The sequence below is a fragment of the Dermacentor albipictus genome, chromosome 1 (genome assembly GCF_038994185.2).
Source record: "Dermacentor albipictus isolate Rhodes 1998 colony chromosome 1, USDA_Dalb.pri_finalv2, whole genome shotgun sequence".
In the NCBI taxonomy this organism is placed as follows: Eukaryota; Metazoa; Arthropoda; class Arachnida; order Ixodida; family Ixodidae; genus Dermacentor; species Dermacentor albipictus.
In genome coordinates, this window is record NC_091821.1 from 262,348,771 (window position 1) to 262,420,859 (window position 72,089).

Consider the following 72,089-nt stretch of genomic DNA (forward strand, 5'->3'; position numbering starts at 1 on the left):
AAATGAAATTCTACGTTGCAATGATGAGCGCAACGGAGCCAGCTGTGGAAGACGACGATGCTCGAGCCATTGCTGATGATAATAGTTGTTAATATTATGCTTATGATGATGATAGTTTCCTCTTGACGATGAATGGCTCATGCCCCCTTAAGCAATGAGCGGCAACGGAGCTAGCTGTGGAAGGAGACGACGACGATGACGAATGCGTGAGCTGTGCCTGCGCGTTCGTGTGGTAACCTGTAACAACAGACACTTTGAATCCCATTTGCAAGATATTTTTTTCGCTCTAACCTAATAAAAAAATGCTAACGGTTCCTTAACCTCCCGATTAATGGCCGATTCCCCACAGCTGGTTGCGCCATTTCACTAGGGAACAAGAAAAAAAAAAACAAGTTCGTGCGGTTGCGCCGAGGCGCCAACTAGCTAGTTCGCGGGTTGTTCGCGGACGACGGGTGACGGAAATTTCCCAGCCATATGCAGCTTCGCTGTAGAAAATGCTACTGCTTGAGTGGGGAAATGGGGTCTGTTTTTACATGGGAAAAACCAAAGAAGAATGTAAGTCGATATGGAATGGCACGACATACATGAAGGCGCCCTAGAATAAATAAAGTAAACGTCGGCATCACGTGCGCAGCTTAAACGCCGAGGCAAAGCACACACCTCAAAGGTCAAGTAGCGTAGTAGAGAAGCCAACGAATTGTTTTGTGCAGAGTGAAGATCACTTTTTCTTGGAAGAAGCTTTACATATTTTGGCGAAACACATCAGTTCTATATAATGCGAAACATATTAATGGCGAATTCAACTCGATTTTCTTCAACTGCTTTTCGTGCAGCCATTTTCGTGAGCCGATCTCGAAAGTGAGTGGGAGACGTTGACCCTGATAGGCACAGACATGTATTCTATGATATCACAGACATATATTTTAATGACGCGCTTGTCACAAGCATGGCAGATATTATGACGGAATTTCAAAGATATTCTGCAACACTTTCCAGCTCTACTCACTCGCCAAATTTGAGGTTCTGGCACATTTTGTCTGCATAGTAAATGCTTTCTCAAAAAACGATTGTTCTCTTATTATTCGACCATTTGCCCAGCAAGAGAGGGAACTTGCGATTGACAAGATCAATTACTACTTTCGAGAACACCAGGTCCTGATGGAACATCAGGAGTACATTATAGAGCTTCTAAGTCTATATTAAGCCTGATTTTGCTTAAAGTTTTTGCTGCTGGCTTTGATGAAAATTGCCTGAGCATTTACAGAAAGTCATATTATCTTAAAGGTAGTGACAGAAAAGTTACGGCCTGTAGAATGATATAGATTCATTACACTGATGGATGTAGACGGCGAAGATTATGCAAAATTCTGGTCTATTCGACTACAGTAGGCAATGACATTACTTATTGAACTTCAGCGCAAGTGCCGATTGAACGGCCGTTCCAAAGAAACCAACGTACGCCTAGTTCGGACAGCTCTTCTGTGTTGCTCCTCCCACGATTATTTTAACCAAGAACGGAAGTTTGAACTTCACAGAAGCTGCGGGCATTGGTTTATCCCTATTGAAACAACATGGAATGGGCTTACATTTTACGCGTGAACTGCTTGGGTAATTTTTTACATATTTTAGATCTTAACATAGAGTTTGAACAGATTGGCTACGCTGGGCTTATGCTCATGTTGCAAAGAAAAGACTTCTGCCATGTGACTCCCCTCATTCAAAAACCAGTAAAAAGAAGAATTGCTTCTCTTTGCCTTGAATCGGCGCTCAAGAAATCATGTATTCACAAGATGAAGTCCAGTTTCGAAAACCAATTGACCAGGCTGGCTACAGCTGGGTTCTCTGGTTCGCTTGTGAATGGGGTCGATGAAAGCGAAAATGAAAAGAATGGCATTGCGAGCTGGGGCAGAGGTCCACCGAGAAGAGGCGAGACCAGTGGCCGTGCCGTATGTGCACAAGTTCGCCCACAATTTGGAGAAGGTTGCGAGTAAGCGTGGTGTAACCCCCGTCTTCTCAGCCCATAGGAAGCCCGGAGGCCTTTGATCTCAGATAGAAGAAGAAAAGGAAAAAGAAAAAGAAAGAGGCTGCGGAACTAAGCATGGGCGACCTCTCACGAGATGTGCCGAAGGGGTAGTTTATGAAATTCCCTTATCCTGCGGTCATCTCTCTCTCTCTCTCTTTATATATATAAAATGAAGACGAACAGTACGACGTACGTTCAATAAGCACAGTATAGTTGACTGATGTTTCGGCTAGAGTACCAGCCTTTGTCAAAGTAACATGTACATGCATTTGGGCTTCCTTATAAACGCGCGATACATCAGATAAAGTTGTGCGCAATAATAACAACAAGAAAAAACAAACATAAATATACCGATGCCACAGGCGATAGCGATACCACACACGTGGCGCACAGTGCAGAAATGAATTGTCCGTTTACTCAATATTACAATGCAAACCACTTGAAATTAACAATAAACAAAAAATATATAATACAAGAAAAAGAAACATGGAGATAATAAGGCGCCGCGCGATAGTACATTAAGGGCGCGGGTGAAGCGCACTGCTCAGTAGTCTTCATAGCGAGCAGGATGAATGACCAGGGCTTTTATTTGCATGCGTACGGAGGAAACATTGAGGAAAATTGAGGAAACAGCGAAAAGAAGATAATAATAATAGAGGGTTCTTGAAAGAAAGCTGCGTCTCATGGCATATGTAAGGCGTCACGGCTAATGTCATGGATTCTTAGTAGGCACACTGGTTAGTGTGCCTGTGCTTTCATTAGCGCCAGATGACACGGTGTTAAACTTATAGGTAAGACTCGCGGACTTCGCGATCGTGATGGGAATGAAAGCCTGATTCAAGTATAGTGGCCCTGAGTTTTCCGAAAGAATGGCCTGGTAAGCGAATATGTCTTCATACTGGTAGGTTAAAAAGTGTATTAGCATGAGATTTGTGGTTATTAAAGCGTGTTCGAAACGAGGTTTCTGTTTGGCCGATATACTGTTTTCTGGAGAGTGTGCACTCAAGCATGTATACAACATTCGAGGTATCGCAATTGAAAGATCTGCGAAGTTTTAGGGTGAAGTCTGAGGACGTGCTAATTTGTGCTAATTTTGAGGATGTTAACATATCGCCGAGGTTCTTACACCGTCGGTACGCGAGGCGGTTCGGGAAAAATATAAGCACACACACACACACACACACACACACACACACACACACACACACACACACACACACACACACACACACACACACACACACACACACACACACACACACACACACACACACACACACACACACACACACACACACACACACACACACACACACACACACACACACACACACACACACACACACACACACACACACACACACACACACACACACACACACACACACACACACACACACACACACACACACACACACACACACACACACACACACACACACACACACACACACACACACACACACACACACACACACACACACACACACACACACACACACACACACACACACACACACACACACACACACACACACACACACACACACACACACACACACACACACACACACACACACACACACACACACACACACACACACACACACACACACACACACACACACACACACACACACACACACACACACACACACACACACACACACACACACACACACACACACACACACACACACACACACACACACACACACACACACACACACACACACACACACACACACACACACACACACACACACACACACACACACACACACACACACACACACACACACACACACACACACACACACACACACACACACACACACACACACACACACACACACACACACACACACACACACACACACACACACACACACACACACACACACACACACACACACACACACACACACACACACACACACACACACACACACACACACACACACACACACACACACACACACACACACACACACACACACACACACACACACACACACACACACACACACACACACACACACACACACACACACACACACACACACACACACACACACACACACACACACACACACACACACACACACACACACACACACACACACACACACACACACACACACACACACACACACACACACACACACACACACACACACACACACACACACACACACACACACACACACACACACACACACACACACACACACACACACACACACACACACACACACACACACACACACACACACACACACACACACACACACACACACACACACACACACACACACACACACACACACACACACACACACACACACACACACACACACACGCACGCACACACGCACGCACGCACGCACGCACGCACGCACGCACGCACGCACGCACGCACGCACGCACGCACGCACGCACGCACGCACGCACGCACGCACGCACGCACGCACGCACGCACGCACGCACGCACGCACGCACACGCACGCGCACGCGCACATATATATATATATATATGACAAACTGGGCGCAATGTAAATGACTGGATTAGGGAACACGAACGAAACGTTGCGCAAAATAAGCAAGGCCCAAATTTACCCAAGAATATTGGAAACTGTCCCTACGGCTCTTGTGCGCCATACTTTTCTGACGTGCGACTTTTAGGCAGAAGTAAAGATACGAAAGCCAGGGAATTGATGGAAGTATTCTATATCAACAAGATAGGTGTGCGTGAGTGAAATGTTCATATCATTGTATAAGGCAAAGAAATTTTTTTGAACGTTCCTTATCATACCGCTCTTAATGTTTGAAATGTGTTTATTGCACAGGCGCTGATTGAGGGTGTATATGCACGTGTTTTTTATAAAAAAACCAGTTCCGAGTGGTGCTCTGTCCTGCTGAGTTTTCTTGTATGCTGTGTATTATTTGACGCGTTTAAATGGTTATAATTAGTACATACCAACTTGTCCAACAAGAAGTTCTCTTAAGCTGTATTGCCGTACGCCTATGATCTTGCCTTTTTCTGCTCACACAAACCGCAAATTGACAGATTTCTATCATTGACTGAAAATTTTGGTATGGCTTCTGATGCCCAGATAAATTGTTCAAAAAGCTTGTCTTTGGTTTGGTTTTGGGTGATGTAAGGGAGGGGGTGACTCATATGCTTCTATAGAATGGACAAGCGTACCACGTAAACACATTTGCGTTCCTTTGGATGCATACATTTTGATGCACATTACCGTCGAGTACGTGTACCGGCACTCCCACACCACGCGGATACTTTTACTCCACACCCGCCTTTCTATATTTGGTAGGGTCGCGCCTTGTAACTTAATCCTTCTTTTTTACACGACGTAGCTTGGAACAGGTGTATACAGAGCTCGAGGTACTTCTCCCTTGAAGGAAATAAAACATGGTACTTTATTTAATTAAACTAATAAAATATACCCACCTCTCTCCTACACTACCATGGTGATGCACTGGGACAAAAGTTGAAGAGGAATACATTGTTCCGCCAGAAAAGAAAATAACAAACCATAGTGCTTAGCACAAAGGCGTTTCTTGCCTGGATCGCCCAGAAAATTCGGGTCTATAGCATATAAAAAGTATATGAAGAGAATTAGTTGTTAGTTGAGTCTCCAGCCCAGCAACGTACAGACTTTGGCCTCGTTGTCGTCGAGTAGACAAGAAAGAGTTTCCCGAGAACGATTTCAGCGTGTTCCTCTCTCTTCTTAAGTTATGATTATTATTGTCATCCCAAGCAAGTTGCATATGCGAAACAAGGAGTTGACTTTAAAAAGGACGCTATAAATAAATAAATAAATAAATAAATAAATAAATAAATAAATAAATAAATAAATAAATAAATAAATAAATTACAGGTGTTTATTAAAGTGCTCAGGAACAACTTCGAAGGACTTGGTGCTGGGGCACTCGGCAAAACAATGCACAGGAAGAACAATGCAAGTCCTCACACACATGCACACATACACACATACACACGCACGCACACATAAAAGAAAAGAATAATAATTTTGTGAATACAGATTTTAACAAAGCATAAGATGTGTACACGAGGAGAATACCAAGAAAAAATGGAGAAACAGAAGAAAGGACTACAGAATGACGGAACACACGACAGATATGAGAGTTCTTGTTCAGTTATTGAAATTCCTCTGCAACTCCTTTCAGGAAAATATTAAAATTAGGCATGAAGATATCCAGGCACTCTGAATGGGCGTTATATGTCGCCTGCACTCTAGATAGAGGGTCACAAAAATGTGAAGGCTGAAAGGCGCGCTGTTTCCTCGCGCCTTTCTGCGGAATGTAAAAGCACACATTAGGAAGCAAGCGCGAGCAGCTATGTATTCGGTATCTCTTCAATTTATGTTTAGGCCACTGCCATCAGTCCAAAAGACCGCATTCTTTTTGGAATGACTTGCAAAAAAAAAACATCACGTCTTCACAATATCGCAAACTTGAGGCGGGTACAGAGGACTGACGACAACATAAGTGAAGAAGAAGCCCAAGCTGCCCTTGTTAAACATACTGTAAATATACTATTCGATTGGTACATGGGACCTTCCTAGCATTACAGCTTCGTGCGACTTGTTAACAGGTGAGACGTTTATTTATTTATTTATTTCAATACCTTCAAGGCCCAGCGGGACGTTACAGAAGGGAGTGGAAAAGAAAGGATTTAGTAATTATACAGCAAAAAGCAAACAATATGAAAAACAGCAATTAAAAACACAAGTTTACGCGAAACGCAGGAACACAACAGGCAACCAGGCAGATTATTCAAATACATAGTTTTGCCCAGCGGTTTTAAACAAACAAGTGTCAGAAATATCGGCAATATATAGGTGGGCAGGTGGTTCCAATCGCTGGCCGTCTTCGGTATAAATGAGTAGAAATACGCATTCGTACGGCAGTATGGGATGCGCACCTTATGGCGATGATCTGTGCGAGGTGATATGAATGGTGGCTCAGAAAGAAGATCACTTTTTTAGTTAGTGATTATGGTAATAAATCTTGTGAAAAAGTAGCAATCGGGACAGTTTTTCTGCGAAGGGAAAGACTAGGAAGGGTTCAAGGTACTTTTCATTGCAGTTACGCTAGCAGTGCGAGCGAAGTCAGTGAATATAAAACGGGCGCTGTGATTCTGTACCGATTCTAATTGATTAGTAAGGGTTTCAAGGCCCGGGTCTCGTACCATGCTTGCGTATCCTAATTTAGATCGCACTAGGGTTTTGTGAAGTAGTAGCTTTATTGAAGATGGAGGCAGAGGTAACCAAGCATGCGGTTAGCATTGTTAACAGTGTGATCGACGTGAAGTTGCTATAAAAGATTATCAGTTATATGAGCCCCTAAATATTTATACGTCATTACTTGTTCAAGTATAGAGCCTGGAATATGGTACACACTAAGATTCACGTTAGCAGACCTGTGTGAAACGCGCATAAATTTACATGTGTTAAAATTCAGTTTCATCAGCCAAGTGTTACACCAATTACAAGTCACATTGTAGTATGGACGGGTCTGAAACGGTAGATTACTCGGTAGATAACGCAGTAATCTGCAATAAGTCTGATTATGGAGTTAATAGAGTTTACAGGTTGTCACGCATAACTTGAGCCAAAGTTTTAAAAATGAAAGGCAGTCCTGACGCGAGTTAAACCGAATGCATAATGTTGGCACTGGCGCAGATTTACACAGGCAATTTTTTATTTTCCCTTAACTAACGGATTAATTATGTTTAATTAATCAACTTTTCAAGTATTGGCTGCAGATCCCAAATGTGATACGCAAAGTTGTAGAACAACTTGAGAAACCTCTCAATAAATTGTTTCCAACACGATATATCTCACGTGGTCCTTTTTTCCGCGTTCCAAAGAAGGCCCGCGAAATACGAAAAATATATTGCGTGATGGGGCGCTTGCGCACTGTTATTGTGCTGCTCTCAAGCGTGCGGTGGATGAGCAAGGTCGGCTGCAGGGAGACTGGCCCACGACAAGGCATTTGCACCGTCATGCGATAAGAGCCGCATGCCCAGATACTTACACCAGGCTTAAGAATCACAGCTTCCCGGATCTTGAAAACCTAACAATGACACGACGGCATTTATGGGATGGAAATTTACCTACCCGATGCGCACGAGCTATAGCCTCGTTTTGTAGCTCAAGGCTCATTGCAGAATTTCACGCACAAGCTGTTCCGATTCAGCCCACATTTCGTTTTGCGAGTCAGGTAAGCCGTGAAAAATCAAATTATCTCGTCCTGATCTGTCTTCGAGGTCGTCCAGTCGTCTATGAAGCGTCTCTGCTTCATTCTGCACAGCCTCGGCACTTCCCGGGCAATGTCGGCGGTATTGGGTGCCTGCGAAGCGACTACTTGGTTCTTCGACGGCAACAAGCCTATCGTTCATGCTGGTGATCTGATGCGCAAGCTATGATTGTGTTTGGCGGAATTGCACTGACAATGTAAAGTGCGGGACCTGTCACTACTCAATAAGTCTGTTCATGCATGTATACAGTTCGATGCCTTCATAGCGAAGTGCTTGGGGCCTTTGAAATTATTCGGCATACAGACCACTTGGTTGTAAAAGTTGCGCACCACCCAGCTAACAACAGAACTGGGACAGAATGATTCTATCGTAATACAGGTCAATTTGTTGTGAGGAATTCGCTGTAGAAAAGATCCACTGTATTGAACGTCTGCGTTTGGTTCTCACTATTTGTCTTTGTTTTCTAGAAGACCCACTTCGGCAGAATCATGTATTTAGAGTTAATAACCCTTGTAATCCGGGCGCCATATATAATTCGACTACACTGTGTAGTTTATTACAATAAATGACAATGCTGACATTTACATATGCCTGTCTTTTAAGATACAGTACGTAATTACTCATCTCGGTTAAATTTAGTTTGGTCATGATCTTTTCGTATTTTGTTTCTTTATTGCGCACTAATTTAGATGGCGTGCACTCTGTGTTTGGGCACATTACTAAATAATTCAATTAAATGTAATTTTCCAAGTGCAATTCATTTTCGCTGTTGCCAAAACACTGCTCGACTTTCATTCATCGCTTCTTTTGTTTAATTTAAGGTGGCTTGGTGTACGGCCTATGTCTGCACCGCAGTTGCAGGCTCCGTCCTCGTTTCATATCAGCGCACCCCCATTTACACATTCACATTATACCAAGCTGCGACGATTTTTAGAGGTTAGCCCCATCACCTGCTCGCTTTTAACAGACATGCTGCGCTGAATGTCTGTATAGCCTCAAGCGCTGCCTAAAACGGCGACCTTTGGTGTTGCGACTACAACAGGCAGCACCGTCTCGCGATGGCCATGACGTGACTGATAGCGTTGCAGTAAGCTGCATTGGAGTGGTTGTTGGTTTTGATGCCAGACGAAAACAGCAACCACAGTTTCTACGCTCAATTCCCGCAACCGTACCTTAAAATGGGGCATACGTTGTTCCTCGTCTGAAGAGTGAAGAAAACGAGGCGGCGTCTCGTATGTCCAACCTGTATTTACATAATTTTACAAAGGGCGTCGCTGTCACCAGCGTTATAATGGCGCAATCATTTTCCACAATGGGAATCGACGTAACGCGATACGTAACCGCGGCGTTATATCTGTCGGGGCAGTAGCCACGCAACTGGGGTCCGGTTGGTTACGGACTCGAGTGTCCGTGCCAAACGTCCGCAGCCACTAATGCTTAGTCCGAGGGCACGGCCGTCGCCATGCTCACCGTGGCGCAGCCATTGCCACAGCATGGTCCGTGCCCTAACACCAGGGTTGCGCCGTACGTTGGTCCGCACGGGAGCTCCGAGGTTTCTCCAGCCGTCGGAACCTCCACATCGCCCGGGGGTGCCGATGTAGCCGCGTAGTCGCAACCGAGGGCTTCCTGGTCCGCGACCGGCTTCTGGGAGACAGGCATGCTGCACGACGGCTGCGGTAAGGAGTTCAGCCCGTCTCCTCGGTGCACCGGGGACGATCGGCGGCCCCCGCCCCCTATCCGCAACGTCCTCGCCTTATCTCGGACAGTCACAATGGGAGGCGATGTGCAGGTCTTCGACGCTGAGCTGAGAGGCTGTGTTGCAATGGACATGGCTGCTTTATTCTTCTGATTCTGGGTCTTCTTCGAACGCACGGGCACGGGTGCTGCCTCGCGGCGCGTGAAAGGTGACAATGATGGCGATGATGATGATGACCTCATACTATGGCTCGTACCCACACGGGAGGATTGGCCAAGAATTGTGTACTTGAACTCTTACTTAATGTTTTGAAGTATTCGATTGATATTCGAGTTAAAAAAATTCAAGAAGTTATTCGTTTTGTTGATTGTATGAAACCCCAAATGACATCAAAGAGCATGGTGTTGCATGTATCTTTTCGGTCTTGGTCGGTGGTCGGCTATGGTCGGTGCTAACATCTATGACAGCGAAATTTGACCAACAGCGAAAATGTGCCAGAATACCCACTTCTGTGAGACGATCAAACGCTTAGCGGTCGTAACTTAAATCTGTAATATAAATCTGAAGATATTTGAATAAATTGAAAACATGTTGCTCACAGTGAGCTGAAAACCATAAATAGGTCAGGAACGGTTACTCTATGGCAAGCGTTGTAAGGCATTAGTACTGATGGAATCGTACCCCACGAACCGTTACAAATAGTTGTGTGCAAACACTGTGATCAAATGAAAATATTTCACGGCGTCCCACAGAGAACTATACCTTTTCCTGTTTACATTAAATACATCGCGAAAAGTGCCATATTGCCCATATATTTATCGCAGCAACAACGAAATGTAACTTTCTTGTATCAGCAAATATGCGCCTCGAATAACTTTCAATACGCTTACCAATGCGCCATTTATCGCATAACACAAACAAACGAAGTATTTATGATACATCATTCTCGTATAAAGTAATCTTTGAAGCGACATTGTGACTGAAGCACCCGAGGGTACGTAACGTCCCAAAGTGACAGAAATATCCCAAAGAGCGTGGACTTAGCGTGTGGACTCTAGTTTGGGTACGACTTCCCTGTGTTCTTTAACGCTCGCGTGCGTAGTGGTATAACCCACGAATTCTGAATGCGAAATCATTATATGTCCTATGAGGCAGAAAAGATAGTGTTGTCCGCAACGAGTGAGAACAAAGATCGCCATCATCATCGGGGACGTCATCATGTCTTGTATGATGTCAGTAGTAATGCAGAATTAAAGTTAGAACATGCCAGGGTAAGCTGGCTTAAGGTGAAGTAAAGCGAGTTAAGTAGAATAAGGTGAATGAAGGTGAATTAACATGGATTAAGGTGAAGTGAAGTTGATTAAGGTGGAGTAAAGCGAATTTAGGTGGAATAAGGTTGGTACAAGTTAGAGCAAAGTTGATTAAGATGGATAAAAACGGGTTAACATGATTTAAGGTTGATGCAAATTAGAATAGGATGGACTAAGATGCATTAAGGTGGATTAAGGTAGAGTTGCGAAGGAGAAGTGGCAATGTGTGACGTCACGTATCATGAACGTAATCAATTAAGTAGAGAAGTCGTACTTTCGCATTCAAAGTAAATGAGAATATTGAAATGGCTGTCAATTTTTTTTTTTGCATTCCGCCGAATGAGGCTGCCGGTAGCATAAATGGAAACCCTGACCTCGCGCTTAGCACCAGAACACCATGGACAACGTTGCGCGTATCGATATGAGGGAATGAAAGGCGCGAGGGGAACGGGACTCCTCCGTGGAACACGCCTTCTGCCTTCATTACGAGGTGCAGTGCATTGAACTCGCATGGAATAGAAATGTCTAGCGATTGCAGCAGACGATGCAAGGGACGCGCCACTGCCAATCGCGACTGTTGCGAAGACGATAAACTGCGTGTGCAGCCAGCTTGACGGCAAACAGAAGAATAAAAAATGAAGTACCAGCGTAACTTCATTCTTGTTCTCTAGATCAGATGTGTGGTGAACAATAAAACCAATAGAATAAATTTATAATGCAATAATAAGTACTTTCGTGAACTACTTTTCACAGGAAATTTAGCGATAGCCTGGATAATATACATCATATGTAACAGTCCGTTTAGACATAATTTACCTGGCCCACTCTTCTTCCTTTTCTCTTGGCCTCTCCTGTGCGCTTTTTCCTTCTCTTTCACGAGCGTCAAACCGGCCTTCCCACTGTCGTCTGCCTTTCTTGGTTGATACGGTACCACGTTGTTCCCAGATGTCGCTTCAATAACATGTTGCGGTCCACTGTAGTAGAGAGTCCTTAAAATGCCTTGCTGGTGGGCGGTATTCACAACCTAATAGGATTCTGTAAAAGGAGCTTTTGATCCTTGCAGACCCCTCCAAACAAGAACGTAGTCTCCCACTTGTATTTCCGGTGATGTCATTGAATGTCGCTGGCCGTAATTTCTTTTCATGGCAGTATTGTACCTTGCACATTGTTCGTCAGATTTCCTTCGTTCTTGAAGCACCAACAGATTCGCGATTCGCAGCAGGTTGTCTGCGGGAAGCCGTTCCGATATGCCATGGTACGCGAAGTACAGTGCATCCTAAACCAGCCGTGTGTGAGTGATTGTGGTGGTTCACAGCCGCTTCTAGGGAACATTCTAGGGAATCCCGGGTAAAGCGCGACGAACTGTTTGACATCTCGTATCGCTCTCTCGGCTAGTCCATTTGCATCTGGATGGTGCAGTGCAGCAAAACGTAGCTCTATGTTCTTCTCATCAGCCCACCGTTTCAAGCGATCACTTCTAAAAGCTGGACCACTGTCAGCGATTATTACTTTTGTGTGTTTGAACATATCTCGGTTAAGCAGTGAGATAACGTTGTTGGAATCTTCTTTTCCAGACTTGCATGTTACCATGTGTGTGCACTCATCAATGGCCAGTAGAAAAGCTTGCGTAGTTCGTATTCCCTCTCCTTTTTTTTCTGAGCTCAATGAAGTCAATGTGTATAGTCTCAAATGGCTTTTCTGAGTGTTTTGAGGTAACCATGGTGCTTTCACAGGATCTGAACTTAGCTTTGCAGAGCTGGCGTTGATGGCACGTCTTCAAACATTCTGAAACATCCTGTTTCATCGTGCTCCAGTGAAATCTGTTTGAACTTCCAGTATTTCTTCCAAAAATCGTCCAGACCACCGGATTCCGGAGAATCATAAGACAGTCCTAAAATGTTTTCCACGCTCTTTGTAGGCACGTGCAGCCTACCATTTTTTGAGAATCATCTTTTCAGTGCTGTCCCACAACGTATTGGTTAGATATTTGTCAGAACCTTGGTTCCTAATTAAAAGTCTTGACAAGGCGTCTGCATCTGGCAATTTTTCTCCTGGCCTGTGAGCGACATCGAAGGCAAACTGCTGTATTTCGCTCACCCCCTGGCTAGCCTTCCTTTAGGTCGCGAGAGAATAATAATGTATGTCAGTGCTTGGTTGTCGGTGAATTGGCTGAAGTGCTTGCCTTCCAGGTACGTCCTGAAATAACGAAAGACCATTACGACTGCCAATGCCTCTTTTTCCGTCGTTGTGTAGTTAACTTCTGCCTTGGTGAATGTGTATGCGTAATAGCCGATCACTTTGAGCGGTCTCTTCGGATGCTCACTCTCGTCCCGCTGGTATAGTACAGCGACCGTACCATAATTGGAAGCGTCGGTGTTTAGCTCGAAGGGCTTTGAGAAATCAGGTATTACAGCGAAGCTGTATACCTCTACCGTCTAAGGAAATTTTCGTGTCGTTGTAGTAAGCAAAAAGCTCCCCATAAGTGGGCCAATCCCGGAGATAGTGCCATGCCGGACCAACCCGCGGCGGAGGTGGAGCAGGCGTTAAGCACTCCCCATACGTGGGCCGATCCCGAAGATAGTGCAACGCCGGGGCGACCCGCGGCGGAGGTGAAGCAGGCGTTAAGCACTCCCCATACGTGGGCCGATCCCGAAGATAGTGCAACGCCGGGGCGACCCGCGGCGGAGGTGAAGCAGGCGTTAAGCACTCCCCATACGTGGGCCGATACCGAAGATAGTGCAACGCCGGGGCAAACCGCGGCGGATGTGCAGTTCGCCATTAAAGGGTCCACATACACAGCTTCGCTGGTCATCCTTCTTCACTGATATTTTTTTGAGCACAGGGTCAAATGAAGAAGAACTATATTCAAATGTCCAACGAGTTATTCGGGGATTGGGCGAATCTCCCCTCCTAGGCATCGGCCACGAGCTCTTGAGTTCTGGCGGCTTCCTCGGCCCACTGGACGGCCCAAAATTGGTCTTCGAGGGCGCAGCTGAGCAGCGTAGTCTCTCAGAGCGTTCAGTTCAAGGCTGCGTCACTGACTGGAACACCCCATTGTTCGCACTTCCATAAAATGTGTTCCAGGGTTGCCCTGGCCTCACAAAACTTGCATTGGTTTGACGAATAAGGCTCTGGAAACAGTGATTCAAGATCATCGAGCTGAGAAACGTTTCTGTTTGCAGCTGTCACCAAGCTACCGTTTGCCTCTTATTCATTTTCTGGTGTGGTGGCGGAAATTTGTATGGACTGTATGGGACTGTATTTTGTAGGGATCAGTATGGACACACATCAGTTCTTGCTTCTCCTTTTTGTGTGTCTCTCCTTTTGTACATCTAATATCTTGCAGTATGGCTAGATATTAGATATTCGATCCAATCTGATTTGTTTCTTGCACTTTTTGATTCTTATTCGATTCGCATGTGGAACTATACACTTTGCATTTGATTCAGTCTCAAAAGGTGCTATGCGCACACTCCTAAGAAAGTGCTATAAAATGTCCTACAGTGTTATATATAGAGCACAGATACCAATGTAGCTAAAGATAAATTCCATTTACCGTTATTATTAAAAAAGATAATGTGAACTGCCACTTTCGTAAACATATTTTTGTAACCAATTTGCGTAAACCTAAATTTCCAAGAATTCTAACAAAATTTTGCATACAAATGCGAAAAGATATGCGGTCTGCAAGTATTTAACTGCTATTATAATAGTCGGCAATTTCGGTTATGTGTACTTGCTTCAATATGGTTAAGTCGATGTGTGGATCTGTACTCCCCTCAAAGAAGCACAAGCATCTCGTCAGGTGGCTCGAATATCCATCACTCCTGGCCGACACTCGTTTCTCTCTCTCCTGAGGTGCCCTCCATGCACACTCGTTTTTCCAATTTCTGCGTGAATTCACTCGCCCACTTCAACTGAAGCAGCATCACTCTCTATAATAGACACGCCCGACTGCTTGCATAGATTGAAGCAGTGTCTCGTGACGCCGCTAACGCGACTGACGGTGTCCCACGTTCCTTTGGGGAAAAAAAGGTCTACTAAGTGAATGTGGCACAGCAACCTTGCGCGAGTGTACAGTCTGTGTTGACATATTTTGCAAGAGCGGCGGTGTAGCCGGCACTTGGATGTCGTGACAATATGTGGCCGTGGAGCTCACGCAACGCAGTGCTTGCCGGTGGCGTCGAATTCAGCGGTTCCGCAACCAGACTTCCGGAGTCTGGTTGGCTGCGGATTTGAGGGCCTGCCAACTGCAGTCGATGCGATGGCCATGGCCACAGGGGTCGCCTAGCTGGCCAAGGCGACATTGTCGCGGCAACATGGCCAGTGCACTAATGGCGCTGAGGCCACGTCGTACGCCTGTCTGCACGGAAGACCCCAGGATGCAGCTGTCAAAACCAGCGGACCGCACCGAAGACCCCAGAATGAAGCCGTCGAAACCCAGGAACCGCAGGCGCGTCCCGAGGATCTAGCCGTCTGGTCCCATGGACCACACAGCAGGTCCCAAGGTGCAGCCGTCGCCTCCCACGGACAGCACGGGAGGCCCCATGATGCATTCGTCGGGACCCACGTACCACACGGGAAGTTCCAGGATGTAGCCATCGGAACCAATAGACGACACTGGAGGCACCACGGTGCAGCCATGGAAATCAACGGACCGCACGGGAGGCCCCAGGGTGCAGCCATCGAAACCCACGCACTGCACGCGGTTGTCGTTGTGGCGGCGAAGTCGTAGTCGAGGGCTTCTTGGGCCACTTCCGGCGTGCGAAGCACGGACCAGCTCAAGGTCAACAGCAGGGAAAACACCGGTCCTCCTCAATGAACAGGTGGTCGGCAAGGTGTGCCGTTGCCTCCGTTAGAGAGAGAGAGAGAGAGAGAGAGAGAGAGAGAGAGGGCTCTTTATTAGAAAAACAGAGAATCTTGCCGGCGCCTATATAACCGCTGGCATGCTACTCTGTGTAGGGATGGGGAATGGGATTAAAAGATTACTGATGACAGTGGGAGAAAAAGAGGATAAAAATAAATATGAAATGTCAGAGTGGACCTGATATTAATATTTACAGGTGACATGGCGGGTAAATTTAGGCTTTTGTATATGAAGGGTGCAATCTTTAAAGCTTTCCTATTAAACCAATTTCTGACAGGTATTTGAACAATAAATCCAAAACCCGTCGCTGTTTTGAAGGGCCGGGCATTGGACCTAAGATGCTCGGTAACGTTAACGGTTCGTGACAAATCAAGTCCATTTGTTGCTCAAAAAATTCTCTCGTCGCGGTACGCGGGACATTCTAGTAATATGTGCTCCATTGTCTCTAAGTTGCGACAGTTATCACAGCATGGGTTAGTGGTAAGCCCTATGCGGTACAGATAATTGTTCGTGTATGCCACGTTCAGTCGAAGACGATGGTACAATGTCTCTAAGTGTCGAGGAAGTGGTTGTGGAATTTTCGGTCTCATTTCTGGGTCAATGTAACGCAGGAAGTTATCTTGGTGAAGCGGAAGATTCCAGATGCGGTCTTTTTCTTGATACGTATAATTTTTGCCATGTTTGATGCGTTGGCTTTTGTAAAAAAAAATGTTCTTTTGAAATTGCGGTATTGGAGTCCATTTCTGGCAGCTTCATCCGCTCTTTCATTTCCCGAAATGCCGGCATAGCCAGGTATCCACTGGAACTTTATGCAATGCCCAGCAATCTTAGCCCTGTGGTGAAGAAAAGCAATGTCAAATGCTGCAGGTTAACTATTGCAACGCTTGTGCCCTGTTCCACATACATTGTAGGGCTGCTTTTGAATCCGTGAAAATCACCCATGTCTTTGGCGGCTGCTGTCGAAGTACATACACAAGGGCCTCCTTAATGCCATATAGCTCTGCTGAAGTAGATGATGTCGCTCGCTCAAGACGAAACGAGAATCGTTGTGTTCTGTAGAGGGAACAAAAAGTCCGCTAGACGTCCTTGCCTGGTCGCTGGCTGTGTTAAGCCGAGGCTGGTGTTCCGCGTCGAGCTTGGACGATGACCTGCCGTTGACATGCTGACTCTCTTCTGGCGGTGGCTTGCCATGCGTCAAGCGATAATTATGACGATGATGATGATGAGTTCTTTATGTTTAATATGGCATTATACTCACCACGGGTAATTAGCCAAGAAGTGGGTGGTTCACATAAAATAAATACGATTATAAGAAGAGACAGAAGGTAATAGCAGTGTTGAGGAATAAAAATAGGAGACGAATCAAGCAGGATTGATTAAACGTCGAAAAAATTAAACTCGGAATTTGGATGAGAAACTTTCCTAAAGAGGAAGAAGGTTAATATTAAATTACCGCACCACTATTTTTCTGTTACCGATGAAATTGCTTATGCGCAGAGCTGAGGTGGGGAAGTGCTTGCTTGCTTGCCTGCTTGCTTCTTACGTATACCACGGCTCTTACACACCAAAGGGGATTGGCTAAAAAGCCACCCCTGCCGTTGGCAACCCTGGTTGCTGCTGACATCTAGGACGATGAAGTAAGATGAATGCTGAGATTGTAGGAAAACGTCCGTTTTTGTGTAACACTCGAGCAGATCAATTATGGACAATAAAGTGTTCTTTGATGTGGACATAAATTTCAGTACACGAGCGTTTATGCACTTCGTTGCCATAGGTATGAGGCTGCTTTAGGCGTGAGTCGAACTCCTCACCAGGTGCTAAGCAGTAAGACACCATGGCACACAGCGTCTCGAGTTCCTCCTACCTACTCCTTCATACCTCTTTCCACGTGCAGACGCATCTCTCATCAGACAAGCACAGCCTCACACTCTGAGCCGTGCCATCATTCATCACAATGAGCGTTGACCACGCCCCCACGTTTGTCAGATCGGCGGGCAGCATTTAGGGGTGTGCGAATAGTGGAAGCTTTCCAATAACAAATCGAATATTGCCGTATTCGGGTCTATACCCGAATCGAATAGTCACGTTTCGTAAATAGGAACATTTTTGGAATAGCTTTCAGATACTTTTAATCACCAAGTGTGCGACAAATTTTATCCCCGCGCTCATAGTAGGGATAAACTTTGAGAAGCTACTAGGGTGGTTGCTTGGGCTAGTTGGTAATTCATGACAAAAGTGACGTACGGCGCGAAGGACAAGGATGCGAGAGATGACTGCGCTGTGTATGTCATCTGTCGTAGTCCTTGTCCTTCGCGCTGTACGTCATTTTTTCAGAAGCTACGCATTGGAACACGCTGTGCGTCAGCCAGGGAACCAGACATTTCCAGTTAAACCGCTATCATTCTAACTGCCCACTGAGTCCTGTACGAGCTAATAAATTGCCAGTTCGCTCTTAATGCATTATTCGTGCTTTTAATAAACAACACTTGATAACGTGAAGTGTACATGCACAGAAACTTGCTAACTCAAGTATTATTGCACAACAAAAAAGACACGGACGTAAGAGAAGAACCCCCCCCCTTCAAGCGCAAACTTTCAACTAAATTTATTGTGCCACTAAATCGGTTTATACAAGTGAAGCAGTATAGATTGCGCATGCGTTTACCTGAAGAAAACGAACTGCACATTCGTGTAACATAGTTATGAGTCATGTGCTGCCGCTTCCAAGAAACGTAGTTCTTTTTCTGTGAGAGCCCGGGAAGGGAAACTAACCAACTTATCACTCAATTTTGCAATCATCTGCGCTTCAGTTATTTTATGGATGAGCTGCGTCCTGCCACGGTACACAATCGTGCAATCATCCTCGATATGTTTGCAGCCATGATCGCGACAATGAATCGCCAAGAATCCATTGGTGCCATTATTTACATTGTAGGCTGGTCCGCACGGGAGGTACCAGGATGCAGCCGTCTGGAGGACTGACCAGCTGCAGGCAGGCTGCGGGAAGGAGGCCCTCCCGCCTCGTCGTGTTAGCGAAGACGGGACAAGCGCCCTGTCGCCCCCGCCTCGTCCGTGGCCGTCCTGGCCAAAGGTGACGCACTGGCGTTCCGCGTCGAGCAGGCGAAGTCAGCTGCCGTCGACAGCCTCATTCACTTCAGCTTCCGATTAGACTGCTCTGATTGCACGGACTGGCCCACTGGATTGCTGTGAGGGAACTGCCGTCGTGGCTTAGAAAAAAATATTATGGGGTTTTACGTGCCAAAACCACTTTCTGATCATGAGGCACGCCGTAGTGGGGGACTCCGGAAATTTTGACCACACGGGGTTCTTAACGTGCACCTAAATCGAAGTACACGGGTGTTTTCGCATTTCACCCCCATCGAAATGCGGCCGCCGTGGCCGGGATTCGATTCCGCGACCTCGTGCTTATCAGCCCAACACCATAGCCACAAAGCAACCACGGCGGGTCGTCGCGGCTTAGAGCATTCGTCTTAAGCGGTCATACACTGTTGTCTCTGGATCATTGTCAATGATGAAATTTTCATATAGGATACCTGTTTTCCAGGCGGAGAGTGGTGTCCCGCGATGGCGCGGAAGTGACTGATAGTCTTGCAAGCTGCATTGGCGAGTTGTTTGTTTGAGACTAAAACAGGAACCGCGGCTTTTATGCTGCCAACTCAGTCAATTCCGAACACCTTACTTTGAAATGTGGCATACGTTGTTCCTCGCCTAAAGAGTGAAGAAAACGAGGCGGCGTCTCGTGTGTTCAACATATATTTACGTCAATTACAAGGAGAGCGGGTGCAGCCAGCGTTATATCGCCGTATCCTCGCGACGATCAGCAGCAATCTGAATCGAAGTGGCCCAATGCGGGACCGCGTCCTCGCATCTGTCGAGGCAGTTGTCACGCGGCTGGGGTCCGGTTGGTTACGGACTCGAGTGTCCGTGCCCAGCGTCCTCAGCCACCGAGTCGATGGAGGGCGCGGTCGTGGGCATGCTCGCCGTGGCGCAGTTATTGCCACAGCATGGTCGGTGCCTAAACACCACGGTTGCGCCGTACGTTGGCCCGCACGGGAGGTCTGCAGTTTTTGCAGCCGTAGGAACCCCGACATCGCCCGCGGGTCTCGTTGTAGCCGTGTAGTCGCGACCGAGGGCTTGCTGGTCCATGACCGGCTCCTGGGAGACAGGCCAGCTCCACGACGGCTTCGGTAAGGAGTTCACCCCGTCTCCTCGGTGCACCGGCGACGATCGGCGGCCCCCGTGCCCTATCCGCGACGTTCTCGCCTTATCTCGGCCATTCACGGCGGGAGGCGACGGCCAGGTCTTCCACGCTGATCGTAGCGGCTGTTCTGCAGTGGACATGGTCGCGCTGTTCTCCTCCTGATTCTGGGCCATCTTCGAACGCACGGCTCGAGTTCTGGCTCGCGGCGCGTGAAAGGCGACGATGACGACGATGATGATGGCCTCATACTATGGCTTGTGCCCACGCTCAGTTATTGGCCAAGAAGTGTGTGCTTTAACTTTTACTTAATGTTTTGAAGTACTAGATATTCTATAAAAAACTTTCAAAAACAACTTCGTTTAGTTGATTGTATGAAAGCACAAACGGCATCACAGAACATGGTGGTGCATAATCCTCTTCGGTCTTGGCACCTATAGTCACTGCTGACATCTAGGAGGGCGAAATTTGACCGACGATAAAAATGTGCGGGAATACTCACTTCTATGAGACGACGAAACGCTTAGTGCCCGTAACTTCAATCCGTAAGGTGAATGTGAAGATATTTATATAAATAAAAAACAAGTTGCTCACAGTTGGCTCTAATTTTGTTGTTTTTCTGTATTTTATACCACTCACCTCTGTAATATCTGTTGACCCTGAGGGTATCATAACTAAATAACTAAATAAATAGGTAAATAAATAAATAAATAAATAAATAAATAATTATCAACAGCATAGTGCATATTGTTCTGAGGGAAAGTGCTAAGCAATGACAATATCTGTAAGCTTCTTTATGATATTTCTTCATGAACAACAGTGTAATGAAACGTTTTACCTGTGCAAGTTTCAGAATCCAAACACTATAAAATTTTTGACGAGATCACATTAAATTGTTAAGGTACAGACAAGTGTGCCTAAATACAAGTACCGACTGAACACACTTGAGTGGTTGAGTTGCCGGCTGCAGAATTTGAACAGCGTCCGTAGCTGCTACCTCGAGGCGAGTGCTAGGCGAGTGCTAGGTTCCACGCAAGTTTCTCTTACAGCCCATGGACCCGGCAAGCGGCATCGTCATGTGTGATGTCATTGCAGTGCTTGCCTGCGCTTATTTTGTTTTTTCGATAAGTGGCGGCCAACTGGGCGGGAGCTCGATTCCCTTTGCACATGTATTTAGCATTCGTCTGCATCTTATTAAGCGCACGTTCATATCATGTTTTAATTGTTGTAGTTGCAGTGATGTAAGTGTTTTTTTAATATATTGCACCACAGTCACTTATACAGCTCAGGGTTGAAGTGTGCTAAATGGCCACCCAGCAGCCGAATTGCCAACGTAGTCAGCAGGATCGCCTAAAGTATAATGCAGGTCCAATGCACTTGTTGAAATCGACATGAGGGCAACCTTTCACCCAAGGATCGTATAAATTCGATAAAGCTAACTGCAATGCATACAATTACCTTAATTTTCATGCGATAGAACAAGAACTCCTATGCAAAGTTTTCTCGCGAAATATTATTAGCTAATATGCCATGGAACGTATACATAGCTCGCTAAACTCACTTAAACGTCAGCTCACTAAGAGTTGGACCGACCCGTGAGGCTCTGTTCTTATGAGCCTGGCTGAGTATAACTTCGGCGAATATGATGCGGAGCCAATGCGGATGAGTAGAAATTTAGTGAATGTGAGTCGTAACGAATCCGAAAATGCAGTGCAATACCCGTAACAGCTTGCTTGCTGTGTAGCTGTATTTCTTTCTTTCTTTCTTTCTTTCTTTCTTTCTTTCTTTCTTTCTTTCTTTCTTTCTTTCTTTCTTTCTTTCTTTCTTTCTTTCTTTCTTTCTTTCTTTCTTTCTTTCTTTCTTTCTTTCTTTCTTTCTTTCTTTCTTTCTTTCTTTCTTTCTTTCTTTCTTTCTTTCTTTCTTTCTTGATACTGTCAGCCCTTTCATTAGGGCCATTACAGGAGTGGAGGAAAAAAATAACACTAGCAAACATATCTGATTCAGGCAGGACGTACAATACATCTGAATACAGCGTACAAAAAAGAAATTGCAGTGCATATACATTGTAGTAAAGCAGGCAGAAAAACCAATCAATATCCTTTGAGGCATGTGAAATAAGAACGATATACACAGATAATAACACTATCATAAAATCAGATGATTCACCGAGTCAGATAATTAACGCACCGCGCTCTCGCAATAAATAACGGCATGCAAATTACTCAGAAAATTATTAAAAGAGGCAGGCTGAACTACGAAATCGGTAGTGGAACAAAACAGGGCGACTTCTGGCCTCCAACGGGAGCAGGTGTTTGCTTGACCACAGCTTCTCCTTGTGAACGTGGCCGCTTGTGAAAATGTAGAAAGGAAGTTGGTCGTATTGGCTTCAATGCCGTAATAAGAAACTAATCGGATGTGGCATGCAGCGAGTCGCTTCAGATTTAACGTTGTCATACCTCACGAACAGTTACCAGTACCAATGTTCAAGGAAGTGCCCCATGCCGTAAAATAAAGAAAATGAACTTTATGTGGACCATCAGAGTTATATTTTAGAATGGTGCTCGCTCGTTTGTTTACATACACAATATGGAACATACATCGTGACAACGGCGCCAACATTTCGAACGCTTTTTAATTTGCAACTACATAGGAAATCGTATAAGTATAGGGAAGTATCTCGCTTTGAAAGACAATGGAAGGGGTTAGGGATGAATACTTCTTGCATTAACAATAATATTATAAGAGAAATTATAGCAATTTGAAATACCAATAAGCAGGAAAGACGACAGTTGTAGTAACATAACGTTTGCAGTCGCATCCACGCAAGTTAACGAAAAAAAAAAAAACAGAAGTGCGTGGTTTGCGTACGAATTTTCTCGGGTTAATTTCACTTATTCATAGGTGAATAACCCAACTTTCCCAAGCAGCTGGACCTCCATGGAATGGAGTAGCTTAATCCACAATTCTCTAACGGAGATCTTAGGCTATTCATCTTTCTATTCGGAATTAGCAATTAAGTATTAACGTTTAGCTTTGCTGTAAAGTGATTGGCACAAAGGCATCACACGAAGAACGCACATACAGCGTAAACATTTTGTTGTGCGTGGAATTTTCTACCCGCTGCTTGCATATAACAGAGCTCAAAGTTTTGTCTCATGGCTCCGCTGACGCGACCCATGGTGTACCACGCCCTGCTGGAAAAAAAACAAAAGAAAAAAAAGAAGGAACGCTAATAGGTTGTCAGTTACTTGTCGACACAGAGTGACGAGTGAAACAAGGGCGACCGGGCACGTATGTACAATCTGTATTTACACATTTTACAAGAGCGTCAGTGTAGCCGGCACTTGGATGCCGTCATAGTATAGGCGGCCATGGATATCGCGCTGCACGATGCGTCGCCGGGGCCGCCTTTGTCCGGGTCCCCAACCAGACTTCGTGAGTCTGGTTGGTTACGGATTTGAGGGCCGCCAAAAGCGACCGCCGCGTCATCCGTGGGCACGGGGCCTTGTCACGTTGTCTACGGTGAAGTTGCGACGGCAGCACGGCCCGTGCCCTCATGGTGCCCGGGCCGCATGGCAAGCCGGTCCGCGAGGGAGGCCCCAGGATGCAGCCGTCAGAACACCCGTACCGCACGTGGTGGTCGTTGTCGCGGCGTAGTCGCAGTCGAGCGCTTCTTGGGCCTCTCCCGGCGTCCGGAGGGACTGGCCAGTCCCAGGCCAGGGTGAAGACACCCGCCCCTCCTCGGCGGACCGGCAATCGGCAAGGCCCTCCCGTCACCTCGGCACGACCGTGCTTGCCTCGTCTCTGGCCTCTCTTGATTCGAGGCGACGCGCTGGCGCTCCGCTCCATGCCTGGGCGTTGACCTGACGTAGCCGTGCTGGGTCGCTTCTGGTTCCGATTCCTCAGCCGCTTGAGAGCACGGTCCCGCGCACTGACTCGCGGCGCGTGAAGTGCGGCCGCCTCGTGGCGTCTTCGTCTTCGCTGTTCTTTATTCCTGGTCACTGCTGACATCTAGGATAGCGAAGTGTGACGAACGTTGAGATTGTCTATTCTTGTGGGATAGCTAAACTCTGAGCGTCATAACGCGATGATGTAGGGTAAAAACTATTTGAATATATAGGAAGCGTCGTATACGCATAGCGGCGTGACATATTGCCGAGAGCAAAAGTTTGGGGACCCGAGATGACGCAAAATTTTTTCTTCTTGTCATGTAGTACAGTTTACATGTGGCTTTTTGACTTGCATGCTGCATTTCGACAATTTCACGTTGCACGGATGGGCAAGAAGAAGGTATCTTTTTTTTTGCCGTGCTCCCTAAACGTGTGCTCTCAATTGTATATGTTCTCTTATCTGTAAATAAAGGGCTAGGCGTTTTCGGAGCCTATCCTTTTCTTTAGGAAATTGGAGGTTGTTTTACGGAATGAGTTTTTTTTTCTTCGCTCATATCTGAACTTATGGAAAGTTTTTCTTTTCTTTCTTTCTTTCTTTTTTACAGCGCATCGCATTTCTGAGTTTTACGTCCTTTCTAGCACCCCCCCCCCCCCCCTCCGCCCCTTTCTTTCTACTACAGCTTAAAAGCCTCCTGGACTGCTGAAGAAAATAAAAGTGAGAAGGAAAAATAAGGAATAAAGCACATAGGATGAGATTATAGCCATAGAAATGTTTTTATTTACACTTATTATTTACTATAATGAAAGTGTTTCCCACCGTTAGAATGATTGCCAGCTAATTTAGCCAAGGTATCGCAGTATGCGAAAGCAATGTAGGAGGACGAGAGTGGGTGCATGTTGTTTTCGGCGTTATGGAGCAAGACGCACTAGTTTTCTTGCGTTCTGTTTGCAATATTATTAACCAATTTCGCAAGTATTCACTTTTGAGAAGAACTTCCAGTGGGAATGTTGTATATTCTCCATCACGTTTGCGCAGAACTCCAAAGAGTATTTGCTGCTTTAAGTACACGCAACAGTATTGAAGTAGAACTGTGCATATAGGGAGAACGGCGGAAAATGCTTTAAACCTATGCGAAACTAGGACGTCTGGTAGGACGCCGTAATTCGCGCTATACCAATCCTTAAGCTTCTATTAGTGGTCCTCATAGGTAGAGCAGTCGTCCGAAGAAGAGCCTGTTCACGAGATGCTTTGAGCGACAAAGCAAACTGTACGACAAGGGTTGAACGCTCCTGTTCGTGACATGACTTGAAGAGCGGTCAGCGGAGCTGACTGTTTGAAGGAGTGTTGCGCTTCTCTGCTTCGGTTGGGTAACGTTTCTGTTAATTTGTAGATCGGAACTTCGACTGCGACATCTTCGTAATTTTTAAATGCTACAACATGTATCTATTTGCACCAATCACGTAAGTGGATCGGTAATGGATCGTTATTGTATTCGTCTATTGGCGAGAAGAGCACGTATACCCATAGAATAGTGTCGAAGGCCACTGAATGAAATGCGTTTTTGCTGTTGTCAAACGGCGTATCAACCCTGGGAAGAAGATGCGACAGTTGTTACAGGAGTGATGAGCACGACGATCTGCACGGGCTACGGTGACTCAGCCAAGCAACACTGCAATACACACAGAATTAGCGTGTGCTTGCTGGAAGCATGTATTTTAGCGGTTCAGCGTGATTATGCCGGACGTGTCTCGGCGTAATGGATGCTAAAGCCAACGAGATGAGTGGACGTACCTGAAATATACGTCTAACATCTAGCGTGTCTGTAAAAAAAGCTGAAGGGGAGCGTCGGACGTACCTTGATTAGTATTTTGATTTAATCGAAAACCGTCGTTCTATAAAGAAATGTTCTGTATTCGCCGTCACTAAATAAATGGTATACAAAAGGGGACCGTAGATCATCACACGCGTTGTGTATCTCTTCTTCAACTTTTAGCGACATTCTCGTAGTTTAGCCAAATGTCAGGACGCCGGAACAACATATTTCACGCATAATAATGCCGGAATGATCTTGTTGGAATTCAAGAACAGGCAAACGCTTTTCAGTTGCATATCCCAGAAACAACATTTGCCTATTGAGATTCGTTGCTGTCCGCCTTGGCAGTTCTTATCTTAAATATCGTAGCCGGAAACCTTATCTCTCTCATTAATGCGCTCGTTAGCCAAGCAGCACCATTTTCTAGATTCATTCTACTACCTGCTCGCATTTCACACTTATTATTTATTTATTTATTTATTTATTGTACTCTCAAAGCATACAAGCATTATAGAGGGGAGGGGTCAATCATTCAACATAAGTACAGTTATTTGCACATACACAATTGAAAATTTCAAAAATGGGAACGATTGTTATTTCTAATAACAACGAAATTTCACACTGTCATGCAAGTCTTGTACAATAATTCCGGCAAGAAAATACTTTTGCAGCCGATTAAGACAACAAAAGATGAAGTTTCTAAGCGACATAGAGAACGTTTACACAAGTTTACATACTTGGCGCCACGGAATATTTCTGATACCACATAAGGTCTCAGGACGAAATGAGTCCGATAATGCCTCAGAACGGGATGCAGTATCTTGTAATGGCCGTGACGTGACTGGCGACATTCCATGTTCTGTTGCCTACATTGCGGCAACATATATTTATAGGCATGGCACACCAAAGCTGCGATTTCTTGACTCAATTCACTCTATCGCAGTTATTAAAATAGAAAGCCTCTTGATTATTTCCTTAGTGAGAGAGACAAGGCGGCTTCGCGCGTACGTACAACCTCTATTGAAGTAATACACAAGAGCTTCGCAGTAGCCGGCTCGTGAGCGACGTGACACTGCGAAAGCCCCGTGACCGTACAGCGATAATAGTTGTGGCACCATCGCTGCTTGCAGACCCATAACCATGGTTCAGGAAGCTGTAGCCGCCACATCACAGCTGGCCACGGGCGTCACCAGCGTTCCTTGTGGCGAAGTTAGCATGGCCCGTGCCCTCTTGGCGGCAGAGATGTGTAGCACGTCATACCGCATGGCAGTCCCAGTATGCAGCTGAAAGAAGCACCGGGTCGCTCGCGCTGGCCGTTGTGCTGGTGTTGTCACAGCTCAGGGCCTTCATTGGCCGCTCCCGCCGTCCAGAGGACTGGCCAGCACCTTGGAGGCTGCGGGAAGAACACCATCTCGCTTACTCGGCGTTGAGAAGACGAGCTAGATGCCCTGCCACCTCCGCGCCACGTCCCCGCCTCTTCCGTGGCCTTCTTGTCCCAAGCCAGGGCACCTGTGTCTCGCGTCGAGCAGCCGAAGTCTTCTGCCATCGAGGTGATCATGTCTTTCAGTTTTCGAATATTCTGCTCGAATCGCTCGGACTGGCGCGTTAGCCCGGGGGGGGGGGAAATGTAGTCTTGGCGTCGAGACTTCGGGAGTCATGATTTTGTTATCCATTTTAAACGGCCTCTCACCAGGTTTGGCCATCTTGAGCTGAGAGGCGCAGTGCATAAACTATGCGCTATAAGGAACGTGTCTGTTACGTACTACATCCCTACGTGCCACGGAAAGAGCTTAAATTTCAAGCCAATCGCCCTTTGCCCTTCTCGTCGAGGACCCCGCACTCCCAGCCGGCGAGTCGACGTCACTCGCATAAGTGCGCCTACCTATATGGCAGTTCTGGCCGTGAAAATTATTCAAGGCAACATCAGTCATTTGCGGGAACTGTTTCTTAAAACACTAAATAAACGATAAAGAAATAATAAAACATAGAAATGGAATGTGCGCGTGTTTTTTTTTTTTTTACCTCGTAACGTAGCAAAGTAGACGTCGTTCCCTACTTGTGGCCACACTTGCGCGGAAAGAACGAAAGTGTGTCACTTGTTACCGTGTTTCTTCGCTGCAATGATGCTCTTTCATCCTCTCGTGTCTGTCTCAGTGCTCGTTACTGTGGCACTGACTCATACTGCTAATCAGGTGTTCTGGTGCTGATCGAGCAACATTATCCACGGCGCACAACGACACAAACGCATCAGCTCGCGCGCGAGATCGTCACCGTAAGTGCGCCAATCAATAAAAACACGATCCTCCGGCTGCGGTAGGCGAGAGCGCAGAGAAGGAATTTCGATTGCGGAGGCTAAACGGGGAAAGGGGAGACAGGGTCTATTTAGGCAGTGACGTTCGCCTGCTGACATTGAGTCGCGTTCATTGAAAGGCAGTACACACGTACTGGCCCATACCCAGTGACCCAAGTTGGCATCAAAGAGGTTCGTCGAAGATCTGCAAAGATCGTCCAGTGCTCCAAGTACTCGTAAAAGAGTTTCATTGGACAGCGGTACATACCCTGTTCTGTATCTACAGTGACCAATGTCGACCTGCAAAAAGTTTGCTGAAGAGCAGCACGTAGTTACAGCATGTACCGCTGGGAGATCGGTACGAGAGGCCTTCGTCCTGTAGTGCAAATAAAGATAGGCTGGTGATGATATGTAAACATTGCCACATACAAAGCCACCCAAGTTGGTACAACGGTCGGTTTCGAAGCCTGTACCCTCAGCACAGCCAACCTGATGCGCTACCCATTCGACCATGGAGTATCAGTGACCCAAGTAGGCGGAAAAACGGTTCTACACAAACAAAGGGAAGCGCGAGAGCTGAAGCCCGCCGGTGTACGCCTCATACGTAACTCATTTCGACAGCGACAATATGTTCTGTAGTCGTACTTATTGAATGATAACGCATTACCGTCGACCAGACGCCCTTACGATTTGCTGCGCTGTGTTAATGAAGGGTTAACAGGCTTAAAAGAGAGAAAGAAGGGAAGAGGGAGACAGAGCTAGCACCAGCAAACCAAGTCTAGAAACAGTCGCAGACAACGTAGGGAACGTTCTTCCACTGCCATTGTTTTGACGGCGGTGTGATGAAAGTCGTCGAATAGGACTGTCCAGTGATTTGGCATAAGAATGTAGCCTCAACTGCAGGTGCATTATGTGTGGTCGCGCTTCCACTGGACCGCGTTTCTTTCACTTCTTGTCGTTTAATCTGAACTTTGTTGTCTCCTCGCTCTCATACGACGCCCCATGATGCACCCTCATCTTAACGGAAGAAATTCTTGGCTAAGAAATTGCGTGCGAGCCCCACAGCTTGGTGAATTCCGCCCATCATCTACTCGGTCATCGACACTGGTTTTGTCTATGACCAGTGACCAATCGGTGGTGGATAAGAAATAACATAAACCAAGATAAATACCAGGCTTGAAAGCAAAACCAGACGAATCGTTTACGCCATTTGGAGGAGCTCTGCCTCAGTGCTGACAAAGAGGGGAGTTATGTATATTGACAGGTGACACTTGTCGCCATGCACAAGGGACATGTCCGAACAAGAGACATCTATAATTTGAGTATTCGAGAGGCAAAGGTCGATGAGGTTGCCACAGGAATTGGCGATGAAGTTTTTCTGGTGAAGGGAATAGAGCGCCGGGAAGTCGTATAAAAGGCTGCATTTCTTGTTTATATAATGATTGTAATAAGAATATCTAAGCGCGCTGAAATCAATTCGAGGTGTATTGTATCAATTCGAGGTGTAGATATTCAATAGAAGGGGTGACCTCATCAAACAAAACACACGAAATATTCGCCTGTACATAGAAGGGCCCAATGACTGCGCGATACGCTGACTTTTAGCAAAGCCGTTTCCTGTAGAATTTCTACGTCGTTGCGCAGAACACATCTTACCGAACTGTCAACAGCAATCAGGACGACACCACCTTTTTGTTTAGATCCACTGAAGCCCCGCGCACTACGGAAGACATTGTTGTTGTTGTTGTTGTTGTTGTTGTTGTTGTTGTTGTTGTTGTTGTTGTTGTTGTTGTTGTTGTTGTTGTTGTTGTTGTTGTTGTTGTTGTTGTTGTTGTAGTAGTAGTAGTAGTAGTAGTAGTAGTAGTAGTAGTAGTAGTAGTAGTAGTAGTAGTAGTAGTAGTAGTAGTAGTAGTAGTAGTAGTAGTAGTAGTAGTAGTAGTAGTAGTAGTAGTAGTAGTAGTAGTAGTAGTAGTAGTAGTAGTAGTAGTAGTAGTAGTAGTAGTAGTAGTAGTAGTAGTAGTAGTAGTAGTAGTAGTAGTAGTAGTAGTAGTAGTAGTAGTAGTAGTAGTAGTAGTAGTAGTAGTAGTAGTAGTAGTAGTAGTAGTAGTAGTAGTAGTAGTAGTAGTAGTAGTAGTAGTAGTAGTAGTAGTAGTAGTAGTAGTAGTAGTAGTAGTAGTAGTAGTAGTAGTAGTAGTAGTAGTAGTAGTAGTAGTAGTAGTAGTAGTAGTAGTAGTAGTAGTAGTAGTAGTAGTAGTAGTAGTAGTAGTAGTAGTAGTAGTAGTAGTAGTAGTAGTAGTAGTAGTAGTAGTAGTAGTAGTAGTAGTAGTAGTAGTAGTAGTAGTAGTAGTAGTAGTAGTAGTAGTAGTAGTAGTAGTAGTAGTAGTAGTAGTAGTAGTAGTAGTAGTAGTAGTAGTAGTAGTAGTAGTAGTAGTAGTAGTAGTAGTAGTAGTAGTAGTAGTAGTAGTAGTAGTAGTAGTAGTAGTAGTAGTAGTAGTAGTAGTAGTAGTAGTAGTAGTAGTAGTAGTAGTAGTAGTAGTAGTAGTAGTAGTAGTAGTAGTAGTAGTAGTAGTAGTAGTAGTAGTAGTAGTAGTAGTAGTAGTAGTAGTAGTAGTAGTAGTAGTAGTAGTAGTAGTAGTAGTAGTAGTAGTAGTAGTAGTAGTAGTAGTAGTAGTAGTAGTAGTAGTAGTAGTAGTAGTAGTAGTAGTAGTAGTAGTAGTAGTAGTAGTAGTAGTAGTAGTAGTAGTAGTAGTAGTAGTAGTAGTAGTAGTAGTAGTAGTAGTAGTAGTAGTAGTAGTAGTAGTAGTAGTAGTAGTAGTAGTAGTAGTAGTAGTAGTAGTAGTAGTAGTAGTAGTAGTAGTAGTAGTAGTAGTAGTAGTAGTAGTAGTAGTAGTAGTAGTAGTAGTAGTAGTAGTAGTAGTAGTAGTAGTAGTAGTAGTAGTAGTAGTAGTAGTAGTAGTAGTAGTAGTAGTAGTAGTAGTAGTAGTAGTAGTAGTAGTAGTAGTAGTAGTAGTAGTAGTAGTAGTAGTAGTAGTAGTAGTAGTAGTAGTAGTAGTAGTAGTAGTAGTAGTAGTAGTAGTAGTAGTAGTAGTAGTAGTAGTAGTAGTAGTAGTAGTAGTAGTAGTAGTAGTAGTAGTAGTAGTAGTAGTAGTAGTAGTAGTAGTAGTAGTAGTAGTAGTAGTAGTAGTAGTAGTAGTAGTAGTAGTAGTAGTAGTAGTAGTAGTAGTAGTAGTAGTAGTAGTAGTAGTAGTAGTAGTAGTAGTAGTAGTAGTAGTAGTAGTAGTAGTAGTAGTAGTAGTAGTAGTAGTAGTAGTAGTAGTAGTAGTAGTAGTAGTAGTAGTAGTAGTAGTAGTAGTAGTAGTAGTAGTAGTAGTAGTAGTAGTAGTAGTAGTAGTAGTAGTAGTAGTAGTAGTAGTAGTAGTAGTAGTAGTAGTAGTAGTAGTAGTAGTAGTAGTAGTAGTAGTAGTAGTAGTAGTAGTAGTAGTAGTAGTAGTAGTAGTAGTAGTAGAACGCGCCAAAATGGCACATGTAAAGGGGAATGCGCCTGTAGCAGAAGTCCAGAGGGGAGGCCTCAACAGAGCAAATATTACTACTAGCAAGATGAGGAAATTAAATTGGAAAGCTTTCAAAATGGGACGCCGTAATCCTGTAAATATAATATGCCATCGATGTAGGGCAGACCATTCATTATGCCAAAGGAATCTCAGATGTCGAAAGTAAAAAGAAAACGATAAAAGTGCGCGCATCGTTAGGCGAAGTAGAAAAATGAAAAATACGGAACCAACGATGGACGCTAAGACAAGAGGATGTGGCATTTGATCTCAATACCGGCACATTATTTGTGCCAGCTATATTCATTCTTTTTGCCTTCACTGTGGTTACAGTGTCGCCCTGTTTACATATTTCTCACCTACGGTATTTTTCGCCACGTTTCCATAAATAACTGAATAACAAAAAAAAACTTCCTGTTTAAATCTGAAGACCTCGGCGACCACTCGTAAAGCCGTATACTTCTGGGTTGACACACAATAGAACTATCGCAAGTTGATGCGAAAAGTATTCTGCACATATATATATATATATATATATATATATATATATATATATATATATATATATATATATATATATATATATATATATATAGGGAATCGCTAGTAGGGAATTTAGGTAATCGCTTTTAGGGAATCGCTACATATTCTAGAAAAGTAGTTCACAAAAGTGTTTAATAGTGCATCATAAATTTCTTCTGCTGATCTTTTTGCTAAGCATGTGTCTGGTATAGAGATGGAGGGGGAAATTACGTTGCTGAATTATTTTTGATTGGCCTCTTTGCCGTCAAGCTGGCTGCACGCGCAGTTTATCGTCTTCGCCGCAGTCGCGATTGGCTGTTGCGCGTCCCTTGCATCGCACGTTCCAGTCGGTATGCATTTCTATTCCATGCGAGTTAATTTGCTATGCGCCTCTTAATGAAGTCAGAGGGCGTGTTCTACGCAGCCGTCCTGTTACCCCTCGCGCCTTTCCTTCCCTCATATCGAAACGTCCTACGCTGGCGAAGGTGTCCTGGTGCTAATCGCGAGGTCACGGGTTCGAATAGCCTACACGGCAGCCTCTTTCGGAAAGGCGAGGAATGCAAAAATGTTCGTGGGCTTTAGCTCCACGCACAAGAAGGTTAAGCAAGACAGGGATGTCTCACTTGATCTAGAGCCAACACCTAACGGCATCTCTCAGGACCGTTTCTGTCGCTTTGGGCAATGTCACCCGCTGCGGTTGCTTAGTGGCTATGGTGTAGGCCTGCTAAGCACGACGTCGCGGTATAGAATCCCGGCCACGGTGGCCACATTTCGATGGGGGCGAAAACACTCGTGTACTTAGATATACGCGCAAGTGAAAGAACCCCAGGAGGTCCAAATTTCCGGAGTGCCTAAATACGGGGTGCCTCATAATGAGATCGCAGTTTTGGCACGTAATACCCAACAATTCACCATTTAAATTTCTGGGCAATGTTGCTTCACACATTACTTGACAGGAGAGTCACGTGTCATTATAACTGCATTAAAGTTCTATTTAGCGACACACATTGCAAATGTAATCGTATTAAAAGATATTCGAGACAGATATTCGCTGATACAGAAAAAGATAGTCTTCATTGGTGAAACGAGAAATGCGTGGGCAATATGTTATTTTTGCTATGTCATTCATGTAAACAGGAAAATGTACAGTTCTCCGTCTTTTATAATCTTTTCACTTTATTACGTAGACAATATTTGCCCACAAGTATTAGTAACGATTCGTAGGGTATGATTCCATTAAACCTAACGCCCTGCCACGCTAGCTACAATGTAAGCATTCCTCAATTATTTGTGGCTTTGAGCCCACTGGGAGCATCTTCTTTCAATTTATTTCTATATCTTCACATTTATTTTAGAACTTGAAGTTGCAGACGCTAAGCGCTTGAGTGTATCGCAGAAGAGGGTGTTCTCCCACATTTTAATCGTCGCTCAAACTTCGCTGTCCGAGCTGTCAGCAGGGACCATAGTCGCCAACATCGAAGAGGTACATGTGGCACCATGGCCTTTGATGCCGATTGTGGTTTCATACAATCAACGAAAGGAATAAATTTTTGAACGTTCACACTTCTTGGCCAATCCTCCAGTTTGGGTGCGAGCCATAGCATGAGGTCATCATCATCATCGTCATCATCGACGCTTTTCACGCATCGCGTGCCAGGACTCGAGCTGTGCGTTCCAAGATGACCCAGGATCAGAAGGAGAAGAACGCGACCATGCCGACTGCAGCACAGCCTCTAGGATCTGTCTGCAAGACCTGCGCGTCGCCTCCCGTCGAGACTGTCCGAGATAAGGCGAGATCGCCGCGGATAGGGGGCGGGGGCCACCGATTGTCGGTGGTGCACCGAGGAGATGGGGTGGCGTCCTTTCCGCAGCCGTCGTGCAACAGGCCTGTGTACCAGAAGCCGGTAGCGGACCAGGAAGCCCTCGGTCACGACTACGCGGCTACAACGAGACCCGTGGTCGATGTCGGGGTTCCTACGGCTGCAGAAACTTCGGAGCTCCCGTGCGGGCTGACGTACGGCGCAACCCTGGTGTTAGGGCACGGGCCATGCTGTGGCAATGACTGCGCCACGGCGAGCATGGCCACCACCGTGACCTCCATCGACGCGGTGGCTGAGGACGCTTGGCACGGACAGTCAAGTCCGTAACCAACCGGACCCCAGCCGCGTGACAACTGCCTCGACAGATGTGACGCAACGGTCACTTATCCTGCTACGTCGATTCCCATCGCGGCTGATCATCGCGGCGATATGGCGATATAACGCCGGCTGCATCCACGCTCTTTGTAAATTATGTAAATACAGGTTGAACATACGAGACGCCGCCTCGTTTTCTTCACTCTTTAGGCGAGAAACAACGTATGCCACATTTTAAAGTACAGTGCTCGGAATTGACTGAGTTGGCAGCATAAAAGCCGTGGTTGCTGCTTTAGCCTGGCATCAAACCGACAAGCGCGCCAGTGCAGCTTGCAGCGCTATGACTCACGTCAGCGTCATCGCGAGACGCCGCTCTCCGTTCTGGTCGTAACATCACAGGTGGCCGTTTCAGTCAGCGCTTGAGGCTATACAGACATTCAGTGCATCAGCCCTAGTGAAAAAACTCGTATTCCTCATCACTGCTATGTCAAATATCATTAAATGACATATAAGAAAATTGGTTTTTGTTTGGGATACTGTATATCTTTCATATCGGATAATTGTATATGGGAGTTATTGAGCATGGGTACTTTTTCGATAGGGATGGGTGTTAAAAACGAGCAGATGATGAGGCTAAGGTGTAAATAGCGTTGCAGCTTGGTAGAATGTGAATGTGTAAATCAGGGTGTGCTCATATGAAACGAGGACAAAACCTGTAACTGCGGTGCATACATAGGGCGTACACCAAGTAACCTTGAGTGAAACCAAAGAAGCGTGAAATGAAAGTCGACGAGTGTTTTGGCCAACAGCGAAAACGACCTGTACATGGAAAATTAACTTTGATTGAATTCGTTAGTAAAGTTCCCCAAAACAGCGTGGGCGCCTTTGAATTTGGTGAAGAATAATTAAGAGAAAAACACAGAAATAAGATCAAGACGAAAGTACATTTAACAGACATGAGGAATTCAGTACTGTGCCTAAAACAGGTATCGTATATGGTAATGTCCTAATTCTCATTATCAATCACGGCAATAAACATTCATTGCAATATAATTTACGAAGCCGGACTACAAACGTTATGAACTCTAAGTTCTGGATTCCACCAAAAGCGCCTTTCTGAAAAAAAAAAGGCAGATACAACGGCCGTGGTTGCTTGATGGCATGGGCTGCTAAGCACGAGGTCACGGCATTCTTCCTTCGACATCGCCTTCTTCCAGATCGGCTTCTCACACTGTACATCAAGCTTATTAGACATTTGCATTTTGGCACTGTTTCTGAATGGATTCTGCATAAACATGAACATTGCATGACATCAAAGTCATGACCTTTGCGTAAACGTCAACATTGCACGAGATTACACATTGTATAGGATGAACATAACCACATTGTACGCATTGTTCTCAGCGGTACAGTAGTCGTTTAACCATTTATTTAAAGCTTCGCTTCTCTTGGATGGATGGATGGATGGATGGATGGATGGATGGATGGATCAACGTTTATTGAATTCAGTAAATATTAGGAGGGTAAAATGCCTCATGGATGTCAACATGTGAATTTTTTAAGCGTCTCTCTCTGGTTCACAGTGGACTGTGGATCTTCGCATGCGAGGTGGCGAAAGTGCGACGTCCTTTGGTCCCATTGCTGCTCTCTCCTCACACAGGTAATGCTGCTGTCTCTTTCGAATAAGTTTATTCTTTTTCTCATGCTTCTCGCATAAGAGCGCTTCGTCTCCTTGTTCATCGTTCCTGGTCCAAGAACGCCACCAACTTCAAAAAGGTTGCCAATAACTTCATTTGAACTTAACCCTCCACTCTGTAATGCCCTATGGCCTGGAGTGTTTCCAAATAAATAAATAAATAAATAAATAAATAAATAAATAAATAAATAAATAAATAAATAAATAAATAAATAAATAAATAAATAAATAAATAATCTGTCTGTAACTCCCATACTGCTTCAACAGTCATACAGGCAAGAGAAGTAACCATTTTTATGCAAGAAAGCAGTGCACCTATACAGTCATCCGATAGTTCCCTCTACTCAATTTACCATTTGAAACCCCCACTAATGTGCACAACACCACCTCTCTGCCAGCAGGCCGTTTTCCTGTCCCCGGCAGTTACAAACCACCGCTGCTGCAAACTCATTCAGCGAATTACTCATTCATTTAAATACAGCACGCTATGGCAGCCCTTGTGGTGAAAACAATTAGCAGGGTCAACTCCAGTACATATCTACGTAACTCGAAGCAGTCTTGGTTTTCTAGATAATGGTTCCTATGAACCATATGATTGTTCTGAGGCAAACGGTTAAAGTTTTTGCGATGTGTTGTCAACTGGTGCAGACTGCAGCGCATTGTGCTGTTGATCGTTGTGTTGCCATTAATCCAAGCGGGAGTGAAATAAATACTTGAAGAGCTGAAAACACTCAGGTGCACATACCCAGTGGCGGAGACGCCAACGGCCCATACGCAGTAGTCACCGTGGCACATCCCCGAGTTGGCGTCAAAGAGGTTCATTGACGATCGGAACATAACCAGCGGCCTCAGTGACACGTACTAAGTGGCACGTACGGAGTGACACATGCCCAATTTAATGAAGAGCGGATCACACCCTGTGGCCTATACTCAGTGGCGCATATCAGTGTTAAGGGCCTCCATATTTAGGTTGTTCCATCATCGGTATAGGCCCACGAAATCGTCCAGATACCAGCTACAGATAACTGGATCATTTGAACTCGCCAAGAATGCTTCGCAAAAAAATCGAAGCAGACACGACTCTAGTTGACATCAACGTAATGCGAAGCAGTCTCGGTTTGGCAGAATACAGGTATAGTGGTTCATGTAACTTTTCTGCAGGGAACGGTTAGTGCTTTTGCGACGAGTTGGGAACTGATGCGAAGTGCAGAGCATCGTTTTTATTGTGGCTTTGAGATCCAGTGGATCATGTTGGTGCCAAAGATTCATTGAACAGCGGCACATATTATATACTTTCGGTAAATAGATACATATATATGATTAAGTGGATAAATACCTTCGGCAAAGGCGCATATCTTTAAAGCGAAGTTTGCGTCGCGAAGCTTCCTGCGTTTTTCCTGACCGTCGTTGCTGGCTGCTACTGCTGCTGTCCTGCCGAACAGTTGATCGTTGGAAAAAGTTCAATTGCGTGAGCGATGGTGGGCTGTAATTGCGGTCACCCAGCTCAGCTGCCCGTACCTCTCAAGATAAGGCCACAATAAATGTTCTTTTCTCACGTGGTAATAATTGCATCGTGCATAATACTGTTTGCGAGAAACGTGCAACACTAGAAAATATAACGTGGATGAATCCCTAACATCTGCACTTGCCGCGATCAGGCTTTAAAAAAATGTGGGCGAGATTTTACTTTGTAAGCCCATATACATAGAAGGTTGCTTATACATACGTGGCAAACGTATTCGGGGAACCTAATGCCTTAATAGATGTAAGCACTGTACACTCCACTAAAGTATAAAAGTTCAAGTATTTATCCGCAGCAATTTACCAAGCGTGATGCTAGAACGTGTTTCTTTGATGATGCAAAATTTCCGCACAAAAGAAACAGAAAAAAGTGTCGAGAAGGCTTTAGAGTGTTCGCTCACAGAAAAGGAAAAAGCACGTAGCGGCCCCACTTGGAAAGTTAACAGACAGATTTTTATCACGTCAGAACAGTTGTATTTGCGTCCATTCCTTTCTTCTACTTTGTGCTTATTCGTTCTTGCATTTTTCCATTTGTGTTCCCCTGAATTCTATTGCGAGTGCGGCGATAATAGGGTCGTAAGTTGCTTCCTCTCGCGAAGTGTACAAACCACATCTGACTGATCGCAGACGGCCTTGTTGTAGCTCAAAGCAGGCATAACATGGCTAACTTGCTAGCGGCTGAGTCTGACGCGTTCCCGGTAAGCTAAGGGGCCCGTTGCACCATTTCTTTCTTCTCATTAGCTCTGGTATAAGCGTTGTCCAAACCTGTCGAAAGGTCAAAGACACCTGGGCGCTGTCACGGTAGCCTGTCTTACGCGCAGCTCCGAACCATATTGTTCTGGCGTCCCGTCTCGTCACTTCTAGTATTCGAGGCAGGCAGGCGCAACAATAAGCGCATGGGTGTATCTCCGCGCATAGGTGACCCCGGACTTCTTGCAAAGCGCTGTAACATTTTTCCTTTGTATTCCTTTTTTTCACACGTTTTAAGTGTTCAAATTCGCCGAAAATATATGAAAAAAATCATTTTCCGAGGACGGTAAGGAAGAATTTCACCTGCTCCAGTGCACTACACCTCCATGCTTGGAGTGGCTCCCGGCAGCGGCAAAAGATGCCGAGAGCGAGTGGGGCTATTATAAACCATATACAACCAAATTAGGAAGACCCAATAAGCTTCAGCAAAAGACGCTCCCTACCCAGAACAGGAATTGGCCTCCCTGGTGCAGTATTCGGCCATTCCCTCCCATATGACTCATTTGATCAACCAGTTGGCACTTAGTCCGCAGCAGCTGCGGAGCACATGACCAAGGTGGCGGTCAGACCTGTAACGCAGCAGAGGGTGCTAATAGTGTTTGGACCCGGACAGCTAGGCCGCCATAGGAAACTGACCCTGGCAATCTTTAACACCCGAACTCTGTCGATCGAGGCTAGCTTATCAGGACTCTTTAAGGAACTATCAGGCATTGTTTGGTATATCATTGGCCTTAGTGAGACGGTTAACTGGGGACGGGGAGCGACGCAGATTGGGCGAACGGGAGCGGCAACTGTGTGGTGATGGCAAGCAGCTAGTTGCAGTGGCTCGAGCGTTGCTAGGTGTGTCTGCAACCTTCGTGGAGAGTGCAGGTAGGCGAGGATTCACTGGGGAGCGGTGGTAGGCGGGAAAACTTGGTCGAGAATGGGTTGGCCAGGAACTTCGGCAGTGGCGAGAGGTGTGGCCCACACGTCCACAATGAAAGCAGATGGGTCAATCATCATGTTCTAGCCGTTCGGCCGGGTTGCGATAGCTCGGATGTGGACCGTATTGGCTCCGGTGAACAGGGGCAGATGCAGCAGACGAAGCGAAGTCTGGATGGTTGACGGAGCAGATGGACGGAAGACCCACATTGGCAAATTCATGGCGAATGACCGACCGACTGGATGAGAGACACGAGCGGCCGCGAATCTTCAAAGCACTGCGTCCCTGGCATGGCAGGACACGCTGCTTCGATTTCTCGCCGGACGATACGTACGACATTCACGGAGGAGGTGGGCTCACGCGGGCGTCTTCGCACGTCGACGAAGCTGCGGTATTGTGCAGACGCTTAAGCTGTTGAACTATCCGGCGGCTCTTCGCGTATTCAAAGCGGCGACATTCGTTAAGGATCCCAAGTCTCCATTGTTATATTCTAGTAAACGAGCAGGTGGCTAGAATATGTCTGTGAATGTAATGTCATTTGCATATATGTCTGTGCCTCTCAGCATCAGCGGCTCCCACTCACTTTCGGTATCGGCTCACAAGAACGGCTACAAGAAAAGCAGTTAAAGAAAACTGGCTTGAATCTGCCAAGAATGCCTTGCATTAAATGGAACTCACTATGCTTCTTGACCTTTCAGGTGTGTACTTTACCTCGGTGTTTAGACTGCCTGCGCAATGGCGAAGCTCATTTTGTGTATTCTACGCCACGTTCGTGTTCGTCCGGCCCATCCCAACCGAACCACTTTCTCCTTTGGCTTTTCCTGTGGCAAAACGGACCCCCTTTCCATACTTATTTGAGACTGACCTCATCGTCTGCTCGATTTTAGCAGCCACAACGTCATACGAGGTTTTCCTGCGCTCAGTGTATGAAACCCCAACTGCTCCCTGGCAAGACCAGGACTTTATTCCGCCAGTGCGATGAACAGTGCTGCATGGTACGATTTTAGCAGAGCTACCGCGCCTTTTAAGCAAAGTAACCAGTTTACTCGCTGCCATATTATAAGATGTCGGATGCGTTGTCCTCTCTCAACAAAGATGCTTCAGCGAGCGTGCTACATGAATGGCGTTCGTCTCAATGCCTTTTCAACTTGTGAGCTGGCAAAGAAAAGAAGCACTGCAATCAAGATGGTTGACAGCTTGGCATGCGGATGATTAATCGAACTCGTGGGAGTGTGATGGCGCTTGTGTGCGCCCATGGAAGGGACGGCTGGTCCGCCTTTTCCATTTCATAACAGCTCACAAAAAATTGACAGGGAGTGACAGAATGGAAATCGCAAAGCGCTGACGGCAACTGGTTAATTGACAGGCAAAGCGCTTGTAAATATACAGTACGACGCTGAACAGCGTGCAGGAAGATAAAAAACGCAAAGCAATTGATGGTCTTCCTCGATAGCGGGGAAATGTCTCGTGCGAATCACAGCCACGCCCCGCATAATAAAAAACAAAAATCAAATCAGCATACGAATGTACTTTGCCGACCGAGTCACCACTTGAGCCTCGGTCCCTGTCAATATTTAGTGCACTGTGATCAAATAGGCATACTAACCAGCCAACCCACAAGTTCGTCCTGAGTAGTCCGCCTTGATGCGGTGGCTCGAAAACTGATACCATCCCTCTCGAACGTGAGAGCCCCAGTGCACAAAGGTGAGGATTCAATAGAACCGCTGCGGTCCTAGTACCGACGGCGAAGTATGGAGCCCGTTCCATAGGTCAACTGTGTGACAGAACCGCGATGAGAGTTAAACGTAACTTCTCTGGCCTTGCTGCTGGCAATGAATGCTGTGAAAGAACACTCGTGAAAGCCTAGGGGATGTGTGAAACAAAGATTTTATTTAAGTGCGGAGCTTGACGCTCTCGTGGGTTTTTCCATCGGAATTTTAACGTAGAAACAATTCACATAAAAATAATTTTCTCGTCCTTCTGCACAACCCTGGAGCCTCTGGAGCGTTTCGGAAACCGATTTCCTAACAGTACGAAGTGAATGAGGCGTGGCTGCCAATGTCCGACGAACAACGTCTATTTACATATCGCATAAGAGCGCCGGTGTAACCGCAACTAAATTGCTCGGGTCTCCTCAGTTAGGCAATCAAGCGACCGTCAAGAACGGCGATCGCGTACTCCGAGAGCATGGGCGCCTCCCATGTTTGGCATGTCCCAATTGTAACCCCCGCATGGCCCGAGCCCTCCGAGCACTGAGGTAACGCAATACGTTGGTTCACACGGGAGCTCCCGAGATGCAACCATGAGGAGCCCCGTGCTACATGCGTTGGTCTCTGTGGCGGCCCTGGCGCAGCCGAGGCCCTCCTGGCATGCTTAGGGAGTGAGAACCACTGGCCAGTTCCAGGCCATAAGCTCCCAGGGTGCAGCCGTCAGAAGCCCCGCACTGCACGTGGTGGTTCTTACAGCGGCGTAGTCGCAGCCGAGGCCTTGCTCGGGAATTTCGGGCGTGGGAAACACCACCCAGTTCCTGACTGGAAGCTTCCACGGAGCAGCCGTCAGGAGCCTCGGAGTGCACGCGGTGGTCTTTACAGCGTCGTAGTCACAGTCGAGGCCTTGCTGGGGTATTTCTGGCGTTGGAAGCGCTGGCCAGTTCCAGGCCATAAGCTCCCAGGATGCAGCCATCAGAAGCCCCGGACTGCACGAGGTAGCCTTTACGGTGGCGTGGTCGCAGCCGAGGCCTTGCTGGGGTTTTTCTGGCATGGGAAGCGTTGACAAGTTCCTGACAGGCAACTTCCACGGTGCAGCCATCAGAAGCCCTGGACTGCACGCGGTGGTCGTTACGGCACCGTATAGGCGCAGGCGAGGCCTTCCTGGCGCGCTTCCGTTGTCCGAATGGCTGGCCAATTCTAGGCCAACAGTTCGCACCATGCAGTCGTCAGAAGCCCCGGACTCTACGCGGTAGTCATTCCAGTGGAGTCGTCGCTGCGGGGGCCTTGTTGACACGCTTCCGGCGTCAGGAGGACTGGGGAGCTGGAGTCCGGCGGCTTCAAGGACTCCAGCTGGGCCCCTCTGCACATCCGCGACGAACGAGTGCCCCTGCCGCCTCTGCATGACGTCCCCGTCTTGAGCCGGACAGTTTCGACATCGGGCGGAGCGCTCCTGTTCCTTGCTGAGCTGGCGCTGACAAGCAGACATGGTGGTTTTCTTCTCTGAATCAATAGGTCAGGTTCGAACGCACGGCCTCGCACGAAGGCTCGTGGCGCATGAAGCTGATCATGATGATTATGACTTCCTTCGTAAGGCACAGACCCACCTAGGGCTACGGTCCAAGAAGCCGGTGGTACAATTAAAGTAAAGTAATCTGAAGAACTAAGGGACAGCATAGGTCTTAAAAAGCGCGTGGCACTGTTTGTTTTGCTCCGTTTTCCTTCTTCGATGTCCCATATACACTCTGTGGGGGATTGGTCAAGATTTGGATCGTATTAGGAAAGTAGTTAACTTGTTGCTACCGCATCGAGTAGCAACAAGTTAACTCTTCCGGGCTCTGAATTGAGGCCTTACGATGGCCATCTCGACTGGTGTAGTCACATTGAACATATTAAATCTAAAGCACAGCGCGCCATTGGTATGGTGCGCCGGAGTAGTCACCGTCGTTCTGGAGTAAGCCGTGATAGATCAGTTAATTATGATTTACCGGATGTAGGCTCAGTCATATTGGAATTTGGCTGCGTATTGTTTTTCGGTGGCCCCGCCTATAGAATTAAAACTCATGTGTGATTAGGAAGAGAAGCTCTACGCTTGTGCCTTGGGCTACCTCTGTTCTCTACCAAAACTGCATTGTATGAGAAAGCTACTCTATATATAGCCACCCAATATTGTAGATTTAGCATCCGCATGGTTAAGACATTTCATAAACAATGGTGTTTTTTAGTGAGACCTATAAAATATGTAGTTATCACTGAACCTTGTGCATATTTAGATGTATCATGGCCCCTGTTACGCAGCCGTCCGGTAATATTTGTGCAAGGACAGTGACAAACATTGTGAAGTTCACTCCTTTGAATGATGGCATACCAGACCTCCAATTTGAACTCAAGGGCATGTTTTCAAAATTTGGTCATGATTTGCCTGCTCAAAAATAAATTATAAGACAACCTAAGCCAGCTAACTACTGGATTCATATAATACCTACTGACGTTTCTATGTGCACTGAGAAGGCAGCTACAGTGGGAATACTGCCTGTATCTTTTCAATGGCCTAACTCACTTCGCCTTACCAACTTCCCACCCATCTTTCCCGCAGAATTGCTAGCGATTGAATTCAAAATCAAGAATGGGGCCGACAGATGGAGTATCACATTGTCGTATATGCGTTACAAACAGCGATAATGTGCTAAGGTGGCTCAGAAAGGCTGGCGAACGTTTCGATAGCAGGACGAAGGTAGGTCCTCCTATCGAAAGGTTGGTAAGCATTTCTCAGTTTTTATCACTACTAAACTTCCTCAAAATGCCTCATTAGCAGTTATACTTAATAGCTCGTTTTCTTTCTGCACAACACTTACTGCATCCTGAAATTCGAGAATACTACGAGAATGCTGAGCGATTCGTCCGCACTTACGGGAAGTTCGTTTGATTTGGTTAGCGGGCCACCATGCTGTTTTTTTTTTTTCGTGCACGAATGAAGTGGCAGATTCATTCGCACGAGCATCCGCAATATCCTTGCCATCTCTGTTCAGTCAACTTGGGATTATGTAAGCGCGCCTAGGTGAGGAAATTCCTCCGTATTTCTAACTTCCGCAAAATTGATTCAAACATTGTCCCCTCACTTCCATAATCTATGTTTTTCATGAAATAATGACTGGGGTCTCTCAACACAACTTGAAGCTTCCTTTAAATTTAAAGCATCCTTTGCAGTTAAATTTCCCTTATGCAGGTTGATCTCTAGCTCTTTACCCGCCCCATGTCACATTTCTCATGTACCTGTATGTATTGAGCATTTCCTTCAATGTTGGCGCAGATTTTCAAAACATAAAACTTTTGGAAGTATCGATTGTTCCACTTGAGCTATCACTTACTTCGCGAGCCGTTCTCTGCCTCGGGGCGTCTTCGCTGTGATTAAACGATAGGGATGCCCACTCGCAATTCACAATTTTATTAGGAGCAGAAAACGATCACCTTGGAAAATTTCTAAAATTATCAATTGTTTCCCTCATCCTATTTCTTGATGTCAAAACAAATTATTTAGAAATTCTTGACAGCTTTTTTTCTCATTTCTAAACTTTTTGTTTACGCCCGGTCAACATGTAAAGTATTATTTTGGTGTCAATCTTAATTAAACTATGCGCAGAAGCCATGTGACTATGAATGTCTCAGTTAGACGTGAACTGCACTCATCTGTCACGCGTCCGTTTGCACACGCTGCGCTCTCTCTAGCGGTGCCGCCGCGAAGTACGCGTGTGGCCACCGAGGTGCCTGGCGCGCCGTTGCGTGTGCACCCTGCACTAGGAGCGCGTCGCGCGCCAGTGGTGCAGTGAGCGGTGTCCGTCTCGCGCGTCAGTGATGACGATGATGATGAGGAGGAGACCGAGGATGATGATGATGATGATTTATTGCCGTCGTTTTTGAATCGGCGCGGTTGTGCAAACAGTCACCTAGCCTATATATGAGTTAATCGGACATTAATCACATGCATAGCTGTTTAGCATTTCGCCAATCGATGGTGTAAGATATTATTAACAGCCGACACTCACACTCGCTAACGCCTTTTCTTGGTTGCTTTAGCGATGCCGCGAACCCCCTCTTCCTGAGCGCGTGTAGCACGCCCCAATGCTCTCGCATCCGCTGCTCAGCTTCTCCACAAGTATCCTTCGCTAGTACTTCTACGCTCCTCTCCTGACGCAGGATGCTAGTACAAATAGGGTGCGCCACGTATAGTCAAAATTGGAGATTAGCGGTCCAGCTTAAGAAGCGTTCTTACGTGGCAAAATGGGACCGCATAGATGCCGACACGCAGATAAGAAAAGAATGTAGCTTCGTTTCAGTCCGATTGCAAACACGAGCTCTGCATCGTTCGCTTGTTTGATAAGTGTTGCAACCTAAGTCGATCGCTTTCAATTGGTTCCGTCTTGTCTCGAGCGGTCGTCATTCTGCGCAGTTGCCGCGGCACGCCGTATCGTTTCAGTCGTGGTTTGAGTCGTGAGGCGGTGCACGGTGGTGCACCAGCTGCACTTGACCAAGAGGCGCCGCACTTGGTCAAGAGGCAACAGCCCGTGCTAGCCTCCAATCGTCGTCTTCTCACTGCTCGCCTCTTCGTCATTAGAAATAATTTTCCGTAGCAATATTTATCATCATAATCGTCATCATCATCTTTATAATCATCATCATCATCATAATATTCATGTACACTGCAGGACGAAGGTCGCTCCCTACGATCTCCAATTACCCCTGTCCTGTGCCAACCGATTCCAAATAGCGCCCGCAAATTTCCTAATTTCGTCACTGCATCTTATTTGTCGTCCTCTAATGCGCTTCCCTTCTCTTGGTACCCATTCGGTTACCCTAATGGGCCAACGGTTATCTGGTCTGAGCATTACATGACCTGCCCAGCGCCATTTTTTTCTCTTAATCTCTTTTAGAATATCGTCTATGCCCGTTTGCTCTCTGATCCAAATTGCTTTATTTCTTTCACATAAAGTCATGCCTGGCATTCTTCGATCCATCGCTCCTTGCGCGGCCCTCGTTGTATATCTTTCGTCGCCATTATTGATGTATATTAAGCGCACGTGTGTTATTGTTCGTGTGTTTTATTGTTTCGTTTAATTTGTGTATCGTTGTCAGTCGATAAATATTTTTTGTTCTCTCTTTCTCCCGACTCTGACTCCTTCGCTGTGTTCCCTTGAGTACGGAACGACCAACTGGTTTCTATATCCCGTCGACGGCTTACCGCCGACGGCGAACGGGTGGCAAGCCGTGACGCAAGGCAATGGTGGGGCGAGCACTTTTAGTCGTTGTCCACGCCGCGCTGAGGTCTGGTTAGGAGGTGCGGTGCTTCCACACGTGGAAAACGTTCAATTAACAACCGTGGTGGTGTTGAGAGATAACAGTACCGTTTGCTGCGTCGCTCAAAGCAGTTAGTGAACAGGCGCTTCTTCGGAAGACTGCTCCAATCAGAGCGCTATGGGGACTACTAATAAAAGCTTAAGAATTGGTATAGCTCGACTTACGGCGTCGTACGAGACGTCGTGGTTTTGCATACGTTTAAAATAATTTTCTGCCGTTCTCCATATATACACCCTTCTACTTTGATGTTGTTATGTGCGCTTAAAGCAGCGAATGCTGCATGGAGTTCAGCGCAACGATGCATGATGGAGAATATACAAATTTCCTACTAGAAGTGCGTCTCAAAAGGTAATGATCGCGAAATTTGTTAATTCATGTTGCCTAATGACGCAAGTAAACAAAAAAAGAGTATATATATAATATATATATATATATATATATATATATATATATTGTCACAGCAGCCAACACCATGCACTCAGGTTCGTCCTCCTAGATTGCTTTCGCACACTCTGCTACTTTAGCAAAAGTAGCTGGCAGTCATCCTAGCGGCGAGAAACACTTCCGCTATTGTAAATGATGTCTGTAAATAACGGCAGTTCAATGGCTGTGATTTCTTCCTTTGTTCTTTTTCGTCTTTCTTTTTTCTTCTCACTTGTATTTTTCAGCAGTCCAGGATGCTTTTAAAGTGTAAGTGAAATGAAATGGGAGAAATTATAGAAAAGATGTAAAACTTAGAAATTCAATGCGCTGTAAAAAATAACAAAAAAAGAACGTGCGATAAACTCCGACTTGTGCGGAAAGAAAAATTCATTCCGTAAAACAGCCTCCGATTTTGCATGACCACACAGGGCATAAAAGGAACAACGGACGGCGGGAGTTGTCCGCTGCTACAACTTCAACATGAAGTTTTTCTGTAATACTTTGAATTTTCTCTTAAATATACAGAATCTAATTTACCCCTTCTCTCATGTCGCCGCCGTACCTCCAGTCTTTCTTTATTCCATAAACTTTTTCGTTTCTCGATGGGTATCCCGCCATACAATGTTCCCCCAACACGCATATCTAATCGCACTGCTCATCCTCTTCAAGTCGCGAGCCCACGCGCACACCTCACCGCTACCTTTTCTACGTCATTTTTTCCTCATACAGCTGCTGACTGGAATGGCCTTCGGAGCGACATCGCTGCCATCCCTCGCCCATCCACCTCCATAGAAAGCGTCACCAATCACCTTTCACCATAGATTACCACACGGTTGCTCCTTCCTTTTTGCGTATCCCACCCCTTATATATACCCCGTCATGGGGTCTTTAAGGAATAAAAATGAAATGAAATGAAATATAAACGTGTTTGTCAAACGTCCTGAATATCTCGCCCAGCCTCACGTTCCCTTACTCCTCAACGAACAAAGTGAGTTCCACGTCTTCTGACCCGTAATCGCAACACCCTATAGTTACAGACAAAGGAACACGTAAAATCGAGAGCAAAAGTTTACGGACCACAGCATCAGCAAAAAAATTACCTCCTTGCCCAGCCGTGCAACATGAAATTGTCGGAATGCATGATGCAAGTCAAAAAGCCACAGGCAAGCAGTACTTCTTGTCTTTAGCCTTTGTCCCTAGGCTGCGAAGACGAAAAAAACATGTGGTGGCACGTCTTGTACCCAAACTTCTGCTCTCCACAATATGTCGCGCCGCCTACTTGTTTACGACGCTTTCAATATATTCAAATTGATTTTAGGCTACATCATCCCGTTATGGACGCTCAGAGTTCAGATATCCCCCAAGAACACACATTCTCAACGCTCGTCTCAGCTCGCTGTCCTAGATGTCAGCAGTGACCAGGATAAAAGAACAGCGAAGACGAAGACGCCACGAGGCGGCCGCACTTCACGCGCCGCGAGCCAGTGCGCGGGACCGTGCTCTCAAGCGGCTGAGGAATCGGAACCAGAAGCAAGCCAGCACGGCTACGTCAGGTCAAAGCCCAGGCATGGAGCGGAGCACCAGCGCGTCATCTCGAGTCAAGATGGCCAGCGACGAGGCAAGCACGTCGTGCGGAGGTGACGGGTGGCCTTGTCGATCACCGGTCCGCCGAGGAGGGGTGGTGCCTTCCCTGCACCTGGCCTGGGACTGGCTAGTCCTCCGGACGCCGGGAGAGGCCCAGGAAGCCCTCGACCGCGACTACGCTGCCACAACGACCACCACGTGCGGCACGGGTGTGCTGGCGGCTGCATCCTGGGGCTCCCTCGCGGACCGGCGTCCGATGCGGCCCGGGCACCATGAGGGCACGGGCCATGCTGCCGCCGCAACCTCAGCGCGAACAACGTGACTAGGCCCGTGCCCACGGACGACGCGGCGGTGGCTTTTGGCGGCCCTCAAATCCGTAACCAACCAGACTCACGAAGTCTGGTTGCAGACCGGACAAAGAGGGCCCCAGCGATGCATCGCGCAACGCGACCTCCATGGCCGCGTACATCACCACGGCATCCTCGTGCCGGCTACACCGACGCTCTTGTGAAATATGTAAATACAGATCGTACATACGTGCCCGGTTGCCTTGTTTCACTCGTCACTCTCTGTGTCGTCAAATAACTGCCAACCTATAGCGCTCCTTCTTTTTCTTTTTTTTTCCAGCAGGGTGTGGTACACCATCGGTCGCGTCAGCGGAGTCATGAGACAACACTTTGAGCTCTGTTATATGCTAGCAGCTCGTACAAAATCCCACGCACGACTAAATGTTTACGCTGCATCTGCGTTCTTCGTGTGACGCTTTTGTGCCAATCACTTTACAGCTACAGCTTTACAGTTAATGATAGGTAAGTCCGAATAGAAAAATGAATATTCTAGAATCTGCTTTGGTCAATTGGGTAAAAAGCTACTACTTTCAATGGAGGTCCAGCCGCTTGGGAAAGTTCGGTTATTCACCTATCAATAAGTGCAATTAACTCGAGAAAATTCGTACGCAAACCACGCACTTTTGTCTTTTTTTTCATTAACTTGAATCAATGAGACTTCAAACGTTATGTTACTATGACAGTCGTCTTTCTTGCTTACTGGTTTTCAAGTTGCATTTATTTCTTTCATAACATTATTGTTAATGCATAAAGTATTCATCTCTAATTCCTTCAATAGTCTTTCAAAGCGAGATATTGGCCTATACTTATAAGCTTTCTTTTGTAGATGAAATGAAAAATGCGTTTGGAATGTTGGTGCGTGTGTGAAGATGCATGTGCCATATTATATATGTAAACAAGCGAGCGAGCAGCAGTCAAAAATTGAACTCTGATGGACGACATAAAGTTTATATTCGTTGTTTTACTGGATGTGGCTATTCCTTTACAGGCGTACTGGGAACTGTTTATGAAATATGATAACATTAGTGTTGAATGCATTCGGCGTATGCCAAGCATATATATATTATTGTTACCGTGTTGAACCTAATGCGAGCAACTTTTTTACTCCATTTTCACAAGAGGCCAGGCTCAAAAGGAGAAGCAGTGGTCAAGCAAACTCCTGCTCCCCTTGAAGGCCAGACGTCGCCCTGTTTTATTCCAGTACAGACGACCACACAGCAACCAGCTGTTATGGACAATGCACTGCATTTTCAGATTTGCTACGACTGATATTCACTAAATTTCTACTCAACTGCATTGGCTCCGACTCATATTCACCAGAATTTTACTCATCCAGTCTCACAAAAACTCATCCTCACGCGTTGGTCCAAGTCTTAGTGAGCTGCCGTTCGAGTGAGTTCACCGTGCTGTGTACACGTTGCATGGTACTGTAATTGTGACCTGTGCGATGCGTGAGCAAGCATTGCATAGGAGTCCTTGTTCTATCGCATGAAAATTAGATCAGTTGTACACATTGCAGTTAGCTTTATCGAATATAAGTGAACGTTGCGTGAAAGGTCGCCTTCATGCAGATTTCAACAAGTGCATTAGATGTACGCAATACTTTTGCCGTTGCTGATAACTACCTTGGCCATTTTGCTGCTGTGTGGCTATTTTACCCATTTCAACACTACGCAGAATAAGTGAATGTGGTGGAATATATTAAAAAAATAGCTTACATCACTGCAAGTACAACAATGAGAACACGATACGAACGTGCGCCTAATAATATGCAGACGAATGCTAAATACATGTACAAAGGGAATCGAGCTCCCGCTCAGTTGGCCGCCACTTATCGAAAAAACAAAATAAGCGCAGGCAAGCACTGCAATGACATCACACATGACGATGGCGCTTGCCGCGTCCAACGAGTGTAGGAGAAACTTACGTGGAACATAGCACTCACCTCGAGCTAGCAGCTACGGACGCTGTTCGAATTCTGCAGCCGGCAACTCAACCACTCAAGCGTGTTCATTCGGTACTTGTACTTTGGCACATTTGTCCATATCTTAAAATTTATTGTGTTCTCGTCAAAACTTTTACAGCGTTTGGTTTCTGAAAACTGTACAGTTAAACCGTTTTATTGCATTCTTTTTCATTAAGAAATAACACACAAATGCTTACAGATATTGTCAATGCTTAGCACTTTCCCTCGGAACAATATGCAGTATGCTATTGACCTTCAAGTAGCTGTTCAACAGCCGGAAAAGGAATCGGTCTCACATGTTATGAGCATTGGGTTAATGCTTGAGTTAAATTATAAAGGGTTGGGTTAAATTTAAAAAACAAGCATACTATCGCTCGTGCTTAAGAAACGTGAATAACGTCGCAAAACAGAGGTTTTTTGTCATTCGATATTCAAAATTATGCTGCGTTTGCCACAAAATCTAGCAGCAAGCCACCCTGGGCGTGGCATTGTTTAAATCGCAATCGTGTGAAATAAGCCCTCTAAAAATCGCATTGCGACGGCACCGAGTGCATGCACCAATTTTTTTCGCTCCTGACGCAACACGTGAAACAGCCTTGACACTTCCTCCGCAGAACACCTGCATAATCATCTTCCACAGCCATTGTTTTGATGCCGGTGCGGGGAACGCGTGAGCGTGGTCTCGCTTGTCGGCGCTGTAGCTAACACCCGCAAAATGAAGCTGTCAAATATTAGTGCGTAGTGATTTGGCATAAGTATACAGCCTCAATTACAGATGCATTGTGTGATCTTGTTTAAATCTCTAGGCCTCGGCAACCATTCGTAACACCGTACTTTTCTGGCTTCGCACATAATAAAATGACCGCAAGTTGATGGGAAATTTCTTCTGCCCCTCGCAAATCTTGTAACTTACACGTCCTCCTGATTTGGTTCTGAAGTGAGACACCTATACTTTCTTTTACGTGTACCCAATCAGCAATATTCGACAAATATATATGATTTATGTTATCTGGGCTATAGCTAAATTTCCTTTGAAGGATACTTCACGAAACTGTTGAATATCGCATTATAAATTGCTTCTAGTGAATTTATTGCTCAGCGCGCATCTGGTATAGAGATGGAGGGGGAAATTACGCTTCTGAATTAATTTTGATTGGCCTCTTTAGCGTCAAGCTGGCTTCACGCGCAGTTTATTGCCTTCGCAACAGTCGTGATTGGCAGACTCGCATCCCTTGCATCGTGCGTTCCTCTCGGAATGCATTTCTATTCAATGCGAGTTCAATGCATGGCGCCTCGTAATGAAGTCAGAGGGCGTGTTCAACACAGCAGTGCCGTTGCCTTCACGTCTTTCGTTTCCTGGCATCGATACGTGCAACGGTGTCCGCGGTGTTCCGGTGCTATGCACAAGGTCACGGGTTCGAATTGCGTGCACGGCAGCCTGATTCGGATGTAGGGGGAATGCAAAAAATTCGTGGGCTTAAGCTCTACGCACACGAACGTTAAAGAACGTAGGGAGGTCTCACTTAATCTATAGAGCCTACACCTAACGGCGTCTCTCAGGGCCGTTTCTGTCGCTTTGGGATGTAAAGCACCCTAGGATGCTCCAGTTGCAATGTACTTCACACATTACTTGATAGAAGAGTCGCGTGTCATTATCACTTCATTTTAGCTGTTCTCAACGATTAATTATGCATGTGTAATCGTATTGAAAGGTATTCGAGACAGATATTCGCTGATACAGAAAAAATTCATTTTGCTGTTTCAACGAGAAATACAGGGGCAATAAGGTGCTTTTGCGATGTCCTTGATGTAAAGAGGAAAATATATGGCTAATACCTAATGCCGTACTTCGCATGACTCAGGGTAACCGCTCCTCATTTATTTACGGTTTTGAGCCCACTCTGAGCAACTTGTTTTCTACTAGTTTAAGTACCTTCCCATTTACTTTACGGATTGAAGTTACGGGCACTAAGCGTTCCATCGTCACACAGAAGTGAGTATTCTCGCACATCGTCATCGTCGGTGAAATTTCGCTCTCCTAGAGGTCAGCAGTGACTATACACCGAAGAGGATCATGCATAACCATGGTCTTCGATGCCGTTTGTGGTTGAATACAATAAACTAAACGAAGTTGTTTTTCAAAGTTTTTTTTAATCCAATATACAATACTTCAAAGCATTAAGTAAAAGGTAAAGCACACACTCCTCGGCCAATCACTCAGCGTGGGTGCGAGCCATATTATGAGGCCATCATCATTGACGTCATCATCGTCGCCTTTCACGCCCCGCGAGCCAGCACTCGAGCGGTGCGTTCCAAGAAGACCCAGAATCAGAAGGAAAAGAACGCGACCATGTCCACTGCAGAACAGCCGCTACGATCAGCGTGGAAGACCTGCCCGTCGCCTCCCGCCGTGAATGTCCGAGATAAGTGGAGATCGTCGCGGATAGGGGGCGGGGGCCGCCGATCGTCGTTGGTGCAGCGAGGAGACGGGGTGGCGTCCTTACCGCAGCCGTCGTGCAGCGTGAACGTCTCCCAGAAGTCGGTCGTGGACCAGGAAGCCCTCGGTGGCGACTACCTGGCTACAACGACACTTCTGGGCGATCTGGGGGGTGCGACTGCTGCAGAAACCTCCGAGTTCCCGTGCAGACCGACGTACGACTCAACCCTGGTGTTTTGGCACGGACCATGCTATGACAATGACTGCGCCACGGCGAGCATGGCCACGACCGTGCCCTCGGACGACTTGATGGCTGCGGACTCTTGGCATGGACACTCAAGTCCGTAACCAACCGGGCCCCAGCTGCGTGACAACTGCCTCGACAGATGTGACGCCGCGGTCCCGCATCGTGCTCCCGCGATTCCCATTGCGGCTGATCATACCGGCGTTCACCAGCGATCATCCCGGCGAACACCCACGCTCCTTATAGATTATGTAAATAAAGGCTGAACATACGAGACCACCACGTTTCCTTCCCTGTGTAGACAAGGAACAACGTTTAACACATCTTAAAGAAAGGTGTTAGGCATTGACTGAATTGACAGCATAGAAGCCGCTGTTGCTGCTTTAGTCTGGCATCAAAGCAACAACCGCGCCAATGCAGCTTGCAACGCGATCAGTCACGTCAGCGGCATCGCGGGTTTGCGCTCACCGTTCTGGTCGTAACCGGACAAGTGGCCGTTTCAGGAAGCGCTTGAGACTATACAGACATTCAGCGCAGCATCCCTAGCAAGAGAGAGAGAGAAACGTTTATTAGACGAAACAGTGTCCCGAGCGAGGCCGGGTATCACCCTAAGGTGGGAGGGCTCCTTAGTCCAGGAACCCTCTGGCTTCGACTGCCCTCTTAGCCCTGGCGACGAGTTGTCGTTGGTCTTCCAGGTCCCCGAGGGTTAGCTTGGCCTCCCACGTTTCGAACAGGTCGTTTGCCTGCGTTTCTGGTTGCATTTCGCTGCCTTCCTGCCACGGGCATTCCAGGAGCAAGTGTGCCAGAGTGTCGGGTACGTTGCACAGTGGGCAGAGGTAGCCGTGGAGTGTCGGGTAGAGGCAATGGATCATCGTTCCGTGCGTGTATGTGTTACTTTGCAGGCGTCTAAGGATTAGGCTTTCTTCTCTGTCGAGTTTAGGGTGCGGTGGAGGGTACACTCGACGCTCGAGGCTGTAATGTTGCAATATGGCCGAATAGTTGGTGGGTACGGCCTCCGCCTCTTCTGTCACGGGTCCGAGAGCGCGTGGGGAGTGGGGAGCCCGGCTGACGTGCTCGCGGGCAGCGGCGTGGGCCGCTTCGTTCCCCTCTAGTCCCTCGTGTCCGGGTACCCACGTTACGCAGGTGTACGGGAGCGGAGTGCTTCGTCTTTTTAGTATCTTGAGTGCATCGGCCGAGATGCGGCCCCTCAAGAAGTTTCTGCAGGCGGCCTGAGAGTCGGTGAATATAATTGCTGCGTCTGTGCATGTGGTGGTGGCGAGAGCGATTGCCGCTTCTTCAGCCGTTTCCGGGTTGCGTGCCTTGATGGTTGCCGATGCAAGCTCGGAGCCTTGGGAGTCGACGACGCTCAGAGCGTACGCGTTTCGATGCGGATACTTGGCCGCATCGGTGTAGCGGGCATTCGGGTCATGCTTGAAACTTCTTTTGATGGCGTTGGCTCTAGCCTGTCTTCTACTCTTGTGATATATGGGATGCATGTTACGCGGGACACGTGCGATGGAAATGCACTCTCGAACGTCCGGTGGTATTCGCTCTTTCTTGTCCATGTCTGCGACATACGTCTCGCTGTAGTTTAGGTTTCGGAGTACTGATCTCCCTGTGGGCGTGAGCTTGAGTCGTTCCAGCTGGCTGTTCTTGTGCGCTTCGGCGAGCTCTTGCCACGTGTTGTGGACGCCCATCTTAAGGAGACGTGATGTAGAGGCCATGGCGGGGAGTCCCAGGGCGGCTTTGATTGCCTTCCTTATCATGATGTTCAGTTTTTCTATTTCAGCGTTCTTTAAAGCCAGGTACGGCGTGCCGTATGTGATGCGGCTGGTGAGGAGCGCTTGTACTATTCTTAGAGTGTCTTGCTCCTTGAGCCCGCTTCTTTGGCTTGAGATCCGTTTGATGAGGTGCGTTAGTTGCGAAAGGGTGCGTTCTAGTCTCGGTAGGCTGGCAGCTCCCGATCCGTCTTTGTGGATGTGGAGTCCAAGTATTCGCACGCTGTCGACTTTCGGGATTGTTGTCCCGTTGAGTGTGATGCTGGGGTCGGGCTCTTCATAGTTGGGTGGTCGGCCTCTCGTTCTTGCTTTCAGGACGAGGTGTTCAGACTTCTCCCGGGCGCAGCGGAGGCCGCAGTTTCGGAGATAGCTTTCGATGGTGTCGACAGCTTCTTGTAAGCTACTTTCTTGCCTTCCAACGTTCGTAGCTCTGGTCCAGAGCGTGATGTCATCAGCATACATCGCGTGACGCAGATCTGGTATGGTCTCGAGTAGTGGGGGTAGCTTGATCATAGCTACGTTAAAGAGTAGCGGTGAAATGACCGACCCTTGCGGAGTGCCTCTGTTTGGAAGTAGGAAGCTTTCACTGCGGATGTTGCAGATTCCGACTGTTGCCGTGCGGTCCATCAGAAAGTTTCTGACGTATGCGTAGGTCCTAGTGCCGCAGCCGGTGCTTTCGAGATTGTTGAGGATCGCGTCGTGGCTAACGTTATCAAAGGCTCCCTTGACGTCTATTGCCACTATGGAGTATTTGCTTCGATTGTTTAGGTGATCTAGAAGGCCTTCTTTTAGTTGTAAGAGTACATCCTGCGTTGAGAGGTGCTGCCTGAAACCGAACATGGTGTCTGGTAGGTGGTCGTTGTCTTCTAGGTACTGGGTAATGCGGTCGTGCACCATATGTTCGAAAAGCTTTCCCGCGCACGAGGTGAGGGAGATCGGGCGTAGGTTCTCCAAGCTGAGAGGTTTGTTGGCCTTGGGGATCATGGTGATGTCCGAGTGTTTCCACACAGCAGGCAGTTCTCCTTTCTCCCAGCACTCATTGCAGTAACGGAGGAGAGCCTCGGTGGCCTGCTGCGGTAGGTTGCGTAGGTGTTTGTTAACGATCCTGTCTTTACCTGGGCTAGTATTTCTAGTCAGCTTGGATAGGGCTACGTGGATTTCGGCCTCCGTGAAGGGTCGGTCGAGTTCTGGGTTCGGTTTTCCAGAGTATTCTTTGCAGCGAGTTGACGCGGTAGAGGGTGCATCTCCGCATAGTTTCTTTTGTAGTTCTCGCAGGAGGTGTTCTTCTGATCCGGCGTGGTTATGGATAAGACTGTGAAGATGTTGCTTCTGCTTCGTTTTGGTGGGTTCAGTGGCGAGGAGTGCGCCACTGAGGAGTAGGAGGTGCCAGGTCCTCTTCGTGCTCAAAGTCCCCTGTAGCTTGTCACAGAAAGCGTGCCAGTTCTGCCTGACGAGGTGTTCCGCATAGTCTTGAGCCTGCTTGGTAAGGAGAGCGATGCGTGCTTTTAGCTTTCTGTTAAGCTTCCCTAGCAAAAAAAAAAACTTCCTCTTCCTCATAATTTCTATATCTAATAACCTCAAATGACATATAGGAAGAACGGGTTTTGAATGGAATACTATATATGTTTCATATCGGATTATTGCATGTGGGTGTTATGGGCATAGGGACTTTTTAGATAGGGATGTACGTTAAAAGGAAGCAGATGATGGGGCTAATCTGTAAAAAGCGTTGCAGCTTGGTAGAATGTGTAAATGGGAGTGCGCTGGAATGAAACGAGGACAAAACCTGTAGCTGCAGTGTTGACAGGGCGTACACCAAGTCTCCACAAATGAAACGAAAGGAACGTGAAGTGAAAGTCGATGAGTGTTTTGACCAACAGCGAAAAAGTTCTGCAGTTGGAAAATTAACTTTATTTGAATTCTTTAGTAAGTTGCCCTAATATAGCGTGAGCGCCTTCTAATTTTTTGAGGGACTAAAGAAAACAGTAAGAATATCAAGATGAAAGTTCATTAACAGAGATGAGTAATTCAGTACTGTACCTTAAAACAGGTATCATATTTGAATATGTCATCATTGTCATTATCAATCTCGACAACGAATATACTCTGCGGTCTGATTATGGAGGCCCGATTACAAACCATTTGAACTCTAAACACTACATCCCGCCGAAATCGTCTTTCTGAAGGACAAAGGCAAATAGAGTGAAGCTAAAGCAGACATTCAATACAGTGGAACACCTAGCTTGCAAAGAAAGCATCCAATCGAAATCACCTGTATTACGTAGGAATAATAATATCCTCATTGTAGTATTAGCTACGACGTGCGGGACCTTTACAACGAAGTTACATGTATAGCGAACAATTTCAGAGGCCCCAATCACTTCGTTATGAAGGCGTTGGAGTCTGTAGCCGTGAACACACGGTAGCGACCGTCTGTCGCTTGCTGTCCCCGCTTATCGGAAATACAGTTCGCCTCGCCGAGGGGTCAATGCTCCCTGCTCTTTCCTGGAACCGAGGTGGCTGCCCGACTGCTGCGTCACCACAGCCACTCGTCAAACCTGTTTTTACCATTGAATAGAGCCATCCGACTCTCCGTTCTCAAGCTCTCAAAACGTGCATTCCTTGCCTCCGCTAAACCGAGCTCCCAACAACAGTTATGCAAGAGGAACAGGTGCCGCACTTCACATGAAAGTCACATGAAACTGTAATACTATGAAGGTTCCATGTACGCACAGAAAAGTATATTCACAAAATTCTTTGCAAGTCACTAAAAGACTGCAGTTTGTTGGCTGCAGTCTTTGAAAAACTGACGACTGCGACCTAAGCCTAATTTTAAGAAGTGCGTAATTACTCATCTGCTGACTGGCTGAGGCCATCAAAGTGGCCTTCGTACTGACAAAACAATAACGTTGAAAAAAAAAGCAGTGGGGGTTCCAAGCATATAATTTGGTCGAGGGAACTATGCGCTACTGTTCAATTACGCTGTTCCTCATGGATTCCGGCCTTCTGGCATGGAACCAGCTTGTGGATTTTCATACACCATAAAGTTCACTTTTCACTGCTGGTTTGGTGTACATAACAATAATGTCTGCTTTTTTATATTCTTTAGATTTTTTGCCACAAAGGCGAAGTGTAACCTTTGATTAGGCTTCTAATTTCTAATATAAGATTTTCTTAAGAACGTTGAGGGGCATATATCGGCTTAGAACATTCGGAAAAAAAAAACATTATTCATTGTGGGTGTTACACACTTCTATTTGTGGTAGCGTGACGTTTTATATAAATTTATAAATTCTCGGAGTTTATTAATACGCTGAAAATATTGTTCTTAAACAAACTGTTTTTACCATAACGCCCTTAACTGGTCTAAGAAAATGGGAAGAGATGAATACTATTCACATGAGAATGATAATAATGATGATAATTTCCATACCATGCCAATATAAATTGATTGGTATGTATTGGCTGGTTCATTTAAACCTAAATAAGATTACACGAAAAATAAAACTCAACAGAAAGTTAAAGAAAGATAATAGAAATGATACAGGATTGCTTAAACGCGATCAAGAAAAAAACTCAGGATTTGCTTGAGAATTTCCATGAAGTAGAAGGATAATATCACACAAGAGTAGTAATATGCAAATACTGCAAATGAAATTGCACGTTGTAAGGCAAACATCCATGTGGCTAAAGCCCAGAGCCGACGTCTCGATAGAAAGGCTAACTGGGGAGGTTAATGCAAGTGTTAGCTGCTGAATCGTAGCCTCTAGAACTCATTTTCTTTGTAGCGGCAATCGACTGCAGAATATACGGTGGCTGAACGGTTGCAAGGCCATGTTTTCGTCTAAAAATCTTAGCCTTAGGATAGAGTATGTGTGCCAAGATTCCAAACGTCTGAGTTCGAGAGAGAGAGAAAGTTATTGAATTGAGGCGGCTACTCGGGTTGTGGGGGAAGGGAGGGGTGGCGTAGCGATGGAGGTTAATGCTTATCTTATTTTGTTTTAGCCCAAGCTGAACAAAGACCACAGAATCTAGAGTTCATAACGTTTGTAATCTGGCTTCGTAAATTAGAATGCATAGTATGTTTGTTGCTGTGATTGATAATTTGAATGATGACATCTCCAAATATGATACCTGTATTAAGGTACAGTACTCAAGTACTCATCTCTGTTAAATGTACTTTCGCCCTGATCTTCTTACTGTGTGTTTTTCTTAATTATTCTTCACCAAATTAAAAGGCACCCACGCTGTTTTAGGGAACATTACTAAAGAATTCAATTAAAGCTAATTTTCCGAGTAAAGGTTGTTATCGCTGTTGGTCAAAACACTCGTCGACTTTCACTTTACGTTTTTTTCGTTTCATTTGAGGTGACTTGGTGTGCGCCCTATGTCTACACCGCAGTTACAGGCTTCGTACTGGTTGCATATCAGCGCACCTCCCTTTACACATTAACCTTATACCAAGCTGCAACGCGTTTTTACAGATTAGCCCCGTCATCTGCTCACTTTTACCACACATCCCCATCGAAGAAGTCCCTATGCTCCATAACTCCCATATACAATAATCGATCTGAAACATATATAAATAAAGGGAAAATTAGACGTCCACCCGTTTGTGGCTCTTGCTACAAAGGAAACCCATACGGGTTCCTTGAAAGAAAAGCCTGATAGGCTTTTCATTCGAAAATAAAGCCCCATAGACTATGAGGCTTTTCCTTCGGGGAACCCGTATGGGTTTCCCCTGTAGCAATTGCCACAAACGGGTGGATGTCTGATTTTCCCTTCATTCTTTACTTCTCTCCACCTTGCGGGTTTCCGCAGAACTACTACGTGAAACATATATAGTATCCCATACAAAAACCCATTTTTCCTATGTGTCACTTTATGTTGTTGGACAGAGTAGTTATGGGGAAAAAGAGTTTTTTTCACTAGGGATGCTGCCTGAATATCTGCATAGCCTCAAGCGCTGCCTGAAACGGCCACCTGTGATGTTACGACCAGAACGGAGAGTGCCGTCTCACGATGGCGCTGACGTGAGTGATAGCGCTGCAAGCTGCATTGGCGCGGTTGTTGGTTTCAGACTAAAGCAGCAACCGCGGGTTTTATGCTGCCAACTCGGTCGATTCCGAACACCGTACTATGAAATGTGGCATACGTTATTCCTCGCCTAAGGAGTGAAGAAAACGAGGCGGCGTCTCGTATGTGGAACATATATTTACGTAATCTACAAGGAGAGTGGGTGCAGCCGGCGTTACATCGCCGTATCGTCGCAACGATCAGCCGCAATCTGAATCGAAGCGGCACAATGCGGGACCTCGGCCTCACATCTGTCGAGGCAGTTGTCACGCAGCTGGTGTCCGGTTGATTACGAACTCGAGTGTCCGTGCCAAGCGTCCTCAGCCCCCGCGTCGATGGAGGTCGCGGTGGTGGCCATGCTCGCCGTGGCGCAGTCATTGCCACAGCATGGTCCGTGCCCTAACACCAGGGTTGCGCCGTACGTTGGCCCGCACGAGATGTCCGAAGTTTCTGCAGCGGTCGGAACCCCGTCATCGACCGCGGGTCTCGTTGTAGTCGCGTAGTCGTGACCGAGGGCTTCCTGGTCCTCGAGCGGCTTCTGGGAGACAGGCCTGTTGCACGACGGCTGCGGTAAGGACGCCGCCCCGTCTCCTCGGTGCACGGCCGACGAACGGCGGCCCACGCCCGCTATCCGCGACGATCTCGCCTTATCTCGGACAGTCTCGACGGGAGGCGACGCGCAGGTCTTGCAGGCAGATCGTAGAGGCTGTGCTGCAGTCGGCATGGTCGCGTTCTTCTCCTTCTGATTGTTGGTCATCTTGGAACGCATGGCTCGAGTCCTGGCACGCGATGCGTGAAAGCTGACGATGATGACGATGGTGATGATAACCTCATGCTATGGCTCGTACCCAAACTGGAGGATTGGCTGAGAAGTGTGAACGGTCAAAAATTTATTCGTTTAGTTGATTGTATGAAACCACAAACGGCATCAAAGACCATGGTGCCACATGTACCTCTTCGATGTTGGCGACTGTGGTCCCTGCTGACATCTCGGACAGCGAAGTTTGACCAACGAATAAAATGTGGGAGAACACCCTCTTCTGCGATACACTCGAGCGCTTAGCTTCTGTAACTTCAAGTTCTAAAATAAACGTGAAGATATAGAAATAAATTTAAAGAAGATGCTCACAGTGGGCTCAAAGCGATAAATAATTGAGGAATGGTTACCCTGCCTGAAGCAAGCGCGACAGGGCGTTAGCTTTAATGGAATCATACCCTACGAATCGTTACTAATAATTGTGTGCAAACATTGCCTCGTAATAAAGTGAAAAGACTTCGCTGCTTCCCCCGGAGAACTATACATTTTCCTGTTTGCATGAATGACATCGCAATAATGCCATATTGCCCCCGCATTTCTCGTTGCAGCAAAGAAGTGTATTTTTCCTGTATCAGCGAACATATGTCTAGAATATCTTTTAATACGATTACATATGCAATGTTTGTCGCTAAATACAACTGTAATGCTGTTTTAATGACACGTGACTCTCCTATCAAGTAATGTGTGAAGCGACATTGCCCAGAAATTTAAAAGGTGAATTGTGGGGTTTTACGCGTCGTAACTGCGAACTGATTATGAGGCATGCCGTGTTTAGGCACTCCGGAAATTTGGACCTCCTGAGGTTCTTTCACTTGCACCTATATCTAAGTACCACGTGTGTTTTCGCATTTCGCCCCCATCGGAATGCGGCCACCGTGGCCGTGATCCGATCCTGTGCCCTCGTGCAGCCCTACACCATAGCCTCTAAGCAGCCACGGCGGGTGACATTGCCCAAAGCGACAGAAACAGCCCTGTGAGATGCCGTAACGTGTTGACTCTAGATTAAGTGAGACATCCCTGTGCTCCTTCAACTTCTTGTGCGTGGAGCTAAAGCCCACGAACATTTTTGCATTCCTCGCCTTCACAAATGAGGCTGCCGTACATGCTATTCGAACCCGTGACCTCGCGCTTAGCACCAGGACACCTTCGCCAGCGTAGGGGGTATCGATATGAGGGAAGGAAAGGCGCGAGGGGCAACAGGATGGCTGCGTAGAACACGCCCTCTGACATCATTAAGAGGCGCATTGCAAATTAACTCGCATGGAATAGAAATGCATACCGACTGGAACGTACGATGCAAGGGACGCGCAACTGCCAATCCCGACTGTTGCGAAGGCGATAAACTGCGCGTGCAGCCAGCTTGACGGCAAAGAGGACAATCAAAAATAATTCAGCAACGTAATTTCCCCCTCCATCTCTATACCAGATACATGCTTAGCAAAAAGATCAGTAGAAGAAATTTATGATGCAATATTAATGAGTTTTGTGAACTACCTTTCAAAGAAAATTTAGCAAATGCCAAGGTAATATACATGATATATATTGGTCGCATATTGTTGATTGGGTGCACGTAAGTGACAGTACAGGTCTATTTCACTTGAGAACCAAATCAGGAGGACGTATAAGATAAAAGATTTCTAAGGGGCAGAATAAATTTCGAATCAACATGCGTTAAATATATTTTGCGTGAACTAGTACGGCCTTCAGACTTCAGCAGGAAGTTATTTTTCTTTCTTTTTCAGTTATTTGTGGAATAGTGACGAACAGTGCCGCAGGCGACAAAAATGTAAACAGGGCGACACTGTAACCACAGTGAAGGCAAAAAGAATGATTATAGCTGGCGCAAATAAGGTGCCGCTTCTTAAATCAAATGGCACATCCTCTTGTCTTAGCGTCCATCATTGGCGCCGTATTTTTCATTTTGCTACTTCGCCAAACGATGCGCGCACTTTTATCGGTTTTTTTACTTTCGACATCTGAGCTTCCTTTGGAATAATGAATGGTCTGCCCTACATCGATGGCATATTATATTTACAGGATTACGGCGCCCCATTTTGAAAGCTATCCAATTTAATTTCCTCATCTTGCTAGTAGTAATCTTTGCTGTGTTGAGGCCTCTGCCCTGGACTTCAGCTACAGGCGCTTTCCCCTTTACATGTGCCATTTTTGCGCGTTCTACTACTACTACTACTACTACTACTACTACTACTACTACTACTACTACTACTACTACTAAAATGTCTTCCGTAGTGAGCGGGACTTCAGTGCATCTAAACAAAAAGGTGGTGTCCTACTGATTGCTGTTGACAGTTCGGTAAGATGTGTTCTGCGCAACGACGTAGAAATTCTACAAGAAACGGCTTTGCTAAAAGTCAGCGTAGCGCGCTGTCATTGGGCCTTTCTATGTACAGCCGAATATTTCGTGTGTTTAGTTTGATGAGGTCACCCATTCTATCGAATATCTTCCCACAGCCAGCACAGAGGAATTCTCCTAGGTGATCTTTATACACCTCGATTTGATTTGAGCACGCTTAGATATTCTTATTACAATCATTATATAAAGAAGAAATGGAGCCTTTTATAGGACTTCCCGGTGGTCTATTCCCTTCACCAGAACAACTTCATCGCTAATTCAGTTGGCAACCTCACCCACCTTTGCCTCTCGAATACTCAAGTTATAGATGTTCGGACATGTCCCTTGTGCGTGGCGACAGCTGTCACCTGTCAATATACATAACTCCCTTTTTTGTCACCCCTGAGGCACAGCTTCTCCAAGTGGGGTAAACGATTCGTCTGGTTTTGCTTTCAAGCGTGGTGATTATCTTGGTTTATGTCATTTCTTATCCATCACCGATTGGTCACTGGTCATAGACAAAACCAATGTCGATGACCAAGTAGAAGAGGGGCGGAATTCACTAAGCTGTGGTGCTCGCACGCAATTTTTTGGCCAAGAATTTCTTACGCTAAGATGAGGGTGCATCATGGGGCGTCGTATGAGAGCGAGGAGACAACGCGGTCAACTGGTAGCGCGACCGCAAATAATGCACCTGCAGTCGAGGCTATATATTCTTATGCCAAATCACTAGACAGTCCTATTCGACGACTTCCTTTTCCGGGCGTCTGCTAAAGCGCCGAGAAGCGAGACCGCGCTCTCCCGTTCACCACACCGCCGTCAAAACAATGGCAGTGGAAGAACGTTCCCTACGTTTAGTGCGACCGTTTCTAGATTTGTTTTGCTGGTGCTCGCTCTGTCTCCCTATTCCCATCTTTCTCTCTTTGCAGCCTGTTAACCCTTCATTAGCACGGCGTAGCAAATCGGACGGGCGTCTTGTAAACTTCCTTGCCTTTCCTTCCCCTATCATTCGCTCTCGGTGTAGGTTGGAGACAGTGAGAGCTTCATGGGAATAGTATTCGTGGGTGGAAATATAACCAGCGTGTGGCTGGTACGCACTGACATTTGTTGAGCAGTTGCTTCCTTTATTGAGCAGACTGATTCATTTTCTGTCTGTTGAAAAGCTACTTGAATGTCAACAGCATAGCATTTATCGTTCTATGGGAAACTGTGAATCATTGACGACATCTTTAAGCGTCTGTATGATATTTCTTCGTGAACAACAGTGCACTAAAACTGTTTACCTGAGGAAGTTTCAAAATCCCTACACTATAAAAATTTTGACGTTGATCACATTAAATTTTAAGGTATAGCCAAGTGTACACGTACCGACTGAACACACTTGAGTTGTCTGCAGAATGGAACAGCGACTGTAGCTGCTAGCTCGAGGTGACTGCTAGGTTCCGCTTAAGATTCTCCTACAGTACTTGGACTCTGCAAGCTGCATTGTCATGCGTGATTTCATTGCAGTGTTAGCCGGTGCTTATTCTTTTTCTTTTTTGCGATAAATGGTGGAGAGCTCAGCGGAACTGCAATTCCGTTTGTACATGTATTTAGCATTCGTCTGCATCTTATTAGGCGCCTGTAGGTACCATGTTTTCATTGTTGTACTTGCAGGGATGTAAGCGTTCTTTAAAAATATATTGCACCACAGTCACTTATTCAGCTTATTGTTGGAATGTATTAAGTGGCCACCCAGCAGAAAAATTCACAATATAATCAGGAGCATCGACAGAAATGATCACTCAGACTTTGACCGACCCATGAGGCTGGGTTCTTATGAACCAGGCTGAGTAGAACTTCAGGGAGTATGAGTTGGAGCAAAGGCGGCTGAGCATAAATTTATTGAATATCAATCGCAACAAATCCGAAAATGCAGTGCCCAATCCATACCAGCTTGTTTGCTGTGTGGTTGTGTGTACTGGCATACAACCGAGTGACTTCTGGCCTTAACGGGAGCAGGTGTTTGCTTGGCAGCTGCTTCTCCTTGTGAGCGTGGCCGCTTGTGAAGATGGAGAAAGGAAGTTGCTCGTATTAGGTTCAACGGCGCAATATGAAACCATGCATGCGTGGCACAGGGAGAGTGGCTTAAGATTTAACGTTCACGAACAGTTACCCGTACGGCTATAAAAGAATTGCCCAATGCAGTAAAATAAAGAAAATGAAATTATAGCGACCATCGGAGTTCAATTTTAGAAAATTGCTCGCTCGTTTGTTTACATACATAATATGGGACATGTATCTTGACATGGGCACCAAGATTCCGAACGCATTTTATCTACACAGGAAATCGTATAAGTGGAGGGAAATATCTCTCTTTGAACGACTATAGAAGGGGTTAGAGATGAATACTTTATGCATTAACAATAATATAAAAGAAATTATAGCAATTTGAAAACCAATAAGCAAGAAAGACCACGGAAAGTAGTAACATAACGTTTGCAGTCACATCCATTCAAGTTAACGAAAGAAAAAACAGAAGTGCGTGGTTTGCGTACGAATTTTCGCGCGTTAATTGCACTTATTGTTGGTGAATAACCCAACTTTCCAAAGCAGCTGGACCTCCATGGAATGGAGTAGCTTAATCACCAAAGGGCTAAAGATTCTAGGCTATTCATCTTTCTATTTGGATTTGGCTATTAAGTATTAGCGTTTAGCTTTGCTTTAAAGTGATCGGCACAAAGGCATCACGCGAAGAACGCACATAAAGCGTTAACTTTTTTTTTTGTGCGTGAGATTTTCTACCGGCGTCTGGTATATAACAGAACTCAAAGTGTTGTCTCATGACTCCACTGACGCCACCGATGGTATACCACGTTCCGGTGGAGAGAGAAAACAAATGGAACACTATAGGTTGGCAGTGGCTTGTCAATATGGTGAGTAACGAGTCCAGGAAGGCTACCGTGCACGTATGTACGATCTGTATTTACATATATTACAAGAGCGTCGGTGTAGCCGGCACTTGGATGCCGCCATAGTGTACACGGCCATGGTGGCCGCGTTGCGCGATGTGTGTCGCTAGGGCCCTCTTTGTCCGGTCCCCAACCAGACTTCGTGAGTCTGGTTGGTTACGGATTTGAGGGCCTGCAAAAGCAGCCGCCGCGTCGTCCGCGGGCACGGGCCTCGTCACGTTGTCCACGGTGACGTTGCGGCGGCAGCATGGCCCGTGCCCTCATGGCGCCCGGGCCGCCTCGTACGCCGGTCCGCGAGGGAGGCCCCAGGATGCAGCCGTCAGAACACCCGTACCGCACGTGGTGGTCGTTGTGGCGGTGTTGTCGCAGTCGAGGGCTTCCTGGGCCTCTCCCGGCGTCCGGAGGACTGGCCAGTCCCGGGCCAGGTGCAGGGAAGACACCGCCCCTCCTCGGCGGACCGGCGAACGGCAAGGCCACCCGTCACCTCCGCACGACCTGCTTGCCTCGTCTGTGGCCCCCTTGACTCGATATGACGCGCTGGTGCTCCGCTCCATGCCTGGGCGTTGACCTGACTTAGCCGTGCTGGGTCGCTTTTGGTTCCGATTCCTCGGCCGCTTGAGAGCACGGTCCCGCGCACTGGCTCGCGGCGCGTGAAGTGCGGCCGCCGCGTGGCGTCTTCGTCTTCGCTGTTTTTTTATCCTGGTCACTGCTGACATCTAGGACAGCGAACTGAGACGAGCGTTGAGAATGTGTGTTCTTGTGGGATATCTGAACTCTGAGCGTCCATAACGTTTTGATGTAGGGTAAAAACTATTTGAATACATAGAAAGCGTCGTACACGCATAGGCGGCGTGACGTATTTCCGAGAGCAAAAGTTTGGGGACCAGAGATGGCGCAAAATGTTTTCTTCTTGTCATGGAGCACTGCTTACAAGTGGCTTTTTGACTTGCATCATGCATTTCGACAATTTCACGTTACACGGCTGGGCTAGAAGAACGTATTTTTCTTTTTTTTTGCTGATGCCCTGGTCCTGAAATATTTGCTCTCGATTGTACGTGTTCCCTTGTCTGTTACTATAGGGCTAGGTGTTTTCGGAGCCTATCCTTTTTTTTTTGCAAAATGGAAGGTTGTTTTACGGAATGAGTTTTTTTTTCGCACATACCGGAGCTTATTGAAAGTTTTCCTTCTTTTCTTTGTTTCTTTTTTACAGCGCATCAAATTTCTGAGTTTTACGTGCTTTCTAGCTTTCTTTTTCTGAAAAAGAAAGAAGAAAGCACATAGGAAAAGATTATAGCCAGAGACATGTTTTTATTTATAGTTATCATTTACAATAATGGAAGTGTTTCCAGCCGTTAGAATGACTGCCAGCTAATTTAGCCAAGCTTTGCGAAAACAATGTTGGAGGACGAGACTGGGTGCACGTTGTTGGTTGCTGTATGGTGCAAGACACACTAGTTTTTTTTTTCTGTTTACTTGCGTAATAAGTCAATATTATCAACCAATTTCGCAAGTATTAACTTTTGAGAAGAACTTCCAATGGGAAAGTAGTATATTCTTCATCACATTTGTGCTGAACTCCATGCAGCATTTGCTGCTTTATGTACACGAAACCGTATCGAAGTAGAAGTGCGCATATATGGTGAACGGCCGACAACGCTCTTAAACTTATGCGAAACTTGGACGTGTCGTACGACGACGTAATTCGCGCTATACCAGTTCTTAAGCTTTTGTTAGTGGTTCTCATAGCGGTATGATTAGAGCAGTCGTCCGAAGAAGAGCCTGTTCACGAGATGCTTTGAGCGACAAAGCAAACGGTACGACAAGGGTCGAACGCTCCTGTTCGTGAGACGACTTGAAGAGCGATCAGCGGAGCTGGCGGTTTGAAGGACAGTTGCGCTTCTCTGCTTCAGTTGGGTAAAGTTTCTGTTAATTTGTAGATCGGAACTCTGACTGCGACATATTCCTAATTTCGAAATGCTGTAACATGTATCTGTTTGCACCAATCACGTAAGTGTATCGGTAATGGAGCGTTATTGCATTGATCGTCTATTGGCGAGAAGAGCACGTAGCCATAGAATAGTGTCGAGGGCCAGTGAATGAAATGCTTTTTGCTTTTGTCAAACGGCGTATCAATCCTTGGAAGAATATGTGACAGTTGTTACACCAGTGATGAGCACAACGATCTGCACGGGCTACGGCGACTCAGCCACGCTACACTGCAATACGCACAGAATTAGCGTATGCTTGCTGGAGGCATGTATTTATCGATTCAGCGTGATTATGCCGGACGTGTCTCGACGTAATGGATGCCATAGCCAACGAGATGAGTGGACGTACCTGAAATATACGTCTAACGTCTAACGTGCCTGTAAAAAAAGTTGAAAGGCGGCGTAGGACGTACCTTGATTAGTATTTTGATTTAATCGAAAACCATCGTTCTCAAAAGAAATGTTCTGTATTCGTCGTCACTAAAGGAACGATATACAAAATGGACCGTAGGTCATCACACGGGCTATGCGAAAGATGTTGGTTTGGCGCGAACCTCTGGCAATGTGTCTATCCTTCAGTTTAGTGAATTATCAGGACGCCGGAACAACATATTTCAAGTATAATAATGCCGGAACGAACTTGTTGGACTTCAAGAACAGGCAAACGCTTTCCTGTTGCATATCCCAGAAACAACATTTGCCTATTGAGATTCCTTGCTGTCCGCCTTGGCCATTCTTATCTTAAGTATCGTAGCCGGAAAGCTTATCTCTCTCATTACGGCACTAGTTGGCCAAGCAACACCATTTTCTACATTCATCCTACTAGCTGCTCGCATTTTACACTATTTTTTTTGTTTAAACATTATATAGGGAAGGGGTCAATCATTCAACATAATTACAGCTATTTGCACATACACAACTGAAGATGTCAGACATTGGAACGAATGTAATTTCTAATAACAATAAAATTTCAAACTATCATGCAAGTTTTCTGCGATATTATGGCAAGAAAATGCTATTGCAGCCGATTAAGACACTAAAAGATGAAGTTTGCAACCGACATAGAGAACGTTTACACAAGTTTGCATACTTGGAGCAACGGAACATTTCTGAAACCACATAAGGTCTCAGGATGAAATGAGTCCGATAATGCCTCAGAATGGGATGCAGTGTCTTGTAATGGCCGTGACGTGACTGGCGACATTTCATGTTCTGTTGCCTACACTGCGGCTCCCACTGTTCTCCCACATTTTAATCGTCGCTCAAACTTCGCTGTCCGAGCTGTCAGCAGGGACCATAGTTGCCAACATTGAAGACGTACATGTGGCACCATGGTCTTTGATGCCGTTTGTGGTTTCATACAGTCAACTAAACGAATAAATTTTTGACCGTTCACACTTCTCGGCCAATCCTCCAGTTTGGGTACGAGCCATAGCATAAGGTCATCATCATCATCGACGCTTTTCACGCATCGCGTCCAGGACTCGAGCCGTGCGTTCCAAGATGACCCAGGATCAGAAGGAGAAGATCGCGACCATGTCGACTGCAGCACAGCCTCTACGATCTGCCTGCAAGACCTGCGCGTCGCCTCCCGTCAAGACTGTCCGAGATAAGGCGAGATCGTCGCGGATAGCGGGCGGGGGCCGCCGATTGTCGGTGGTGCACTGAGGAGACGAAGCGGCGTCCCTACCGCAGCCGTCGTGCAACAGGCTTGTCTCCCCGAAGCCGGTCGCGGACCAGGAAGCCCTCGGTCACGACTACGCGACTACAACGAGACCCGCGGGCGACGTCGGGGTTCCGACGGCTGCAGAAACTTCGGAGCTCCCGTGCGGGCTGACGTACGGCGCAACCCTGGTGTTAGGGCACGGGCCATGCTGTGGCAATGACTGCGCCACGGCGAGCATGGCCACCACCGTGACCTCCATCGACGCGGGGGCTGAGGACGCTGGGCACGGACAGTCAAGTCCGTAACCAACCGGACCCCAGCCGCGTGACAACTGCCTCGACAGATGTGACGCAACGGTCACTTATCCTGCTACGTCGATTCCCATCGCGGCTGATCATCGCGGCGATATGGCGATATAACGCCGGCTGCACCCACGCTCTTTGTAAATTATATAAATACAGCTTTTACATTCGAGACGCCGCCTCGTTTTCTTTACTCTTTAGGCGAGAAACAACGTATGCCACATTTTAAAGTACGGTGCTCGGAATTGACTGAGTTGGCAGCATAAAAGCCATTGTTGCTGCTTTTGTCTGGCATCAAACCAACAAGCGCGCCAGTGCAGCTTGCAGCGCTATCACTCCAGTTAGCGCCATCGCGAGACGCCGCTCTCCGTTCTGGTCGTAACATCACAGGTGGCCGTTTCAGGCAGCGCTTGAGGCTATACATAGAGCGCCGTATCCCTAGTGAAAAAACGTATTCCTCGTCACTGCTATGTCAAATAACATTAAATGACATATAGGCAAAATTGGTTTTTTGTTTGGGATACTATACATCTTTCACATCGGATAATTGTATATGGCAGTTATTGAGGAAGGGGACTTTTTCGATAGGGATGGGTGTTAAAAGCGAGCAGATGATGATGCTAAGCTGTAAATAGCGTTGCAGCTTGGTAGAATGTGAATGTGTAAATCAGGGTGTGCTCATATGAAACGAGGACAAAACCTGTAACTGCGGTGCATACATAGGGCGTACACCAAGTGACCTTAAATGAAACCAAAGAAGCGTGAAATGAAAGTCGACGAGTGTTTTGGCCAACAGTGATAATGACCTGTACATGTAAAATTAACTTTCATTGAATTTGTTAGTAAAGTGCCCCAAAACAGCGTGGGCGCCTTTTAATTTGGTGAAGAATAAGCAAGAGAAAAACACCGAAATAAGATCAAGACGAAAGTACATTTAACAGACATGAGTAATTCAGTACTGTGCCTAAAACAGGTAACATATTGAATAATGTCCTAATTCTCATTATCAATCACGGCAATAAACATACATTGCAATATAATTTTCGAAGCCGGACTACAAACGTTATGAACTCTAAATTATGGATTCCACCAAAATCGCCTTTCTGAAAAAAAAAAGGCAGATACAACGGCCGTGGTTGCTTGGTGGCATGGGCTGCTAAGCACGAGGTCGCGGCATTCTTCCTTTGACATCGCCTTCGTCCACGTCGGCTTCTCACACTGTGCATCCAGCTTATTAGACATTTGCATTTTGGCATAGTTTCTGAATGGTACTGTGCATAAACATAAACGTTGCATAACATCAAAGTCATGGCCTTTGCATAAACGTCAACATTGCACGAGATTACACTTTGTATAGGATGAACATATACACATTGTACGCATTGTTCTCAGCTGTACAGTAGTCATTTACCCATTTATTTAAAGCTTGGCTTCTCTTGGATGGATGGATGGATGGATGGATGGACATGTACGGACGGATACATGGACGGACGGATGGACGGGCGGATGGACGGACGGATGGACGGATGGATGGACGGACGGATGTATGGACGGACGGATGTATGGACGGACGGATGGATGGACGGATG

The 72,089-nt window shown here is 46.3% G+C and overlaps 1 protein-coding gene across 1 annotated transcript; it reads left to right on the forward strand.

Moving 5' to 3' along the window:
- The first annotated feature begins 1,887 nt into the window (after positions 1-1,887).
- Positions 1,888-47,849, forward strand: LOC139048701 (uncharacterized). The gene is made up of 5 exons (XM_070523212.1): positions 1,888-1,987; positions 8,241-8,293; positions 19,139-19,294; positions 36,205-36,281; positions 47,721-47,849. The coding sequence occupies exons 1-5, from the start codon at positions 1,888-1,890 to the stop codon at positions 47,725-47,727; spliced, it is 393 nt and encodes a 130-aa protein (XP_070379313.1). The 3' UTR covers positions 47,728-47,849.
- The last annotated feature ends 24,240 nt before the right edge of the window (positions 47,850-72,089 follow it).

Coding starts and splice junctions, on each gene's coding strand:
- LOC139048701 (XM_070523212.1), top strand. CDS start 1,888: ATGGCATTGCGAGCTGGGGCAGAGGTCCACCGAGAAGAGGCGAGACCA. Junction 8,294..19,138: donor CATTTCGTTTTGCGAGTCAG/GTAAGCCGTGAA, acceptor TTTACATTGTAG/GCTGGTCCGCACGGGAGGTA. Junction 19,295..36,204: donor CGTGGCCGTCCTGGCCAAAG/GTGACGCACTGG, acceptor TCTGGTTCACAG/TGGACTGTGGATCTTCGCAT.